Source organism: Brassica napus, chromosome A3, assembly GCF_020379485.1.
Source record: "Brassica napus cultivar Da-Ae chromosome A3, Da-Ae, whole genome shotgun sequence".
Classification (NCBI taxonomy): Eukaryota; Viridiplantae; Streptophyta; class Magnoliopsida; order Brassicales; family Brassicaceae; genus Brassica; species Brassica napus.
The window spans coordinates 22,275,286-22,345,471 of NC_063436.1; the positions used below are offsets into that span (position 1 = coordinate 22,275,286).

A 70,186-nucleotide genomic window follows, 5' to 3' on the forward strand; every position below is an offset into this window, starting at 1 on the left:
AATTGGTCACTGGCAACCAACACACCAAGTTTCATGGACAAACGTGAAGTAATTTCCAACCAGACATTTGATCCACAGTTACAGAGTCCACAACGTTATGTACGTCTGAGTATGCAAAACAAAACACGACTCCATCGTCCTCCAATGCAATCCGGTGCATGTGAGGTATGCGGTCATGGGGTAAGGCTGTCCAGCTACTCTTAGTCTTTGATAAAGCACAAATTCTAAAATTCTGGTATGTATCAGACAACTCATCGGCTCTTTGGGTAACCAAATAAACATAGCAGAATACTAAAAGCATTTCCATCCGTTGATAAACTCAAATATATTATTTTATTTTAAAATAATATAAAATACGTTTGAAAATTTAGTTATTAGTTTTTTTTTTAAGTTCTTCCGATAAGAATCCATTTCCATTCTAATTTCTTATTAAAATTTCCAATAAAAATGTTTTAGTGAATGATGATGTATTTTTGAAGCCTCAAACTCAGTAGCTTATCATTATATACCATTTGGTTCAAGCTTCAAGTTTCAACTTGAGAAATTAAATATTAGAAAATGAAACGACAGTTTTAATTAATTACATCAAAATACAAAAAAAATGGAACAAAATGTATTGATTAAAGTATCAAACACAGAGAGACAAAACCTTAAATCAATCAGTCTAATAACCAAACAAATTTCTTTCAATTGGTAACTTTGGTTGCAAATAGTTGTTTAATTAGATTTAGAAGAACGAACTTCAATGTAGTTACCAATTAATTACCAACTACACTGATTCTGGACTCTGCTAAAATCATACTCCTTCCGTTCCTAAATCAAATATGTTTAGGTAAAACAAACACATATTAAAAGATTATTTTTTTATCTAGAAAATATCATTTTAATGACAAATTAATGATATTCAACCAATTACAAAATAAATCATAAAATATGATTGGGTATACAGTTTTTAATAAATTAAAAATTATCTAGAAAAATAAAAACATCTTATATATTGGAACATCAATTTTTTTTATAAATATTCTATATTTACAAACGGAGGGAGTATCATTTAAATTTGTTTATACATTTTTTTTTTGTCAACAGTACATGTTTATTTATTTCACTAATTTTAATCTTCTTCAAAAGAAATTAACATGTTACACAATTTTCTGTTCTACTAATTATTTATTTATCTAATCCTTCCATTATTCACAAGTCAACACCTTTTCTAACCATGGGATTAGGGAAAAGACTATTGTCTAACTTCAAATAAAATTTGCAATTTCCTACATATTATATTACAGTTACCCATTTTTATTTTGTATGATTTTAAGGCCCTTTTATCAATTAAAAGGCCTAGTTAGATTCTGTAGTAGTTTTGCTCCACGTGCCGGAATTAATGAGTTCTATTAAGGTTGTGATAGTTTTGGGCTTCGGAGTTCGGATTGCACTCGTAAAAATCGCGTATGGGTATTTGACATGAGCTAAGAAACCGACATGGTTCCACATCAACATCAGCTGCAACCAGTGTTTTAAAACCCGATCTGGATCCGCAGTTGAACCAATATACTTGGTGACCCAGAAAAAATCCGGTTTGGATTTTATGAAAAATCTAATATCGAAAACCCTGCAAAACCCCGCGAAAACCCAGTATCAAACGACCGGTCGAACCAATAAATAACTTTTACTTCATTTTTAAGTTTTCAATTAAGTTTTTAGATTATGTTTTATATTATAAGTTTCCAATAGGTGCTGATAAAAAAAAGTTAGGTTTTTTTTTCAGTTTTATATTTGTGATTTTTAGATTTTGATGAAGATTTCAGTTTCTCTATGTCACCTGAAGAAAATAAAGTGAACGATGATAGAGAGAACCAAAATTAGTTGATGTGATTTGGTGTTAGTTTATTTCCGCTATTGACATTTTATTATAATGATCTTTTATTTTTGGTTTATTTTGTATTTGAAATTTAATTTATTATTCAATTAGACATTTAAATATTTATAAATTTTATGTCTTGATTTTTTTAGATGTCGTAAATCTTATTTTGTTGGAGAAAATTTTAAATAATCTAAACTACTTTTTGATATTTTGTATATCAAATGAAATTAAAAATATTAAAACTAAAGTTAAGTATTTTCTAAAAAAATTTAAACATAAAATATATACATATCTAAACTATTAATTTATGTTTTAAAAAATATTTAAAAAATATTAAACTTTAGTTTTTATATTTTTATTTACATAGCTAATATATTATTATATAATAAAATTAATTTATTTATTAACCTGTGGTTTATCTGTAATCCGGTAAGTCGTCCGGTTTAGTGTCCGGATCGGGTTTAAAAACATTGGGTGCAAGGGAAAAGTTACAACTAAACGATGCCGTAACTAACATCATACAAATATATAAGTTGTTGATAACAAAAAGGTTTGTTCAATGATCTTTGCTATTCAACTATATTGAACCAAACTTAATAAAATGATTTTTTGTAAACGACTTAAAAAGTGTTAAAAGAATCACTAGTTCACTATGCATTTTCATACGATTTATTATTGAAAACTTGGCTAAGTTAGTTCTGTTGTATACATGACAAAATATATATTCTGTTTTAAGTTAAAGAAAATGAAAATATTTAGGTGTAGATTTCAGAATTGATATGAAAGCAGCAATTTCATGGATATTTCTATATTTTTATGTGTGGTTTGTTAATTTCTCAACATATATTAGATATATACTTAAAACAAAACTCACAGTGCAATGATTCTTAGGTACAAGAGAAGAATCATAGACTTAGAGAATACAGATTGGTAAAAATTTCATTAGAAGTATTTTAAACAAATGTTTTATACTTCAAAGATGATTTTGTTAAATAATTAACTTTAATTTTGAAAAGAAAATAAATCATTAAATAACATACAAGTGATATTTGAATTCTTGTATGTTTCACTAAATTTCTTTTTCGAAAACTCTTTTTACCCTCTTTCTTTTTATTATTATCTTATTTTTATCATACAAAATCAAATTAAGTGAGTGACTGATTACAAAGTAAATAATTGAGATTTGCTAATCTCTATATTCCTCGTAATTTAGTAATCACTAAGCTAATTTAATCATCAATAATCACAAAAATGATGATGAATGTATTGTCCCTCAAAATTAATATCAATTAAATTGATTTTTTTTGTGAAACTATTAAAACATGGACCTCATTACAATCCTCTCTCTTCTTCATATACAAAGAAACTAATAAAGAAATAGTTTCCTCCTCTAAATTTGATAAGCAACGTTTGTTGTCTGTATTCAATTTCTTTTTCCAGCTCAATACATTAAAGAAAATATCATTTTCATTCATTTTGTTAATTAAGTAGTCATCAAGTAAAGCCGATTTCTCTGTATTTTCCTCGTATTTAGTGATCACAACAACTTCTAGATCCAAACATCTCTTTTTTACCTAGAAAGAAAGATAGTCGTCGGACCCATACTAATCAAAGTCTACAACTTTTGTCTGATATAGTTAATAATCAATTCGAAAACAACTTGTTATGTTAACAAAAGACTTCCACATTTCCATATAAATAGACTCCTCACTCATGAACCTCTAGATTTAAAGTTAATCTCCTCCTATCGCGTTTAATCTAGTCTCAACAAAATGGTTATCGAGCTTATGGCAGGGGCTGCTCTTGGACTTGCTCTCCAAGTCGTCCACGAAGCCATTAAAAAAGCAATAGAGAGATCTTTAAGCACAAGATATATCTTGTACCGTCTTGAGGATACAATCTCGAGGATCACTACATTTGTGGCTCAAGTCGATAAACTCAGTGAAGAAGTTGAAGATTCTCCGAGGAAAATCATTGAAGATCTTAAGAATCACCTTGACAACGCTGCTTCTCTTCTTAAAGCTTATGCGGAGCTCAGACGCAGAAATTTAATCAAGAAGTATAGGTATGTTTACTGTATATGAATAGTATCAATTTATATGACATGAAAATGCATGAAAAAGTCTTCTGGCTTATATGAAGTAGCGTTAGTTCTTAATTTAAATACTTTAAAGAAATATCTTCTTTCTGTTTTTATTTGAGATTACGTGTACACATGGATACCACTAGAAACTTATATTGATATCTTGATTTACATGTAAATGAATTATTGGAGATGGTTAATGGTTATATTTGATCAGGGATGGTTAATTGGATTTTTTGGGGTTATATTTCATGGTTTGTCACTCACAACCAATTTAATTACTACACTATAGGTCTCAACTCACTTTGCGTTTACAAAATTAAATTTCAATTGGATAATATATTTTTATTTTCAACAAAATTATAGTTTTAAATAAGAGATTTCCAAAAAAAAAAAACAAAGTAAATGTGGTTAAGTATCTTTTATATATTTTTCAGTACCCTTCCCGTTTAGCCAAATTATAGGTTGGCTCATTCCCTAATCGATCCCAACATCTAATGTAAATGTGTTGGTGATCTGTAGGTGCAGGAGAAGCATCAAAGAGTTGGAAGCTTCATTGAGATGCATGATAAATGTGGATGTTCAAGTCAACCATTGGGATATCAAAAAGCTGATGGCCACGATGTCTGAAACGAACACTAAACTCCAACCAACGGATTGTTTCAAGAGCAAACATTGCATATCACAAAGTAGTAATCAACATATATTCAAAGCAAGAGACCCATCTTCAGAGGAACGAGCTGAATGTCTGAGTGATGAACCTAAACCGAAAATTGATATCCACATACGATGGAGTTCAAGAAAACGGAACAAAGATCGTGATATAAGGTTCACTATCAAGTGATGATTCTTGAACAAAGATCGTGATATACGGTAAATAAAATAATATGATAACATCTGGTTCTATGAAATAGGATTAGTTCAAATGTGTAGATTCTAAATGGGATCTTGTACTCAAACTATTTGTAGAATTCCTTTTTTCTTTCCATAAATCTGATGTCATAGAATGTGTATAAATCTGCCAATAGTTATTAAAATAAAGAGAAATATATTACAAATTATATATATATATATATATATATGTATATATGTAAATTGAAAGTTTTTTTGTCAACAAAATCCACAAAATTTTTTTTACACGGTTTGATTACAACTCTCTATAAGCTTTGATATTTATAATATAAAGCCTAAAAAAATATTATCTCATCTTCCTACGGATTGTCACTGTTTCAAGATCAAGCATAGCACATCATTGGTACAACAAAGTAGTAACCAAAATATAACTCCATGATACACAGACCGATCTTCAGAGAAAGATGAAGAAAGGTCTGAGAGATGGAACCAAACCATAGACTTGCCTTCATGTGATGTGTCTGGCAACACATAAAATGAATGCTCAAAGGGATCATATATTATAAAAATATATTACACATATATATATGTATATGAATCCGAAGTCTGTAGATAAAATAAAAGACAAACAAACGATCCAAAAATAAAAGGATGGTGGTAGAGAAGCTTAAGAGAAGACAAAGACTCCAACAGTGTCTGAACAGTACGGCGGACAAAACAGACTTTGTCCTCTGAAACTCTCAAAGAGCATAAACTATCTCTCCGCTACTGTCAACATCAATCTCAGATTCGGAATCAAAGTCATCCATGTCATCGTCAAGGTCAAGATTATCAGCCATGAAGTCATCAAGGCAACGGTTTCTAACGGCTGGAATGGTAGCCTCCGAGATGATCTGCATGATAGTGTCCAGGCTCTGCATCGGCTGCTCCGGCTCTTGGAACTGACTACTCATTCTGTTCTCGTCCATCAGATCACCGGGGAGATTCTTCAAGAACCATTCATGGGATTTGATCTCTGGGATGCTGATTCTCTGCCACACAGATGGATCTCTCTCTCATCAGGAAGATTCTTAAAGAAGAGAGAGAGAGTGTGTAAGAAAGAACTTACTGTTGCAGGATCGGCTACGAAGATCCTTGAGATAAGCTGGCGACATCCTGGTGAGAGGTTTAAGTCCTCAGGGATTGAGTAAGTGACACTAAGGATTCTCTGCGTTTTTAAAAGCAAACACAAAGAATCAAAGTTTGAAACAAGAGAGATGGTTTATGATGAAAGAAGGTTTTTACTTGTATAGTCTTTCGATAGTCTCTTGGCTCAGCTGGATCCTCAAATGGATAAGCTCCAACCAACATAACGTATAAGGTCACACCGCATGACCATACATCTGCCATCTGTTAAAAATGTAAATCAGGAGGAGAACTCAAAGCATAAACAATAAAGAGAGAAGAATTGGTCCATACCTTGCCATCATATTCCTGACGAAGAAGGATCTCTGGTGCGATGTATGCAGGAGTACCAACAGTTGACTTTGGTTGCGAGTGAAGAACAGAAGACTGAAGAAAACGAAAAATGCAAAGTTACAATGATAATCAGTAGGAAACACAAGGAGGAATACATATAGTATTAGTATACATATACCTTGGAGTAACCAAAATCACAAATTTTCAAACGAGGGGCAGGACTTCCATCCAACAATGTATTCTCCAGCTTCAGGTCTCGATGACATATTTGCTTCACAGTGGGGAATCAACATCAACATCAACATCAACACAAAGAGTAAAAAATCACTGAAACAAAAAAAAAAGGTTTCAAAAGTTGGCAAGAACAGTACCATTGCATGACAATAATTAACTCCAGAGATAAGCTGCTGAAAGAAGAACCTAGCCTGTTGTTAACATTTAAAACACAAATCAGTAGTAGCAAAAATTGATTTAAGTAAAAAAAGAGTACACTAGTAGAGACAGACCTCATCTTCACTAAACCGACCAGCGTTACAGATGCGGTCATAAAGCTCACCACCAGAAGCATACTCCATCACAATAGCCAGATGGCTAGGCGTCAAAATCACCTCCTTAAACCTGACGATATTAGGATGCCTCAAGGACCTGTGGTTGATGATCTCCCTCTGCACATTCTCATCAATCTGGAAAAAAAAAAAAAAAGATCACAACTTTATCAAAAGCATTTATTGAAAGAAAAAAAAAAACGGTTGAGAGAATAAAAAAGTTAGCACCTTTAAAAGCATTGACAAATCTAAAAGAGGGAAGCTACTAAATCTAGAAACTTATCATCACTACAACTACTACTACTACCCTCTATATATCAATCTAGGAGGAGGAGAGTACATGGAATTGAAAAGGAGCGTACTTTGTCACCTCTCTCGATGTACTTAACAGCGACGAGCTCCTTTGTAACTCTATCGGTCATGAGACGAGCTACCCCGAAGTTGCCAGACCCAATATCTCTCACGAAGTCGTACCGATCGCTCTCGTGTATGATCGGCAAATCAATCGGCATCACCGCCGCCGTCGTCGGATCCATTGGAAGAAGAAGGAAGGAAGCTTCGTTGCTGAGAAAATATCTTCTTGTGTGGAAGGAAGGTAAAATGATATTTCTGGGGAAGACCAGACAACGAATGAGATTAGACAAAGGGGCTTAATTATTGGTCCCTATCAAAATAGATAACAGAGAGGGAGAGATAGAGAGAGATAGAGTAAAAACGACGGCGTTTTTGTTGGCTTTTTTTTGTTTTGATACGACAAAAGCCGCCGCGTTTTGATAGTTTTTTCTTTGTTGTCTGCATTTTCAAATAGATTTTGTTTTTCTAAGTTTATCTTTATAATTTCTATATAATAAATTACATAATAAATATTTGATGAATTCACTAAAATACAAACCCATTTGCAAATATGTTACTCAACTTGATAAAAATATATAATAATTTTCTTGAATTACTACACCATTCATAAACTTTAAAAAAAAAAAAATTAAGCTTACAAATAGTGTTTGATAAACCGACCAATTGGTTGACATAATACATAAAATAAGATAAATTTTTGTTCAAAAAAAAACAAAATTAAATAAATTAAATTTTTTCAGCAGCTCCCATGGCTGAATCAAGTTTGAAGTATGCTTCCACCATTCTCTGCATCTCTCTTATTATATGTTGCTCATTCTCTGATCTGATCGTCTAATGGAATGTCTCTCGCTGGTTTCTTGGCAGCTCCTCCGTCGATCAAACTTACGCTGAGATTGTTGTTGTTCGTCATGGAGAAACATCTTGGAATGCAGAGAGAAAGATCCAGGTAATAATACCTATTCAACTAGAATAAATAATGGTTGTAGTTAGGCCTCGAACTTGATACCTGATTCCCCTACTCTCTTCTTGAATTTTTTTTCAGTAATGTTTAATTAATCTTTGTATTAGTTCAAGATTAGGAGTATTATTCCCTCTAGGATCTTGACTGGTAACCTTTAGATGTTGTTGTAATAACAAAATGTACTTTTGGGTTGCAGGGTCATATAGATGTTGAGCTAAACGATGCAGGAAGACAACAAGCAGTGAGAGTATGTGTCTTTTTACTTTTTAACAGTTTTGTCTAATTTTATAACTGTCGTAACGTTTAAAGACTTTTCTTTCCTTTCGATAAAAGGTTGCTGAGAGGTTATCAAAGGAGCCTAAGATATCTTATGTCTACTCTTCTGACTTGAAGAGAGCCTTTGAGACTGCTCAGATCATTGCAGCTAGATGTGGCAACCTTGAGGTATTAATTAACCTCATTTCCTTTTTTACGAGTCTCCAGCTTTTGCTAGACGCTATAGAGGTTTCTCAACTGTGTGTGCAGGTACTTACTGATCCTCACTTGCGGGAAAGACATTTAGGAGATATGCAAGGTCTTGTGTATCAAGAAGCTTCCAAGATTCGCCCCATAGCTTACAAGGCCTTTTTATCTAACCGTACAGACGTTGATATTCCAGTAAGAATTGTTATTATTCTCCCTTAGTTTCTTAATTCAACTACTAAGTTTTGCTCGTTTTATATGAATAAAAGGGTGGAGGAGAAAGTCTTGACAAACTATATGATAGATGTACATCTGCATTGCAGAGAATCGGCGACAAACATAAAGGTTTTATTTCTTTCTTTCTCACTAATCATGTTAGTAGTCAACACACATTGTTCTTCTAAGCATTGCTTTTTGTTCTTACTTTGTGGTGATGATGAAGGTGAGAGAGTGGTGGTAGTGACTCATGGAGGTGTGATACGATCTATGTACGAAAGAGCTCGTCCAAAAGCACGAAACGTTGACAAGATTCTCAATACATCAGTTAATGTGTTCCGTTTATTCGACGGAGACAAATGGAGAATCCAAGTTTGGGGAGATGTGACTCATTTGGACCAAACCGGTTTCTTAAAATCCGGTTTTGGTGGTGACAGAACCTCTGGTTAAGACTCAGTTACTCTTTCTTTCCATTGATTTTTTTCTGTGATATAAGTTTGACTCCGTTATGTAATTGAGATGACTGATGAAATAATTGTTATAATCTTTGGAGATTAAATAGTTTCGTAAAAATTTGTATGTGAAAACAAATGTAATAAATATAATAAATATATCCAGTCATATGACTACAGGGAAACTTTTCAAAATATACTTTTTTTTTTTTTTTGAACGAACTTTTCAAAATATACTAAAGGATATAACTAAAACTAAGAAATTTAGCTGAAGTTAAGCTAACAAGTTAAAAGCTTAGCAGTTCAGTTAGCAACAAATAATAACTGATTCTATCGTTAAGTTGTATTTAGTTTTTAATTAAGATAGATTATGTTTTTCTTCAACTAATTGATATGCATACCGAGAAGAATAAAATATTCTATTTTGCAACAATAAAATTGAGCATTATCGCAATCAAAATAAATCAAAGATTTGAACCACGAACTGAAAATTAGATATCCATTAATATGTGGCATATCATAAGATTATAAAACAAAACAAATATTGGAGGAGGCAACAGAAAGAAGGTGACTAGCCATGCAAGAAGAAAACGTTTAAGTAAAACTGAATTATACTATAAGAATCACGAATAAAAAGGAAAAGAAACATTCATTTTGTGTGCTAAATGGTTCTGTTTCTTTCCCGTAATTAAGATTCCACTCGTTGGAATGAAGACTTTGATATAATATATTCCTAACGATCTTCCAAGTCAAAACAAATTATTTCTCTTAAGAAGATTTGATCTCACGTAGTTGAATGAGATCGAATTTTATTGGTTTTTAACATGTCAGTTGCGGATACAAAAGAAAAAGAAGAAAAGAGAAAGAAAGCCATACAATATATTAATTAATTAAAACTTATAACGAAAGAGGCGTCCATAGGATATAGACGACAACACTATTGCATGACTAAACGAACCAAAACAAGACAAAACCATTAAAGAAAAAAACCCTAATCAAAATGAAAAAAAAAAAACTAGTACATGATGTGACAAGTGAAACGAACTAGAGAAACAAAGTAGGGATCGGTGAAATATCCCCAAATGGCATCTTCGCATTCATTTTTCATGTTGACGACAAGATTGCAACAATAATCACTGACTTGAAACATCCTCGTGTAGAAACTAAACGCCATCTGCCCACGACATTCTCCAACAGGTCCCATGTTTCTCACACAACTTCCAAAGTGTTCCAATGGACTCTGATGGTGATGATGATGATGATGTTCCGGAGGTGGATTTGATGGCTCGCTAGGAGACGATGAGCCATCACCACCGCTTGGTGGTGGAGGAGATGGAGACTTCTTGGGAGTTGGAGGCGGAAGAGATGGTGTTGGTGGCGGTGGAGATGGAGACTTCTTTGGAGTTGGAGTCGCAAGAGACGGTGTTGGTGGGGGTGGAGATATTTTGGGAGTTGGAAGAGGAGATGGTGTAGGTGGCAGGGAAGCCATTTTGGGTGTTGGAGGCGAAGGTGTACTAGTTGTTCGTGTTGGCGGGGGCGATATTTTGGGTGTTGGAGGCCCAGGAGATGGTGTAGGCGACGGTGGAAATATTTTGAGAGTTGGAGACGGAAGAGATGGTGTTGGTGCTGGTGTTGGTGTTGGAGATATTTTGGGAGATGGAGGCGCAGGAGATGGTGTAGGCGACGGTGAAAATATTTTGATAGTTGGAGACGGAAGAGATGGTGTTGGCGGCGGTAGAGATATTTTGGGAGTTGAAGGCTGAGGAGATGGTGTTGGCGGCAGTGTAGATATTTTGGGAGTTGGGGGGGGAAGAGATGGTGTAGGTGGAGGAGGAGATGGTGTTGACGGGGTTGGAGATATTTTGGGAGTTGGAGGGGGAAGAGATGGTGTAGGTGGAGGAGGAGATGGTGTTGACGGGGTTGGAGATATTTTGGGAATTGGAGGCGGAGGAGGAGACGTTTTGGGAGTAGGAGGCGAAGCTGACGGTGTTGACGGTGACGGTGTTGATGGTGTTGACGGTATTGACGGAGAAATGGAAATGGCTGGACCAGATCCGTTGCTATAAGTACATTTCCAGACTTTGGAATCTCCATAGTTAAATTTATGGGAAGTGCTCGTTAACATTACGTTTCTGTAGGTATCCGACGGATGTGGCCATCCTTTGATGTGGTTTGGCCAGAATCTCAGGTCTTTTCCTAAGGTTATGGTCGGAAAAATTACGAGGCAGAGGAAAGCTGCTGCCACGAGGAACATGGAGCTTTTCATGGTTTATGGTGGAAAAGAAGAGAGGAAGTGTATAAACAAATCTAAGGCACGGCTATATACGCTTATATATACAGAAAATGATAGGTTAAAAGTATCTCAAATCTACTGAAGAATATTTAAGTTATTCGTTATTATCACGATCTTAAACTGATAATATCTTTAGGTCCAAATATTTTGGAGAGCCGTGTCAAAAAGACTTTGGAATTTACTGTATTTTACTGGTGTGTAATGTGTAAACTAAAGTGTAATAATTGATTAGATGATTGAGACTATTCTTCTCTATTAAAAGAAAAGTATCATTTTTAACTATTACAAAATCATTATACTAGAAGTCTAGGTCTATATATTCAAATAACATTTTTATTCTTTACATTAGTTTATTTAATATATAACATTTCTAAATAATTATAAAGATATTAATAACAAATCTATTTTAACTATAAATTTAAATTTTAGTTTTAGGAATAACAAATTCTGTTGAGAAAAAATCTAACAAAATCTTTTTAAAAATTTAAATATTATTTTAATTAATGCACTGATTAATTTCGCAATTAATAGTATAATGTTATTATAAATTAATTTTAATTACATTTTTATTGTAAATAAAATAATGAAATTATTTGCTAATTTTATAAATTTTATAAGTATATTCTACATTATATTAAAATAGAAGTAATTAATGAATTACATATTAAAATTATTTTCTTGTGCAAACATATTAAAATTTTGTTGAATTGGTAAACCAATATATTTTGAAAAAATACTTTCATTAAGATAAATAAATAAAATATCATTCACCGTTTAAAGTGACGAAAATATCATTCACCTTTTAAAATGATTAATATTCATAAATTATGTAATAATTTTTACAAAAAATAAAATTGTTTACATCTGTTAAATTTTAATATTTAGAACTATATATCATCTATTTAGTTATTTTTTAAAATGACAGCAATATATTATCATAAATTATTATATACAAAATAATATAAAATTTTATATTTATAAATGAAATGTTATCCGCACAGATGTGCGGATTAAAATCTAGTATTGATTTACGTCTCCACCATAATTTACCATTTTCTTTTCGTAGTCGAGAAAGGCTCGATATGAATAATATTAAGCCCACCACCATACAAGCATATTTAATAGCATAAAACAGGATTCTTGATGATCTTTTTGGGCCTAATTTCAAGGCCTACTTCATCGATGAGGATAGAGTCTAAAAAGACCAATTTGAGAATAAATGTACACACCAGAACTATCGTATAGTAATAAATGTACACAATGTTTCAATCTCGTTGTAATTGCACACCACATAAGTATAACAACCCCTTTCTACACGCAATGAAAGTTCGAAACCCGTTTCCACATAAACCGATATTTGGCTTGGTTTTAATAGTTTATATCATGAACCGATAGTAAACCAGTTCATATCGGTTGGTACTAGTACAACCAGACCCATATAAAAATCCGACTAAGAATCGATTTAAACCCGACCCAAAACCTTCTAAAAACTCCTAAAATCGATTTACCTTTCATTATTTAGAACCCCAAAATCTAAAATTTTAGAGAAGAGATTTCTTTTTCCAAACCCAGAAAGTATGAGCAATGAATCTAGAAATTTGACTGGAGTCTCTAGCTTTCGAGCAAGAAGTAGTGTTGTTGGTGGGCCGAAAAGATGTTGGTGTAGAGAATTAGTTGTCCACTCAACATTCACATCAGTCCATGGTTCCATTGTCGATTTCTGCAAAACAGAGAGACACTTGAGTCAATACCAGAGAGAGACATAACAATAACGACATAGAAAAAGAGAGATAGAGATAAATAGATAAATAGAGAGAGAGAGAGAGAGAGAGAGAGAGAGAGAGAGAGAGAGAGAGAGAGAGAGAGAGAGAGAGAGAGAGAGAATTGTCGAACATTTACGTGAATGGAGCTAAGCACAAGATCAACAACGTTTTGGGCGAGAGAGACAAAGGATTTAGGTTTTTAGGGTTTCTAATTTTCTTAAGTCTGGTCTTGGGTTTGTCTGGATCATTGATTTAATATGGTTTATATTCTCTAATCGGATCGTACTCGGATCATTTTTGGTTAGTTAAGTTTGTCATTGGTTAAGTTTATGGTTTGGAGAACACTAACCGTTTAACCAGTTTTTATAGGTATTAGTTCGGTTTGTGTGGAAACGAATTTCAAACTTTCATTGCGTGTGGAAAGGGGTTGTTATACTTCTGTGGTGTGCAATTACGACGAGGTTGAAACATTGTGCACATTTATTACTATACGATAGTTTTGGTGTGGAAATAGGTCGTCTTCCCAAGAAGTTTCACATTCAAACTTAATTGATCTCTAAAAGCAATCCATCTTCCAGTCCATTTACAACTAACTGGGTAAAATAAAGGAAAAGATCAACAAGTAGTTGAGCAAAAAAAAAAAGAGTAGAAAGTTTCATAACAAGAAGACTTTTTTTCTATTTTTTTTTGCATTTTGCAAAACATTTAGGTTAAATGTAGAAGAAAGAGTCAATAGATAACCAAAAAACTAGTAATCTGCCCGTAGAAACTTCTCGTACTCAGTCCCATTCAATGTCTTGTTTATATCTTCCCAATTCTTGATATGATCCGACAAATCTCCTCTGTGTATTTTCACCTGTCTGCTTGACAAATCCTTCACAGGAATGCTCAAAAACTCCTGAACTTCCTTCAACCTCTGCACCAAACACCAAAAGGAGTTAACACCCACAACAAACTTTGCTTCTATAGATAAAACCTTACCGTTCGATTTGCTATCAGATCTTCATAGAAAACAACCATATGACTAGTGGTATTGAAATACTCCAAAGCCTTTGCAGCTAAACTCTCTGTTTCTTGTAAATCATGGATCAACGACGTCGAGTTGATCACAGGCTTGTACCTAGAAAGTGCATCTGCCTACAACAATCCCAAAATCAAAAACAAAAACAAACTAAATTATTATTAAATGCATATAAAAAAATACAAAACCTCTTCAGGAGAATGAACATGAGACTTGTGAGTTCCACTCAACAGCTTAGCGTAACGGTCATAAGAGTTTGCCAACAGAGAAACCATTCTCCTCAGAGGATTCCTTCTGAACAAGAATATAGCCGAGACGCCTCTCCGGTTAAAGTAATCCACAATCTCCACATGGTTAGCTAACAAGCCTTGGTTAAGCATCCATTTGAACCCAATCGCTGCAGAGCATTCGTTCTTCGAAGCGCTCGTGAACCAATCAAGATTATAAACTCTATCGAGAGTCTCAACGATGGAGGAAACGTTCTTTCTTCGTTCCAGAACAGAGAAGATCTCTCCGTTGGAACTCACGTTGTCGTGACTGTTCAACAACGTTTCGAACCAACCGCTTCCTGATCTCTGCATCGAGAGTATCACAAAGAACCTTACTGGATTGTGCCCACATTCAGCTCTGTTTTTTTAAACGAAACCCAGAAACAGAGCATTAGAAACAGAGTGTCGACACACAGACAAGAACAGAGAGTAGTTTACCGATTAAAAGTCTGTGGCTTTGGGTAATGAATCCGAGTGAGAACGTGTGATGAGTGAGAACCAACAGGATTTGGAACAAGCTGGGCGGTTTGGAAACTAAACTGTTTTAAGCAAACAGAGCAAATGTAGAGACCACAGACCATTGCAAACACTAAGACTATCATTCTTAAGAACAGAGGCGACTTCTTTGGTTGCTTTATTACAATCGATGCACTGTCCTGTTGCATTAACATCAAATCAAATCATTAGACTTGAGTGAATCTTCAATCTTGAGATCATAATAAAGGTAGAAACTTTGAATCTTTATGAAGAAAGAAACAGAGTTTGCTGGTAGATTAGAGTGATGAAGCATACATGCAGAGATGCCCAGAAGCTTATTAACAGAAAAGATCTAGGAGAGAGAGAGAGAAGACCTTTCCGAATAAACAGATGAACTCCGCCATTGATGCTTCTAGAAGCTGAGGAAGCGAAAGAGCAAAAGGTTAGATAGAGAGAGGAGATATATGGATTCACGAATCCATCTTCTTGGTCCAGAGAATCTGAGAAGAAAGAAGAAGAAGAAGAAGCCAAAGGAGTTTGGTATTTGAGCAAAGATTTTGTATAAAACTATAAAAGTTTCCCTCGTGGAAATTCGAGCCACTGCCATTAAGACATGGGGACTGTCTTTTTTGTTTAATTAAATGTTTAGTTTTTATTTCGCTTTCGCCACTAATTCAGTATTAGCAAAGCTTTCGGATTAGGATATTATCATTAATCTCTTCATATTTCCTTGTTTTTGGGGTTGACTTGTTAAAATATTTCATGTTAAATTCTTGAGTTATGAGCATTTTTATAGGGAAAGTTTCACTTTGATATCTCATAAATTAGGAAATTTTTTTTTTTTTTTAAATATATATTATTTCAAGTATTTCAATGTTGATTACCATATCAAAACATATTTCAAATGTTTTATTTTGAGTTATTTATAATAAATTTCTTAACATTTGAGATAACTATTTAGCAAAATAAACTTAACATTATGAGAATTATGGCGAAGTTATCTAAAAGATATACTCTAATTTGGAAGTAGTAAATCATAAGTTAACTAAGCCCCTTAAACTAACAACTTTAAAAAAAAAATTAATTTTGGTCTAATCATTTATCTAGTTTTTTTGGTTAAATCAATAATGCTACTTTGCACTATTTATTTGATCATTTAAAGGAGGCTTGTTTACAGACGACTTAAACTTCTGAAGCGGGAGTCAAGGAAAAAGACCGTTTAACGTGTTTCTTTTTTTTTAAGTTGTTAGTTTGTAAGTGACTATCAAGATCAATATTAAAACTAAAGTTACAATACTTTTGTAAAATATAAATCCTATAACACAGCTAAGAGGAAAAATATTCGACGATTTTCGTACAGAAAATATTTAATTTATAGAATTAATATAGTACATTCATAGAATTAGCCATACAGAATACAAACGCATAACTGACAAAAGAAACATATATACAAATATATTAAAGTTCGAGCTACCGACACCGTACGTTATAACTGGTCGGCTGATAAAACTGAATCAAAAGTATTTATTCGGTCTTTACAAGATTTAATGTCACATCCCAAAACACATGAAACTATTCTTCACCGTAGTTTCTAAATTTCCAAATCTATAAAATAGTAGTATAGTATTAATTTTTTGTTTGTTCGTAGAACAGAAAAGTGTAGCCGGGTTTGTTGCAGTTTGAGACGGTCCATTGATGGCCTTATTTGAGCAAATCCTATTTATTTTAGCCCGAGGATAGTGTGATCAGCAGCGGATCTACGTTAAGTTAAAAGTCAAAGGGGTCGCACTTGCATCATGAAATTTTCAAATTCTTTGTTTGTAAACTTAAGTTATTTGTCTCTATTAAAATCATGTTTTAATGTTAACAAATCATGTTTTAAATCCTATTAGTTATATTTGTCTCTATCAAAAATCACGTTCTAGGTTTACATTTTTATATTTATGTATGATTTGCCTCCTATAAAAAGTTTACATCCTCCCCTAAGTGTGATGGCATTGGCATATATACGTCGATGGTAAGTTCCATCTATAAAAAAGACTGTGTATGTCAAATACATCAAGGTTGTGTCAAATGCACGAACATTCCAAACCAATCAATCAGTTATATCTAGCTAGAAGTTGACCACAATTAGTTTCAGTAAAGAACAACTCACGATGTATAGGATCAATTGACTTTTGAAGACGATAGTATAATGTTATTTGCATTTGAATGAAGTCATATAAACGAGGTGCACATATCTATATATATCAAATGAATATATATCATTATCAGGGCAAAGCATGCTCGATGCAAATGAATATATAAATGAACTATACATAGAGATATCATGACTATTATAATTTGTCAGGGGATATATAGATATATTATCAATGAGTTGATTACGGAGACACTTTTTGATTTTTCTATACATTTAGACACACTTTTTACATGTGGACTAACGATAGATTATGAACAATTTTGCCTTTAATGAAAACGACAATCATGGATACTCAGGTGATGTGTGGACGTTTGTTGTGTGGATGAGAAATCTTCTTTGTGGATAGAAACTGCCAGTTTGACAAAAGTTGTGGTTTGGAATGGAACTTATGGATGGCACGAGAACTGTGGATGTGGTCATAACAATATACATGTTATAGAAAATTCAATAAACGAAACAACAAGTTGCATAATAGATTGTACCGACGTTTGGGTTAAGTGTGATATGCAACTACAAAATAACAATCTATACTGTAAAGTCAAAAAAATGGAACAAAAAATATTATATATAGGATAACAAAGGAGGTCTTTGTATGCATATTTAAAGATCTGAGAAACTTCCACTATAACCATGACATAACTCTCATTACTGTAACATCAACTGCAATGTTATTAATCGGTCAATTGGTTGTGGACGGTTCACCTGCACCTACTTCACCAGACAAGACATCACCAGAAGTCACTCCACTAGTCTTCGGAGATTCTGTTCACACGGAGCAATACCATGACGCCCTATTCACATATCATCCATCCCCACATCAATCGTCCACACACAACCCACCCACGTGTCGGCTATCCACACACCGCTCATCCACACAAACCCCATACACACACCACCCGTGTTCCCCTTCCGAGTCCACACCACACTCCACCCATCAAAATTAAAATTGAAACTTTGCTGATCTGGGTTTTGAAATCCACAACAATACTAAGAAATCAACAAAACAAAAATGAATCTTGTAGAATCTAAACTTGAACAAACAAGTTAAAACCTCAGAATCCAGAGAAATATGGTATGAGTTGTGAAGAAACTAAACCTCACTTTGTTTCTGGGTTATATTAACAAATCTAACATTTTTAGTTTTTGTTATCTGAACTGTTTAAAAGAAGAGATATGATAGACAAAACAGAAGATAAGTTTGGCTTTCATAGTGTTCTACAAATTAAAGAAGATGAAGAAATCTGTAATTCGAAAGTAAATCTGAATTTCGAAAGTAGAGAGAAGAAAGAGATTATAGATTCAGATTTATATTTTTAATTGATTTTTTATTTTTATCTAATTGAGATGAGATTAGTTAGAAAAAGTTAAGAATGTATAGTTATGTCTTAATTGAGGGTAATAAAGACAAATCACATAAAAATGTATTACAAATGGAAAGTGTATTCAAGTGTAGTTCCAAAGAGAGAATGTGTGCTATAAGATAAAATTTTCATTATCAATTCATCATTGTATTTTCTATACATTAAATTGAGAATATTTTGTTTAAAAAAATATCTTTATATCCTATTTTAAAGTGTCATCACCAGAAATATTTATAAATTTAATTTAAAAATAAATTTTAGTTATTAAAATAGTTACAAGACATGTCCTTCATAATTTGGTTAAAATAAAATAATTCTTATTAAACTAATAATAAATTAATTATCGATCTAAAATATCTAATATTTTAAAAATTACAAAAATTCTGTTATCTTTAACTCAGGTTACTTACCTATATAATATATCATTATCAGGCCACTGCATGAAAACAAATATATAAATGAACTAACGTATTTATTATCATTCTTAAATTCGGCATGCGATACAATTTTCATAATTCATCATGACGTACAGACAATAATGATTCAGTTTGCAATGTTTTCCAGCATCGCTATGCATACGGGAAAAGAAGAAAATAAATTAAATCATAGTGTTTTGAGGAGATCTATTAGTTTTTTTGTTCTAATAAGAAGAGAAAAACTAATGTATTCGATTGTTGTTTAATAGTATTTCTTAAGAAGCGAAAAGGATTTGGGTTGGTAACGTATGGTTCAAATCTTTCATCGCTTAAGTGCGGCCCAACGTGGCTCTCGCAGATGTAGAAATCAAATGGTACGAAGACTTGACTCAAGGTGCAGACAAACTATGTGTGTATTTGTTATGGGTCTTGGTTGATTCTTTGCCATCAACTCATCAACATCAGATTAGTTTGCCGGATCATGGTTTATTGTAGCCAGAGGAAATTCAATTTGCTCTACACCTCTTTAGAATAGGAAACCAAATTGGTTTTATTATTTTATACGTACCTTTTCCAGTTACTGAACCCTATGAGTTCAAATTTCACTTTTGCGTACATTAACTACTTTCCTAATTAGTTCTAATGTGTTCGACTGTTCTCTAAAAAAGGGAATGTTGTACCCTAGCTTTGATGAAATTTTGTTTAGTTTGGCCCAAAAACCTGATGAGGTGAGCGGTAAGGCAAGCAAACCAGGATACAAGGTGGTCTAGATTTTGATTGTTAACCGAGAAATTAGACTAAGGCCAATTATATAATATAGGAAGCCCATTTATTTTCTTGATTCGATCTAACTAGCCCAGTGTTTTTTTCTTTATGGATGTCATTAAAAAGCCCGTTATTCTATCAGGGAATAGCAAGCTATTTCTTTTGTTTTTGTAAAATTTAGGATAAAAAATCAGAATTCATTAAAAAGCCCGTTATTCTATCAGGGAATAGCAAGCTATTTCTTTTGTTTTTGTAAAATATAGGATAAAAAATCAGATTTTTTCAAAGCCTTAAAAGCTTACAAAAAAAACCCAGCAATTTATGGCTTTAGAATATATTTATGGTTCATTTTTAGATTATAAAGCCTTAAAAGTTTTCAAGCCACTTTTTATAAAAATCACAGCCACAACAGCCTAAACCAATCAGAGCCATAGTTTTTAAATAGGTAAAATTAAGGTAATGATACATGTGATGATTTCACAAACATGACATGCTTCTTAATTTGGATGATCAATTGATATATTTCATAAGCATAAAAGTTTAGTTTGTTTCTATCACATAAGAAAAGGTTGGAGCAGAAGAAAACCACGTGAATAATGGATCTTTTTATACCTCCATCGGTTAGATGCACAGTCGAAGAAGAAAAATGACATCACTTTCTTTCACTTTTTTTTTTTTTAAATACAAAAACTTTCATGAGTCTCCAAAGAAAGTCTTGTAGAGTGCATGATTGCAGTCTCAGGAATTAGAAATTCAGAGGAAGAATCTAATATACTAAAAGAGAAGTACCATTTTTATCTATCATAAAAAAAAATCATATTAGCTTTATTACGTCTATTTCATTAATTACATTTATTTAATATTAATCTATTCAATATATAAAGATATTAATAATAAATTAATTTTAACTGTAAATTTATATTTTAATTTTAGTTATAACAAACTGTTGAGAAAAAATCTAACAAAATCTTTCTATAAATTTAAAATATTTTATTTAAATTAATACCATTTATTAATTTCGTAATCAATAATATATACTATTATACATTAATTTAAATAAAATTTTATTATTAAAAAAATAAAATAAAAGTGTATGCTACTTTTCAAAATTTATAATCATTTTCTATATCTTCTTTATTAAAAGAAATACCATAAAAATTCATACTAGGTCTATTTCATCAATTACATCTATTTGACTATTTAAGTTAATCTATTTGATATATAACATTTCTAAAAAATCTTATAAATTATATAGATATTAATAAATAAATTTTAACTGTAAATTTAAATTTTATTTTTACTTATAACAAAATATGTTGAAAAAACTTAACAAAATCTTAATAAATTTTTTAAATATTTTTAAATTAATACAGAGATTGATTTCATAATTAATACTATAGTATTATTATAATGTATTTACTTATAAAATCCCACAATATACTAAAATAAGTAACATAGAAATATAAATTATGCTAAGAAAATATCAGTTTTATAGTATAACTAAATAAAATTTTAAAATGAATTGTATTCAGTCTGTAAAAATTAGAAAAAATGAAGGAGATTCTCAATTTTTTTTATTTCATACTATGAATTTATTTTACCGAACTCGAAAATATATTAATATATAATATAAATTAATAATAAAGTAAAATATATAAAACAAATTATTATACATTAATAATATCGAATAAGAAACATAACCAATAATATTATAGATTTACACAATATATAACACTAAAATATAAATATCTTTTAAAGTTTTCCGATGGTATCCGTTATATATTTATAAAATAAAAATCTATCTGCACGGATGTACAGGTGAAAAATTTAGTCTATTATATTAAAACAGAAGTCACAACTTCTATTCATGTGTGATTTTTTTAAAATGGATCTTCCCTAAAAAATTATATTTTATTTAATTATAATTAACATTATGACATCATTAAGATATCACATCTTAGATAATTGACATATGTAACAACTCACCTATAAAATTGTCTTATTTTTTAATTATAAAAATATGTTGAGAAAAAAATCTACAAAATCTTAATAGATATTTTAAATATTATTATAAAATGAATTATTGATTAATTTCGTGATTAGTACTCTAATATTATTATAAGTTAATGTTAGTTAAGATTTTATTATAAAAAAAAATTGTATACTATTTTCTTAAAATTTCTAACTATATTCTATATTATCTATTAAAATAGAAGTAATGAATTCTTTCATGTATTTTTTTATAATTTGGACCATCCTTTAATTTATATATTTTATTTTTTGTAAGTATTTATATTCGAAATGTAATATGTAGGTAATACGTGTTAATATTAGAAAACTATGTAATACATGTATATAAATTAACATGTATTCATCAAAGTTAATAATACAAATCATTTATGGATGATATCTTTTTATTTTAAATATAAATATAAATAAATATATACATATATGTATAATTTTTTTAACAAATCTTTTGAAAATATTATAACGTTATCTTAATTTTCAAAATTTTATGTAAATATTTCAACTAATTTCGTAATTAGCAATGAACTATTATTATGCATTAATATATACATATTTAGTTATCATTTATAAAATAAAAAATTACATTTTTTATCATTTTATAATAATAATAGTTCATATTAAATGAGATTATTATATTGAACTAAATATGATAACATTATATTAAATTGATAAATTTGTAAAAACAGCTTTTATAAATATAATATATTTATGCTATAAATATAATACGATGATATAACGACTTAACATTCAAAAATATATAATACATATATAAAAATCGACATATCTTAGACTTTTGTATATATAATAATATATTATCTGAAATAAATAAATGTAAAAATATTGCTAATTGATTCAAAAATAATATTTAATATGTTTTTAATGCATATATTAATTTGTTAAATAAATATATATATCATAAATGATGTAAAAATATATTTATGTATATAAAATGAAAATAAACACCTGCACGGTTGTACGGGTCGAAATCTAGTAATAGTTTAAAAGTGATGTGCTTTCTTTTCCCACTGTAATTGTGCTTGGTGAATAATAGTTTAAAGTACCTGAAAAATATCACTTTATTTCCCTTCTTTCATTTCTTAGATAAAAACGTAACTTTTTTCTTTGATTACTGATTGTATAAAGCTGTCGTCAGCATTCTTTGGTATATGAAGTTATAAAAACTGTATTTGACCCCAAAAAAAACTGTATTTTTTTTTAAATATCTCTCTCTTGTTACTAGTTGTTGCTGTTTTCTTCAACACCAGTTATTAGACCATCCTTAATGGTTTATTATATTTTTTTACTCTAAAATAAAACAACTCTATAATAGAGTTTGAGTTTGATTTAATGATACTTTATTTTAGAGTAAAAAATAAAGTGATGAACAAAAATAAATTATTTTATATTTGAAGTAAACCAATTTTTCATTCTATTATAAAGTGAGAAATATAGTAACATTGAAATGTTTTTACTCTAAACTTTATTTATGAGTGAAAAATGGAATGAAGTTGAATATGACTTTAACTATACGTGTGGCTAGGTACATAACTTGCAGCCATTTATAACGGGAGCACGTACTATGCCCACTTTTCAATATCTAAACTATAACGCAAAGCTTCATGTTCATTATCGACGAATTTTCTCAGTTCCATGTAGGAGCGGACGCAGGTGAGACAGAAGTGTGGCACGTGCCTTACTCTCATTTTTATTTTTTTTGGTAATTTTTTCAATATAACTTTTTTATTATAAGAAGTTACAAACGGTATGATTTGTACAAAGTTCAGCAAAAAGAAAAGAAACGAACAACAAAACAAGATAGATGAAAGGAGAAAACGCGACTTAATTATGAAGTTTGAACTCTGGTGAGAAAAATCATAAATATAAATATTTAACCACTTATCTAAAGATACATCCTCAGTATATTGTATTGACCGAATGACCTTTTTCTGGAAAATATAGATCTTTAATTTGTTTTTAACATACTACAATGTAATAAGTAGCTAGATTACTTGTTGTTTTGCAAATAGCCAATCAATTAAGTGTAACTTCTGCTCGATGTATTTTGATAACTTTCTTAAGATGGGTCACCCATATATAAAATTTATCCGTAAAGTTAAAACATTCCACTCAATTGCACATTCTACAAATAAGGTGAAAGAAATGTCCACTAGAAGACGAGCTTCTTTAACTTCTTGTGAAGTAGATTATAAATACGTTATACATACTTCATATCTACAAGAACAATGTAACTTAGTTCTGATTATTCATCTAATTAGTTAGTAGTTCATCGATCCCTTTGGCTTTGTTCTCTTATATATGGGCGAGTCGATCATGTTTAATGTTCAAATAAAAATATAAAGTCCCATAAATTAAGAACTCTCTGTCAAATTTCCTCTTTTTTGAAACTCTTTCTAATCTATAATATAATGAGTTGCCTCATTCTTGAGCCGTTACGTCAGCATTTTGGTGGGTCACATTTTTAAAAAGTGTAAAAAAAATATCAAGCATATAGTTCGAACCCGGGTTATAGAGCTATAAACACCAATATTTATACCACTAAATTAAAGGATACTTTGTACATTGATGGCCGAAACTAATATATATTTATGAAGGTCGGAAACCTTTGCTTCTTCGCTTTTTATAAAAATTAATTAATTTAAATAATAAATTCGGGTCTACAAGTGTATTATGAATTTCATTTTTAAATGAGGTTCATCACGTTAATCTTCTATTTATCACATTTATTTAGTATAACTATTTTTAATTGATTTCATGATTCTTTGTTATATAATATTATTTGCAGATTCTGTGATTCATGGATTTATTTTCGCTGGACGTGCTAATCATTACATGTCATCTTTGAAAGTCGGTTTCATTGTGAAAGTCGATCGTTTTGAGGTTGCTAGGTGCTCAAGCATGTACAAGATAATTGATCATTCATTCCTCATTCGTTTCATCTCACCAACTATTATTGATGAAGTCATCACGGGTGCTTCTGAGATCAATCTCCAATCACTATTAGATTGTTTGACAATTTTCAAATGATGCGAACACAAACCTATAACTCCCATGTATATTATCATATTGCATTTGGGTTTATAATATGTTTCGTTATCATAACTGATATTTAAACTCGCAGATGCGGTTGGGAAAATCCGTTCTGTCCAAGGCTCTGACCTTAGCAAAGAAACAACTCGAGTCGTTATTTGTCTCCTCATTGATCCGTAAGAAACAATCAACACACAATTCCCTTTATATTATTATCTATATTGTGCTAACATCAATAATCAAAAATATTTTCTACCCAAATTTTGTGATCGTCTACTTATATTCCTTACTTATCAAACTAATTTTACACAAACCTTTATTTTACAGCTTAAAAGAAATCACAACAACCCAAACAATCAAAACACCAAAAACTAGAATTCCAAAAAAGACGAATCATTAATGATCACCTCTCTTTTTTGTCTAATCTTAGAAATAAACTTCAAAACAATTATACCAAACCAATCACCTCAACTAAAACTCAACGACACATAAATCTAGTCAGCTAAACAAATACAAACTACACGGCCAGCTATTTAACAATTTACAAACTTACTTTCACAACGACACACACATCGAGTCAGCTAAACAAATACGAACTACACGGCCAGCTATTTAACAATTTACAAACTTACTTTCGCAACTAAGAAGATGAAGATGACAACCAAGATCAATAAAATTACCTGAACAAAAAAACAGAGTAAGTTATAAACTCTGATAAATACAACTAACAATGATTTTTGTTTACATATTACCCATCAAATAGAAGATAAACAAACACATCCACAACAGGATATACAAGAGACAATCCCGACAGACACAAAGGCGGCAACAACATCTCCACCTGCTCACTCCTCTTGTCTTATAAAAATAGCTTACATGCATGCCCAATGTCAACATGCTAATGCTATTGTCTTCTTATGAGAAATACATAAATCGTTTAAAACTCATTAAAGCCCAAAAACTCAGAACTATCAATCATTTTATAGTTATTTCTACAAGTCTTCATGTATTTGTTTTAAAGGTCCGGTAAGAGCAACAAGTTTAAAAATAAAAATAAAAACCTATAACAAACATAATAAGGATAATAAAAATTATTACTTAATACACACAACTTACACAACTAAACTGGAGAAAACATATCCAGAAACAAAAAGTACTTTCAACAACTTTAATATAATTTATGTATTCTCAACAGTACAATAAACAAATTAAAAAGACAAACAAACAATAAGTCTTAGTGATACAACAAACAACAAACGAACTATATCAATCATATTACTAACACAGTTTAGTCATTCATAAGTGGAGAATAATGTATACGTAGTTCATCATCACAAACTCTAACCTTATAAGAATAAAAAAAATTAAAAAACAACTCAAAATGCAAAATTCACAACTATAATAACCCTAATAAATATTGAGATAAAACAAGAATTATGTACATAATGCTCCTAGTTCATAAAAGGACAAACGTCCCGACAAGAATAGAAACGTCAAAACAAAACAAAACAAAAACTCATAAAAGGACAAATATTGGATGGCATATGTGAATTTGGCTTGATCAATTTAATTAAGGTTTAGTTCGGAATAATTAGCCTTGTTGTGGTCCACAACCTCCACTAACAGTGGTTGTGATTTGTGAATCATGTGACAGCTTCACACCTACATATTCCTCATAAATAAGTTATTAATTAGGTTAATCTCGTAAGAAACGGACAAAACTATCAAATGGCATATAATTAAGGTTTGATTCTTCTATATGTACATTCAAATTAAAAGCCGAACTACACCTAAACATTAATGAAAACGAAATTAACAAAAAAGATAAAAATACAGACGGTTTATCGTTTAAAATATATATTCACAACAAATTCTGAAAGATCTTTATAATTATTTATCATGTTGTAATTGATCTTAACTTTTTACTTAAAATCTTTAATTTCAATAGTTGAGAAGCTATTGGGAAAATACCTACAGATAACAATGGTCTTAGTCAATAGCGAACTAACATTTATACGTAATTACAAATTATGAACATGAAAAGGCTTTATTAATTATGAATTTTCGTGCCCACACTATACACAATTACATATCACTAAAGATCCCATGTGCCCTTGTCTGCATTCATTTATCTTTTTCGTTTTATTGGATATCTTTCCCCTCTAGAAAAAGCAATATGTAGATGTGTCGCAAATTTATTCACTTTTCATGATCGACAGTCTTTGTCTGGATAAATGGTTCTACGTGACAAAAAAGTAATTGTTTAATATAAATATTATTACAATTATCACTATTTAAAGTTACCCATCATAACGACTATATATATGTTCACCACGAGTTTTATATATATGTTCACCACGAGTTTTAGTAGTTAAGGATTTATTAAATATCTGTATTAGTATCTGAGAAGTTAATTTTCTATATGGTGTCTTACTTAAACTTTTACGGTGGTTTATTTCATTGATACATTTAATGAATTAAATTTATTACATAATTACCATTATTAATATTTTATTTTTATTTTGTTTTTTTTTTTTTTTTTTTTTTTTTTTAAAGGGCCTTCATATTGATAACAGAAAGTACGGAGATACACAAGAAGAGGAAACAGAGGTTACAGCTTTTAAGAAAAACAGAGAAGGGGGGAGATAGCAACATCGAAGTTAGCTCCGATGAGAAGATTAACAAAGGAAAAAAAAGTGGAGTTAAGCCACAGACCAGAAAGAGACGAGATCAGTTCCCAACTGCCTTCCAGAATTCTTTAAAGCAACAGCCTTGGACCTTGCAATACGAATGACTCCATCAGATATCTTGGAAGGGAGGACACTAGTTCCTAAATGAAACCGAGAATTCCGTTCCTTCCAAATTTCATACAGACATCCTTGCCATATCTGCAATACAACCAGTTTGTGCTGTCTATCCCCTGAGAAAGCCGACAGCCAATCAATAACACTTTCCCAACTTGTAGGAGCATTATAAACGCGCAAGTGAAGCAAAGCCGCTCTCCAAACCTCCGCTGAGAAAGCACATTCAAAAAACAAATGATTCCTTGATTCTTGATGAGTTCCACATAGCAAACAAATCCCTTCAACATCCAGACCCCACGATAATAATCTGTCCATTGTGGGATTGCGATTTAGTATGAAGAGCCAAGAGTTTATGGCATGTTTAGGAACCGCTGCTGGGTGCCACACCAAAGACGCCCATGAACATGGATGTTTCCTCTGCCTTGTATAGTTCCAAATCTCCTTTGAAATAAATTTTTCCCTAGGAAGACCATCAACTCTCCAGATAATCTTATCATTCCCCTGGCTCAGAGTTATGGTAGAGATATAAATGTGTAACTGCACCTGTCTTTCGGAACGCGGATGAGACAAAGTCCAGTTACCATTTACTAAACAGTCACTTACAAGTGACTCAATTGGGATCCCTAGATCCATCGGACCCGAGTTTCCCAGGTAGTTAATCAGAGGACCGAAAGGAATGCATTTCTATTATAACCAAATTGTTATCAAAAAGGAATTTCATATAAAAGGCAATATCTATAAATATTTCTATTTTACTTTCATTTTTATTAATAAAAGCATTATATGATGGTTTATTACTAATTGAGTTTATTATTATAAATTTTGTTATTAATTTTTTATTTTTATGTTCTTTTTATTAATACATTCCTTTACAACTAAATTGTTATCAAAAAGAAATTTCATATAAAAGACAATATCTAGAAATATTTTCGTTTTTTATTTTAGTTTTTATTAATAAAACCATATTTTATGGAAAAGGCAATACTTTTACTATTAAAATGCAGAGTTATAATATATTTAAAATATATTCATTCTTAATAAAAAGGAAAATATGTGATTATACCTTTTTGATAAATATACAAATTTTTATTTCTATAAAAATATCCGCACAGTTTTATGCAATTTTTTTACATCATAAAGTCTTAATCCTAATACTATTTAAATGCTTCAAAAATCATAAATAAGCAATTGATTCTCATATATCTAAACTATTAAACTATCAACATCAATACAAAATATAAGTCAATTATTCATTCACATAAAATCTTTCTTATTCATAAAAAAAAATATCTTTCTTCCTTGGTAGGAAAAAATTTATATGACTTCCATCCGAAAACTTTGTTCTTCTTTAGATATATGCATCTAAAATCAAAATAAACATTATGACATTTTTGAAAAAAAATATCTTAAAGAAGTTGTTTCTATAAAGATAGTTTTGATTGATGATGAGATAATTTTTAAAACTCATATCTTTCAACTTTTACTAATCCTACAATTATAAAAGTCAAAATTGAAGAAGAGGAACCATAACAATTAAAAGTAATGCTTTGGTTAAAAAGTTCGAGAAAATTAGTAAAATTTGAATCCAAAATAATTAACACATTTAAGATCAATTTTTCCACTAGATTTTTGAAATAAATATTATGGCCCAAGTTGAATATATTGCACAAAAAATTATAACACAACAACTAAATAATTTATAAATAAAACTTTAATTAAAATAACATGAAAATACACAAACAAATACAACTAAAACTAAAAAATTATCCAAAATTATTGCATTTTGGCTTATTAAAAAAGTTTATATCCGCGCATAGGCACGGGTGAATCACCTAGTTATTAGTATTACAAGTGTGTCTTTTTGTTCACAAGTATTACAAGTGTTACTTTTTATAAATAAAACGTTTTCAAACTAAACATGAGAATAGATGATAAACTCAAACGTTATAATAAGTATATGTGACAGAAATTGTGTTGCTTATAATAATTAAAATAAAATTTGCCACAGTATAATATACTCTTTCGCTTATATAAGTGAAAGGTTTCAAAAAAATGTTTTTAAAAATACATGTTTAATATATAATTTCTATTAGTTAATAATGATGAATTGTAAATTTTGAAAATTAGTTATATATTATATTATGATAAGTTTAAATTTTTTGAAAATAGCTAATCATAAAAAATGATGTATTTATAGTTCAAATTTAACATGCGTAGACATACAAATACATATTTCAAAATTAGAAGAAGTATATATATACTAACAGTATTGGATATTAAGGTTTTGACTGTAAAACACTTCTGGAGTAAAAATAATTAGGTGGAAAACATTTTACTCCTAGTTACTCTACAAGTTTGCCAATCAAGTTAAAAGTTTATTTATGTCTTTTCCTCTAATTACTATTTAGATAGAGTAAAATGTACTTACAACTTTACTCTCTCACATATAAGAGTAAATATATTTACTCCAATTTCTTCTCTTTTCCACTTTTATTTTTCCTCCCTTTTTCACTTATTTATTTTTCTCCCATCTACTCTAAAAATATCCAGTCACATTCTAAGTAATGATTGAGTAGGCTTGTGGGCATATTATTAAATTGAATGGTATGATGAACATTCAGACAGTGTATCATCTTGTGAATTCAAGAATTGATGTATAGGTGGACGACGAATTTTATCGAATCACAATAAGACGAAAGATGATGGATACTAATTTGGTATTTCGTATATATTTTTATTTATCAAAAGCCAAAATAAGTTATTATTCAATAAAGCAATTTAAGTGCCGGGTTCTGACTTCCTATTTAAATACTGCCCCACTACATATTAATCGATCATCCGTATTTATGTACGAGTAATGTCAAATATAAATTTTTACTGTGATATATTAATTTCTAAGCACGTGAATATTTTCTGTATGCGTATTATATTGCCACAACAAATCATTTGATAGAGTATTCATTTCATTATCGCGTTACATACCGTCATGCATGGCCCTAGATTTATAAAGATACGGATGTTAACCCCCCTTTAAAGTTAAATATTACGACTATATAGTAAAGCTAAAAAACTTTAATGTTATAAATATAAAAATCCAAAATAAAGACTAATTTCTTTTCTTTTTTCTTATTAACTACGAATTTTTCATTATAGGAAAATGAAATAATTATATTTAAAAAAAAGAAAGAAAGAAAGATTTTTTTTTGTCAGAAGGAAAGAAAGAAATAATTTGTAATCGTCCAGGATGGTTGGCTGGTATTTTCGTTATTTCACTGTAGACCAAAGGCTTTCTGACATACACTCGCAATTATTACGACCAACGATAAACAAATCACGATCTTATCTTAGAACCACGAGAAGCATTCTCATTCTCTCCTTCCGTCCTTGATTCCATTGGAAAAGTAAAACAAGTACTATTATATTACTAAAAGAAACAAAACATATAAATCAATATTCGAAACTCGAACTTTATGCACCGAGTCTCTAACGTTTGAGGCCGTTAAGTGTAAGAACCTAGTCTATCAATCACACGTATCAGCGAGCTATAGGATTTTGGCCTGAATATAACGGCGCCGTCAGATTTCCCGTTACGTATTGGAGTCTGTCATTGGTCCCCACCCCCCACCAATATCATTCGCTTCTTCTTCTTCTTCACACGAGGCTTTTCCAAGTGAAAATGACAAGAGCAGATAGTGGCCGTTCATAATTACGATCGTCATCACAAGTAGTGAGTAAAACTAGTACTATAATACAAGAAACCATATGTTACAAGAAGAGCTAGAGAGAGAGAGAGCACGCATGCATTACTAGAGAGAGGTCTCTAGAAGAAGGTGACTTGGGAGACTGATGGCGGGGGGAAATGTAAGTGTGAGAGGTAGGAGAAGAGAACTAGATGTGTCCGAAGAAAATGAAGCGAATACTACACCGAAACGAAGGAAGCTGGAAGTAGATGTAGAATCTAGGATTGTCTTTTCTCCGTGTGTACAGTCAACGAGTCGTGGTGGAACCGTGGTGAGAAACTCGGCTGGTGCGTCGGAGACAAGCGTCGTTATTGTTCGAAGGAGAGAATCTCCCGTCGACGAACAGTGTCAGATTCCTAGCTCGGTTTCTTGCTGTTCAAGTAATGGATCCGAAGAGAAAACGAAACGGAGGATAGAGTTTGTAGATCTTGAGGTAAGACCATTGTCGTCTTCTCTCTCTGTGGTAATATATATTTTTTTTTTCAAGAATATATGTTTTGAGTTTCTTTATATCTTCAGGAAGATGACGATGGTGATCTTGATCAAACCGTAACATCGTGGATTTATGATAACTTCAACAACACGAGGTACGTTACATTTTGAACTCGGAGTTACCAAAGCTTTTGTCATATACATATAATTGTGTCTTTATAATCTCATATCAGGAGAGATATGCAACACGAGGATTCGACGGCTATGGAGGTCCAAGAGGTCGAGTGTCGCCGTCGGTTAAAGATGAAGAAGAGCCGTGAGACGGTGAAGGAAGCCGAGCTGGAAGATTTTTTTCAGGCGGCGGAGAAAGATGTCAGGAATAATAAGATGTTGGAATGTTCTTGGAAGTAAGAGTTTTTATTCTAATTCTCCATCTATATTTACTAAAAAAATAAAGATTTAATAAACTAACGATTTTGAGAATTTACAGGTATAATTTCGATTTTAAGAAAGATGAGCCACTTGGTGGACGGTACGAGTGGGTAAAGTTGAATCCATGAAGATGAAGACGATAATCGCTCCCCTTTCTCTTCATAATAATGTAACTTATAGAATGTAATGTATTAATCTTTCTTACCCAAACAATGTAAATATCTCTCAAATAATCAGTAACATGTAATCCAGAAACTCCTACTTTCATTTGTATGCGTAGTAGTTAATTAGATCCATGTTGTTTCTCGGTTAATCAATATGTTATTTGTGTCCACTTAAAAATAGTACATTATTGTCAGTAGAGAGTGCACTGCAGCAAAAAGGCAAAAGCGAACTGGCTGTCGTGGGAAAGGAATATTACTGTTTATTCATCAGGCTTTTCCAATTTAATAATTCACCTTTTATTTTCACTTTGATTTACGTGCTACTCTTAACGATTTAACTACGAACTTGTGCTTCACATGCAAAACTATTTATCAGTTTCCGTCCCTGTTCAAAAACACGGCCGTTGTTTCGGTTCGGAAGTTGACCACGGTGAATATATCCAAGTCAGTGTGACCGACTATGTTTTTTTCGCGTATGATCACATAATTTTCGCGTTGACCGTTTAATTCCCGCCTAACTTCCGCCTAGACCGACTTTGTTTTTTTCGTCTGTCTAAAGTTCGGTTGGTTATTTTTAATTCATTATTGACAGATTTTGTGTAATTAATCATTACTAAATAATTACAGTTAGCTATCAAACCCAAAACAAACACATAATTACTTCATTTAGGAATTTTTTTCGTACCAAACACACCATAATCTAGATGTTCGACGAATCAAAAAGAGGCTGATTAAAATTATATATGTATAAAAGTATATAATTATGTCTAAGAACATGTGTCATCATGTTTAAAATTAGCTAAATATAATATATTTAGCTAATCCTCGAGTACTTCCCGACTTTTTTTGGTAACTTGCTAGGCCCAAAGTTACCGTCCGACTAGCGTCTAGCATAGTTCCGAACATGGGTTTCCATAATCTATTTTTTAATTTTTAAAATAAAGTTTGAAAACAGCTTAAAAATAGTCAGCTTATATTTTCCTCTCCTATTTTTCAACTAAATTGCCAATTTAGCTAATTTATTTTATTGGTATTAGTGTATATATTTTACGTGGATTTTAACAGAAATAATTGGTGTTTATTTTTGAAAAAGAAAGAACGATTGGTGTTCATTTTCCTGGCCAATCACAAATCTTTTCATACCAAACTAACTCTGCCATTATCATATAAGACCAACGTTAATGCATGTTTTTTAGGAAGAGTCTTTTAACGAATATATGAAACATTTTTTAACTTTTAACTAAAAAAAACTAAGAAACGTTTTTTATATTCGGTAAGAGATTCCCTAAGAGACTTGCATTAAGCCCTAACACTCTTTGTTATCCTAAACCGACAATGACTTTATAAATAACTTTTCCCTCCTTTTATTTCCTTCTCAATTCCTTTTTTCGTTATTCTTATCTTTCTAACTTTAAAAGTATCAGAGCTCAAAGGTTATGATTAAAATGTGTAAATTTCGTACTTGTACTGTTCGGTTAGAGAAACTGACACGACACAAAGATGCGGGAGTGTACACTAAAAACCTAGGAGGTATAATTTGTTTACCTTTTTTACGGGAAAAAAAAAGAAAAGGGTTTTATCCTCTCTTTTTTTTTTTTTCTTGTGAAGAAGAGCCAAAGAGAGGTGGAATCGTTCGTGACTTAATTCGTTTTAACAAGACGGGCCTTACGACAAAACAAAGTTCTTTTTTTTCGTGAATCCAACGTAAATACTAGAAATTTATTTTGACTCAATTCATATGTGAAAGCATTTCCTTACAAGAAGACTTACGTCTAAAAGCGTTTAATGAAAATGAAATAGCTCATCATCATCAAAACATGATTATGCCACAAGGTGATCGGCTTATGAGATTAGCAAAAGTTGAAGTGCTTTATTTTTTTTAAAAAAATATGATGCATTTGTTGTAAAAAAAAGCTATTTTGTTTTGAATAAATTTAACGTAGATTCAAAAAAAAATTGCAGAAAAGCAAAGAGAAAAAGCTTAATTTAGAACAATAATAGCAAAAGATTTTCATTGATAATATGTAGGAGGAGAATTATACTAGAGGCAACTCTCAAGGATATTTCTTCTTCTCATACAAGTTATATTATACAGGTTTGACCTTTTGGGAACCTTAAACAGTGGACTTGGCCTTTAATGTTTTAGTATTCCCCTACAAACTTGGCGCTGGATAAAAGCAAGATGCCAAATTTGAATGCATATGAATATGGTTTTGAAAAAAAAATATGACTAGTTGAAGATCAATGTGAAGTAGGAAGATAATTCTAGTTAGTTTAGTGTAATAATACATTCAGGTTTTTTTAACCTATATATCTCACAATGATCAGAGGTTTTGCCTTCTTAACTTCACTAAACTATCGCATGGCTAACAAAATTTACTTCTCACAACTAAACACTGCACGTTAATAACTAGCTGTTCTCTTTGGCCCACTAAACACATTGTGTTGTGTACGTACAAGTGTACATTCATCAAACCAGGAACTTGCAGTCACAAATCTCATCATTATCAAACTCAAAATAGCATATTTCAATCAAGTTTCCAGATAACCTATTTTAACATACGAATCCAAGCCAGCCAGCACTTCAACCCAACACCCGACAATTTTCCATCCTCTGTCTCAAAAGAAAGAAACTAATAGTTTATGTGAATATGTAGTATAGCTGGTTATGTGTGGTTTGTGCAATTGGTTATGTTAAACCAATATCATCACTACTATAAATAGTGAAGTCGTTTTAAGTCGTTGGCAGGATTAAAATCTCAAGCGACCATTAGTTGCCAGATCATTACGAAGAAGACTGTTCCGGAGTTAGCAGAGATATACAATTTGTTGGATCAAGACATTGCCAGAGAAGCTATGGTCTTGTGATTCACAACAATGCTCTGCATTCAACATTTTAGCGCAACCTTCTGACCAATACTATTTTAACGCTACTCGTACTCACTAGCACAACAATCCTAAACAGAACAAAGTACAAGTCTCACATTGTGGATATATGAGAAACACTGTTGACGATTTTTTATAAATTTCATGTTTATCCACCGGGTTTTAAACATAAGTACAAGAATGCTGCAGGCAAGTCTTCGACTCAAGATAAGCCTCCTTCTTTGGTGGTTTTTACCAAGCCAGTGGTTGCTAGTCTCTCTTTGGACAATACTAAATCATCATCTGGTTGTAAGAAAGAGTATTGGACCAGTCAGTGTTGTTGACTTGATTGGAGGAATGACTAAGATTTAAAGTCAAGATGTGATTGCTTAGTGCAGCACACAACTGCAAATTCCCTCAACTTCATAATGAGGTGGCTAAAGACATTATGAGGTTAAATATTGTATAACACATGTCACTGTTTAAAAAGTTTAAAATGGTAGAACTATTTTATTTGAACCAATACCAATATACCATATACGAATTCATTCAGAAGCGTCCAATTGGCGTTTAATTGCTCCCGTGCGTATCCCTGAAATATCGGAGTTAAAGGAACTGTCACATCTGAGCTACTGTGTTATTTGTTTCTTCTAATCTTAGTTCCAATCAATTTAAACTTTAAAGTTTCCTTAGGTAATCAGATTTAAAAATGAAAGATTCCTTAATAACATATTCGAACATATACATAACTAGAGAGAGAGAGAGAGAGATTAATAAAGTTGGTTGAGAAAATATGTAAGACGTTGCTTAAGAAAAAGAAAGTATAAGACAAAATTGAGCTACTCTCTTTTTGTTTCACTAGATCAGTTGTGTCAGCCAGATCTTGATTACAATACAATAACCTAAGGCGATTAGGAATGAATAACTCATTAAGAATACATTATATAACAACTGCTATCGTACGTCATGACAATGATTTTGTAAACATCATATTAATATACAAAAGTTATTTAAAACAAACGTACAAATTGACGTCAAGTACTAATCATAAATATTTTTGTCTGATATTCCAAGACTTATTAAACACCGGTTATTTATTTGTACGATGTAGATACATAGTAACTGATAGCAAGTGACGGTAACAAGATAAAAACATGATAGCATCAAGCATGTGACAAGACTACCTGGAAACACATTTAAAGGACAAACTTAAGCTTAACATTTTCAAACAGTAAATGTTCTTAGGCACCACGTGCCATCCCACTGGCTCGGTCCAAAAGGCGCTGGCACTGCTGTGCAACTCCTAACAGAGATTTGTGCGCCGATCCACCGTCACAACTCACCGCCTCAGCTGCTGTGATTTTCAGCTTCTTCACCATATCTCTCATCTTACAACCTTCCTCTCCTACCATAACCCTCCTCACCAACGCCTCGATTTCTACCCTTGAAGTCATCTCTTCAGACGGCAGTTTCTTAGACCGGACGGCGATTCCAAGCTCTTCATTAAGCAGTGTTGCATTCAGCTTCTGGTCCGCAAAAAGCGGCCAAGCAATCATTGGAACACCGTTAACAACGCTCTCTAGAATCGAGTTCCAACCACAATGAGTCAAGAACCCACCAACAGCCTTGTGCGCCAGGATCTCAGCCTGCGGGGCCCATGAAGGGACTACAAGGCCTCTCTCATGAGTTCGACTAACGAACTCTTCTGGTAGATAATCTGGCGTGCCGTCTTGTATTCCACTATTGTTAACCGAGAAATAAGCGCTGCAAGGCAAACCGTCCACTGGTGGTCGGACCACCCAAACAAACCGTTGCTGACTTAGTTCAAGCCCCCAAGCCAGTTCAGTTAGTTGTTTAGCCGAGAGAGATCCGCCACTTCCAAATGAAATGTAAAGCACTGACTCGTCCGGTTGTTTGTTTAACCAATCCAAAACCGGATGATTGGTTTTAGATGGATCAACCGGTCTGCATAAAGGACCAATTGGATAAACCGGAACACAAGCAATCCGACCAAGGAGCTTTGGGTCTTGAAGTGACCTCAGGGTTTTGGGCTCCATATCATCCCATGTATTCACAATTAACCCATCAGCCGTTGGGTACAACAAACCAAGAGGAACACATTCCTGGTAATTCGGGTCCTTCCGGTCACGAAACGGTTCAAGAGTGTCCTCAAACCGAACCGGTTCACATCCCGGTAGAGCTAAGGGTTTCTTTTTTATTATGTGCTCTTCTTCCACGTCTTTGTCCAGTGTTGGGAAGTACATAGCCACCGCGAGGAAACGTGCGTTTGAAGCGATGAAGACATAAGTCAACATGTTGAACTCTTCACCGAGCCGTAATGCGTACAGGCCAAGCACGTCTACGATAAGAGCCGTTGGTTTGTGCTTCATCTCAGCGATCTTTTCTCGGAGGATGGGAACAGTCTCACGCATCATGATCAACAGCTTGATCCCGAAAAAGGCTGACGGGTCAACCATGCCAGAGATGTCCGGAGACGGGAGGCCGACAACGTCAAAAAGGTTGGCAACGCAGCCAGGTGAGTTGAGAAACTGGGATTGAACGGAGGCTGCGTCGGCTTCAAGGACGAAGATGGTGATGTGGAAGCCGTGGGATCCAGCTAAGCGTTTTGCGAGTTCGATCACCGGGATGACGTGGCCCATTCCTGGGCTGGCGAACATGGCGGCGTGTGGTTTTGTAGTCTGCATAGCCTCCATCGACGATTTGATGAACCTTTGGATTTCTTGCGTTGCTCTGTGCGTTTAATATATAGAAAACCAAATGTCTTTTTATAAACGTGAAACGTTTCAAGAATATACTAAACGTCTATCTACCACTTTAATTGTCTTATACTACAAAACGAGCTAGAGTTGTCATAAATTAAATTCAACACTCATAAATTAGTAACCACAGCCAATCATATAATAATTCTTTTTTTATGGTAATCATATCATAATTCTTGGTGGTTTCAATCTACATTGTGCAACCTTTTCTAGAAACTGAAATATATAATCCACTTGTAATAATAACTCATGTATATTACCAGTCAGTAGAAGACGAGATCATAAAATACGAGACATTAAAGGGATCAACATTTAAATAAAAAAAAAAACACATTGAAAATTGCGTATCTTTTCCGGTGGAAAATGCATTATGCATAATAAATTAATAACTAATTGATAAAATATTTCTTGGGGTTAAATATTAGTGTAGTATTATAACACACACGTCATTGCTTAAAATGATTGAAGAATATATGTTCAGAAAACTTCATGAATATATGTTCAAGAAAACATCATGAATATACGTCCATACTGATTCGAATAAGAGAGCAATCCGTAACGTTCCCACGTGCATATGCGAGAATATCGGATGTAAAGGGAATGTCACTTCAGAACTAATGTGTTTATTTGTTTCGTCTTAACCTCGGTTACAATTATATTGAAGTTTCCTTAAGTATATTTCCCAACAAGTTTCCTTAATTAACCATTCTTCACAGAAAACATTAATATTAGGTAGATGTGGGCACAAATCGAATATACAGATTTTTGAGGTATTTATGATCTAATTAATGAATCATTCTATTCGTTTTTGTCCATCTATACTATTATACTATTGAGAAGAGAGAGAGAGAAGAGAGAGAAGTTAAATCTGCTTTGGGTTCTGGCGGTCGGTCGGCGCGTGAGCGTCCGTGCCGGTGCCGGAGTCCTTTTTCGTTTGTCAGAATGGTTCTCCTTCGTCCTTTCTTCGCCGTCCTGGTAACGTTCGCCTTGTCCGAGCTCTGGTACCGGCTCCTTCTTTAACGATGGGGCGCTGTTGGAGTAACGACGCGTTCGTTGGGAGGTCTTCGGTGGAGAGAGAGAGCGGTTTGCATGTTCAGAGGTGGTGTTTTTCCGGGAGGTGAAGGCTTCTGCAGATCCACCGTCGCCGGCTCTAGCTTCCGGGAAGGGAGTCTCCTTGAGATTCGCCTTCGCCGGCTTTTGGTTACGGAGAGCGGAGGCTAGCAAAGCTCCGCGCTGCCGTTTAGGAACCCGGGTTTCTTTGGGTAAAGGTTACTAGGTTCGATTTGTATCAAGTCTGGTGTGGTTGTCGTCAAAGGTTGAGGTTGGGTCACTGTGGTTGAGAACCCGGTAGAAGATGAAGCTCTCCGGCGAGGTGACGACTCTCAAGGAAAGAAAGAGAGGGTTCCCCGCTCGCGTGTCTAGGGTGTGAAGTATGTAAAGTCGGAGGAGATCTCGAGATTCGATGGATCCCTCAGGCGTGATGACATGGCGGTGAAGAGAGGCTATGGGTTGTCGGTTTCTGAGCTCCGACGAACGAGGATTTCGATGGTGTGTATTCCGGCGGCTTTCTGGCGGAGCGGTCAAGTTGAGGCGGTGACGCCGCGTGACGCGTGAAAGGAGCAGATCCCTACACGTGGCGAGCCAGTCTCCTCGACGCGCTGGCGGTCTGGGTCGCGCGGTTTCTAAGTTTGGGCCGAGGGCCCGTTTAATCTTTGCCTTTTGCCCGATTTCTTTTGGGCTTGTAATAGTTTTTTATGTAAGAGGGCTTCTGCCGTTGTCTGGGTCTGGCCCATTAATTTAATATAAAAAAAAAAACATTGACGGAAAAAAAAAATACTATTATACTATTTAAACATAATTCATATTAAGATTTTGTCATTGAATTTGAAATTATTTACAATGTTATGCCACTGACATTTAATTTTAATATAAATATTACTTATTTAAACTAACAATAGAATATTTTTTATATTTACGGTAATTAATACTTTCCATATTTTGTGAATGATAATAATTCTAATTTTTATACAAATTATACTCTATTTAATTTAAATATCATTTTTTGCATTATTTTTATCTAATAATCATATATACATGAAAATTAAAAGAAAATTATTTACTATGTCATTTGTACATAATAATAATATGCAAATTTTGGATGTTCAAATTTTTTTAAAACTTATCATAATATTAAGTTTTAAATCTAAAATAATTAAAAAATACAAATTTATCATAGTTTATTAGTAAAGAAAAAGAAACTAATATTGTAATATCAAGATTTTTTTTTTCTATTGTCATTTGAAATAATACAAATTTCATTAAAGTATAAAGAATCAGAAGTTTTCTTCAATAATATATAATATTAAAAAGTATGAATTATTTAATAAAAAAAATTCAAAAATAATATTATATTTTTGGAGTTTTCAGCGGATCATCCGATGTCAGATCTTATCGGTTTTTGGATTTTACCAATTTTCTAGGATTTTAATTAAAAATATTTTTATTAAATTTAATCAAATTATACATAGATCAATCGATCTATCGGTTTAATCACGTGTCTGAGTCGGATATAAAAATACTGCTTGAAAATTAAATAGTATCACAGAAAAAATTTGAAATACAAATAGAACAAATTAAAAAATGCGGATCAAAATCTAGTTATTGTTTATAGGTAAAAATAGTGTTAGAAATATAGTTGCATGAAAAGGTAGTATAAGACAAAACCGAGCTACTCCCTCAAGTTAGAAAGTGACGTTCACATTACTACATTAGCGTAATTATAATACAAATATCTAATATTAGCTGATTAAAAATCTTAGTATAACTAAGAGCATCAGTATTTGGAGTCTCTCATAAAATTTCTTATATTTAAAATAAGTAAAACAATTGAAAAAATAAAAGATATGATAGAAAAATTCTTATGTATTTGTGAAAGATTCTATACATGTCACTAAACTACTAGTTTAAATATTTTAAAATATAAATAAAATAATTATAACATATATATTAATATTTAACATTTAAATAAAAAAAAACACATTGAAAATTGCGTATCTTTTCCGGTGGAAAATGCATTATGCATAATAAATTAATAGCTAATTGATAAAATATTTCTTGGGGTTAAATATTAGTGTAGTATTATAACACACACGTCATTGCTTAAAATGATTGAAGAATATATGTTCAGAAAACTTCATGAATATATGTTCAAGAAAACATCATGAATATACGTCCATACTGATTCGAATAAGAGAGCAATCCGTAACGTTCCCACATGCATATGCGAGAATATCGGATGTAGAGGGAATGTCACTTCAGAACTAATGTGTTTATTTGTTTCGTCTTAACCTCGGTTACAATCTATACTATACTAAAAGCCAGATATTCTCAATGGAGAAGGGATCCACGTCACATTAATAATTCAGACCAATCATAGAGTTGTATTGTGCCATGTCATATGTTCCTCACACATCCAAAATTAGTTCGACGACTTCGTCTTCCTCCTTTTCCTCGAAGAAATCCCAACCGTTTCACCTCTTCTCCTCTGTAACATTAAAATTGTGACTCATAAAGCTTTATCATTTAGTGCAATCACTATATAATCTACCTCTTCACATCCAATTTTGCTGAGGAGAAGAAGAACTACAACGTAGAATCTATATTTCCCCGGTCATGCCAATGTCATCAACTCTGGATCAAGGTGGCTCTCATCTCTCCCCCTCTAAATTTGTTTTATAATATATATGCAAGCTCTCTGTGTATTTGGATATTGGGTTTTTAGGTCAAAACCAAATTAAGCTGTAGTTTAAAGATTGATTGGATCTGATATTTTTTTTTGAGTGATTCTATTTATTTTGAATCGACTGATGATTGAACCTGTCGAGTTGATTTTTGGGTTTGTATTTCCAGCGCTAAATCTCTGTCATCAACCAAACACTGATCATGAAGAAATCAGCAAACTCCCATCTTCAAAAGCCAAGGATAACAGAAAGTCATCATCCAACTTTCCAGACTTCTGCAACTGGTCTCCATGAGCTCCAAACTACGTGTTTATCCTAATCGTTAAGTTCTCATTCTTTGGGTTCTTGATCTTCCATTACATCAGATTCATCACCGTTAAATCCTTCAAGATTTTCTAACAGCGAGATGGCTTCACCAAAATGGAACTGAGGTGAAACACAGTCTGGAAACTCAAATTCCTATTAGCTCCACCTTCATCACCATCGGTATCCAAAGAAGCCAGTGCCGTCCTAATGTAAGTTGTAACCAGGTTTTACCTTCCTCTCTGGTTTTAATGTAGAAACTAAATACTTAATTGATCAAAAAAAAAACTATATACTTGATTTATGTAGACTTTGATAGTGATTAAGTTGAGGCTTGAGGCGTATTGATGGCACAACGACCAGATTGTTCTACTTCATATGATAGTTTAGTCGGATCCTGTAACACACTTTTGAGAATAACCATTTACAAGTACCTACTGCTTAATCCACGAAAGTCTTTTGTCTCCACGGGAAGGTCTCCCATCGTCCTGTATTATAACAATCAAGGTTTGTGTCTACTCTCTTCATATTCATTATTTTACTCTGCTCAAAATAGTTCCTTCGATTCTTTTTGCGTGATCCATTGATGTTAGCTTTTTTTTTTTTTTGAACCCTTTCATTGATGTTAGCTTAATTCTTAAAAAACAGCAAAATCATAGCATTGTTTTTCATTCACATAATCACCTTTCTATTTAAGCAGGGAGTTAGGCATGGATATAAGATCAGAACGATTGTTGGTTTTGAAGCATAACCCGTGTTCCGATCATGTCAGAGCTCCCAAAACAACACGGATGACCATAGTCAGAATCAAGTACAGTTCCGTCTACCGTGAGATCAATATTAGCCCTCATAAGAATATTAATTCTGTGTGTGTAAATTTGAATATTTTTCTTGATTGGATGCAGTGGAGTAATTTTTAGAGTTGTAATATAAGTTTGAGCTAAACCTTTTCTGGGTTTTAACTTTTAAGTTTTCATGTTGAATTCTTCCTGACTTTTATGTATACTTTTTTTTCTGTAGTATGAAATTCTTTGAAACTTATGAATTCTCACCTCAGTTAACAACGAGGTCGTCAAGAAAACCTATAAGTAGTCCAAGAAGGTAAATTTAATAGTCCTAAACTGTTTTTGTGTTTTCAACTGCAGAAGGGTAAGTGACAATCACTTCTAGGGAACCATCTCAGAGTGTATTGGCAACTGGTCTCAGCTTAAAAATCTGTAAGGTCAGCATTCATCAAATTTTTTTTATTTCTCTTACTTTGTATCTCTGCACCATATAAACTGTTCAGTTAACCATATAATGAACAATTGCAGTTGATTAGCAAATGGAAACTAAAGCAGGACTCATGTTTAAAGCGATTTTTTTTATAAGACTGGTATAAGCATCATCCCAAATCATATCCAGAAACGGCATCAATACCCTGTATTTTTTGATGTTTCAGTGACCATTTCTAAAAGACATGTGTCAGTGACTTTCACTGTTTGTAACGAATTGGTGTAACTGTGTGCAGGCACAATAGAACACAAACTGTGTGTGATCTGGCGTGTAGAAAAGGACTTGACGTCCTCGACCTTCCACCTGATATCCAACCACACTCGAGAAGGAGTACTTCAAGAACCATCATTGTCTCTAAAATCGTACATGGGAAAACTCTCCATAAGTTTGGGGCATGTAACTGGTACACTGATACGTACTCCTGCAGGATATGTACATTCTTAGATGTTCATTTTCTTCATCTTATTTAGATTAAAGGGGCAGTAACCTTGAAGAAGATGATAGGGATGGGTTTTCCTTTGTTAGACGTGATATACCCGTAACCCGCCACTAGCGCTGAAAAGCCTTCTGGCTAAGGTTGTGAAGTTGTTCAGCCGTCTACTAAGCTTCTGCCAGTTGCTCAGATGGGAGTTGTTGGTCGGAGTTGAATGTATCTTCCACATAATTGGAATCGCACATGACAAATCAAGTTGGCTTCTCGATGACGTCCTGCAGTCATTTATGAAAGCTCATGGACCTCTGAAGATATCAACAATTGGGAATTGGTCAGTTCTCTTACAGTGTCAGATGACTTTCTGTGCTGCTATTGTGCCAAATACCAAACGTATCAGTGTTAAACTTAGTAAAGCTAATACAATCCAACTTTTCTTCTTTGTATGTGTTCTTTACATTAAAAGAACAAGATTCTCCGGTGAGATCGAGTTGAGATACTCATCGGCAAAACCTTGATGGAACCATTGTCATATGCTTCTTCTGAGTAATCTCTGGCTACAAGGTTCTGAAATCGTAACTCGAAGCTCCACGGTGAGATCGAGACTTTCTAAAAAGAAAAGAAAAGAAAAATATTCATTTCAGTTTAACTAAAAAAAACAATTTCCAATCAAATAAATTCAGCTATTATATTATAAAATTTATTTATTTAAAATTTAGAATTAATTTGAATACAATGTAAAACGATAAAAATTGACATAGAAGTAAAAAATAAATAATTTAACAAAATTAAAATATATTAAATGTTATACAAAATTACAAAATGTTTTTTACCCTGAAAATAACCGAATTAGCAATGTATTTTAAACATGTTCAGATATTTGTACTAAAAGTAACCATATTACCCAATTTAGTTCAAGTATTTTGTATCCAAACTATCCAAATGTACCAATAATAACAAAAAAAAATTCAATATATACACTTTTTGAGCATTTTTATTCACGCTATCCTATTTTAACCGAAAACACACAAAATATTGAAATTAAATAATATAATTAACTTATGATTTTAAATTAAATTATTAAAATACTTATATGTACAATTGTAACAAATATTTTTAGATATATATATAAATTTTGGATATCTTCGGTTACTCATTTGATTCTTGGTTTAGACCAGATTGGGTTCCAGATCTTCAGATACATCAATTTAAGACCCATTCGGTTATTTATCACATATCTGATCGAGTTCGAAAGCCTGATTTTCGGGTTGATTTAAGTCGGATCTTTGGGTTTGGATATTTTGCGTAGCCCAAATTTTACTATTAAAATAGTTGAGTTATGACTTCATATATTTCATTATCTTTCAAATGTTAAAAGTTTGAATTATTTTGTTTAATAATTCATTATTTCTCAAATTTTTTGATATACCAATAACTCAATTCTTAAGTAAAACATTGTCATACCTTGATTATATTTTGGATGTTTGTGTTTAAAAATCTCGATTCAAGGAATTATACTACCTTCCTTTTCTGATGTAGAATTTTCGTAGATATGGAAATTTATTTTTTGTTTCACTATATAATTTTTTTTATATTTCAATGTAACTTTATTAATTGAATATTGTTTGGCCAATTAAATTAAGTAAATTACTGTGTAATTGGTTAAATTTATATATTAAATCACAGTTTTCTAAAGTAATAACTCTTAAATATTACATATTTTAATTAAAACTGGAGGAAATAAGCCTCAGATAGAGTGTCCACGTAAGAGAAAATAATCGTCCAATGAGAAACTATATTTTTTGACATGTCACCTCCTATATTTTTTTTTTACAAAATGATCCTTTAACTTTTTACTTAAGCAATTATAACCGAAAATATATTTTTAGTGAAATATATTATTTATATAAATATAATTATATTTTTTATTTACATAATAGTTTGTAAAAAAATATTTAGTGTAAATAATATCATAATTTTATAAAATACTAAAAGAAATTGGGCTGGTTTCAACTTTCACAAATAAAATATATTATTTGTAAACTTAGAAAAGAATATATCAAGAATATTCCTTTTTAGGATAGAAAATAGAAAAATACATCGGAGACAAATCCATCTCTATTATGAAATTCCTCTATTTTAGAGAAAAAAATAGAGGAATACATTGGAGATGGTCTAAGGCATGACCGACGTAAATGATCGACGTTGAAATTTCAGCTTTTCTAATTCTTACTATTCTAATGCTTCAATATAATTTGAATATTTCTTTTGTTTTATAATATAATGGTTTAAAAGTGTTTTTTGTTTCACTATATAAATTGTTTTTATATTTCAATGTAACTTTATATTTATTGATATTGTGTGGCCAATTAAATTATGTAAATTATTGTGTAATTGATTAAATTTATATATTAAATGATAGTTTTCTAAAGTAATAACTTTTAAATATTATAGATTTTAATTAAAACTGATTACATTTTGAAACATATAGACTAACTTTATATAGATATGAGGACAAATTTGTAAAGTGGTATCACCTTAAATTTCTCTGATTCTGTGCATTCCTAATTGGAAGGAGATAATCAACATTTAATATTATGTTACTTTCAGTATATTAAAAAATGGTCGAACCGTAAATCAATGAAGGATGATGTAAAGAAGACATAAAGATGTATTTCCAGTTATCACAAATATATAATCAATTGACAACAACTTAATTATATCCAACATAGAAGAGTTTTCATACCTTCTAATATTATAATATCTCACTATATTAGTGGCTAAATCAGTTTTCTCTAGCACAAATACTCACTCCATTCTTGGAGATTAAGCTTTTCTATCTAATGATATTAGTAGTTTGATCTCAAAAAAAAAAACGGTTGAACTGTACATTGTAATTGAAGAAAGAAAACAATAAAAAATCAACCGAAGACTTTTAAGGTATATGAAACAAAAATTAGAAATAGCAATTATCTACAATTAAAGAATAAGGTAATAAAATTTTAAAAATAAAAAAATAAAACAAAAAATATGCAATAAAAGAAAAATTTAGTAAAATAAAATCATAATATAATTTCCATAATTGATAGTGCTCAGCTACACTAAAAAGTCTAAATTCACAACATACACAGTTTTATTTACATCTTTAAACATATTATCTAATTAAAATGATTCCAAAAAAGTGCCAACATAAAGAGTTAGAAAATATACGATAAAATATAAAACATAACGTTAAAAATACATTATCACTGATCACTAAAACATCATGTTAGTAGTAATAAAAATGAAATGACAACACATTTATTAAAACCATAGAACAACACGCCACAAAGTGTTATTAAATATACAAACTACAAATTTAATATGCTTAACGCAAACACACATAAAAATGAGACATCATATTTGGATATATTTAAATAAATAATTTTAAATATATTATATTCTTGATAATTTTAAAATACTTAAAAAGAAACTAAATTATTAAAAAAAATAATATACAAATAAAACTAAAGCAATATTTTGTAACGTAAAAATAATAAATGAATAAAAAAATAGATTATGTTAATAAAATAGATTATATATTTTAAAGACTTCTAATTCATGAAGTATTAAAAAAATCAAAATTTGTTTATTACAATTAGTATTTTACCATTAGATATATTAAAATAATATTCTAGATCGATATTCAATTGTCAGTTTTCAACTATTACACATAAAAAAATATTATTAAGTACACTTTCTTTTTGAAAAGGGGGTTTTATATTTTAAGTAGGTTATTGGAGTACTTTTTCTTTTCGTGAATTTATTTGAGATGAGATTCCGATGTTTTAAACTAAGATAATTTATGTTCTATACATAATTATATTTTTTTTACATAACTTTAAAATGTCGGACTTGATTCTTCATATTTTATTAGTTAATTGTGTTACATATTGTAGAAATACTTACTTCAAACTAATAATATAAAAAAAATCAAATTTAAAAATTAGTTATATATAATTTAATATACAAAAATTTACATAGAAATAAAAATGATAAATATAACAAATTTAAATATATTATCCGCGCGTAGCGCGGAGAAATGATCTAGTTATATTGAAGTTTTCTTAAGTATTTTTCCCAACAAGTTTCCTTAATTAACCATAAAATTAAAAAAAAAATTCTTCACAGAAAACATTAATATTAGGTAGATGTGGGCACAAATCGAATATACAGATTTTTGAGGTATTTATGATCTAATTAATGAATCATTCTATTCGTTTTTGTCCATCTATACTATTATACTATTGAAACATAATTCATATTAAGATTTTGTCATTGAATTTGAAATTATTTACAATGTTATGCCACTGACATTTAATTTTAATATAAATATTACTTATTTAAACTAACAATAGAATATTTTTTATATTTACGGTAATTAATACTTTCCATATTTTGTGAATGATAATAATTCTAATTTTTATACAAATTATACTCTATTTAATTTAAATATCATTTTTTGCATTATTTTTATCTAATAATCATATATACATGAAAATTAAAAGAAAATTATTTACTATGTCGTTTGTACATAATAATAATATGCAAATTTTGGATGTTCAAATTTTTTAAAAAACTTATCATAATATTAAGTTTTAAATCTAAAATAATTAAAAAATACAAATTTATCATAGTTTATTAGTAAAGAAAAAGAAACTAATATTGTAATATCAATATTTTTTTTTCTATTGTCATTTGAAATAATACAAATTTCATTAAAGTATAAAGAATCAGAAGTTTTCTTCAAAAATATATAATATTAAAAAGTATGAATTATTTAATAAAAAAATTCAAAAATAATATTATATTTTTTGGAGTTTTCAGCGGATCATCCGATGTCAGATCTTATCGGTTTTTGGATTTTACCAATTTTCTAGGATTTTAATTAAAATATTTTTATTAAATTTAAATCAAATTATACATAGATCAATCGATCTATCGGTTTAATCACGTGTTTGAGTCGGATATAAAAATACTGCTTGAAAATTAAATAGTATCACAGAAAAAAATTGAAACACAAGTAGAACAAATTAAAAAATGCGGATCAAAATCTAGTTATTGTTTATAGGTAAAAATAGTGTTAGAAATATAGTTGCATGAAAAGGTAGTATAAGACAAAACCGAGCTACTCCCTCTTAAAGTTAGAAAGTGACGTTCACATTAGCGTAATTATAATACAAATATCTAATATTAGCTGATTAAAAATCTTAGTATAACTAAGAGCATCAGTATTTGGAGTCTCTCATAAAATTTCTTATATTTAAAATAAGTAAAACAATTGAAAAAAATAAAAGAGATGATAGAAAAATTCTTATGTATTTGTGAAAGATTCTATACATGTCACTAAACTACTAGTTTAAATATTTTAAATATAAATAAAATAATTATAACATATATATTAATATTTTCAATTTCTTCAGAGACCCATAAAATCGCTACATATATATTGGACGTCATCAGATTTGCAACCTGCTTATTTTTTTCTAAGAATCACCGCTTCCTGATTTGACTATGTAACCATCAATTCAAAACGGAGACTTTCTTTTGTTTTGGTTTCTAAATGGACTAGTTACTTTGGAATAGAATAATATAAAATAATCAATTTCATCAATTTCATAATCATTTTATTATATTAATTTAGATTGAATAGAATAATCATTTTCTATGAAAAATAAACAAAATATAAAATAAAATATTTAATTGCAATTTTGATAAAATAATAAATTGAATGAGTATATATGGCTGCAACTGGAATATCGTTTCATGGAATAATACAACGTGAAATGATTAAATTCTGAACTTTTTCTACCATTTAATAAAAACATTCATAACAATTTTGATAAAAGTAACTAGAAGGAATCCATTTCATTTTCTACTATATTTCATTCTTTTTCTTTTAGATTTATCACTTACATCGATCATTCCATTTACTATATTTTATTCATTTTATTTCATTCATTTTTATGCTAATTATTTTCTAATTTTATCATTTACAGCCTTAGATTTTACAAACACACGTTTGTGTTAAAAAAAAAACAAATCTTTAGAGAATAAAGGTAAACCGTAGTTACTTGCTATACAAATTAAACACGCTATTTATTTGTATAACGTAAAGATAGACATTAATGACTGCATGCAAGTGGCGCTAGTAGCATGTGGCATTCGGCAAGACACGAAAAATAAAACACAATATTCCAGAAACAGTAAAACGAGACGCAGTCCAAACGTAAATGTTCATAACGATACGCACTTCTAGGCACCACGAGCCATTATATGTCACGCTCCAAAAGACGGTCGCATTCCTTTGCCACTCTCGATAGCGATTCATACGATGATCCAGTATCACAACTCAACGACATCTCCGCCGTATCCTTTAGCTTCTTCACCTTCTCTCTCATCTCGCAACCTTCCTCCTCCACCATAATCCTTCTCACCAACGACTCGATCTCCACCCTCAAAACCACTTCCTCCGACGGCAGTTTTCTAGACCGGATTGCTACTCCTAGCTCCTCGTTGAGCAACGTCGCATTCATTTTCTGCTCGGCAAAAAGCGGCCAAGCAATCATTGGGACGCCGCTAACAACACTTTCAAGAATTGAGTTCCAGCCACAGTGAGTTAGAAACCCACCAACGGCTTGGTGGGCAAGGATCTCGGCTTGTGGTGCCCACGAAGAGATCACAAGGCCTCTCTCGTGAGTCCGGCTAGTAAACTCTTTTGGTAGATATTCTGGCGTACCGTCTTGTACTTCGCTGCTATTAGCAGAGATATACTCGCTGCAAGATGAACCATCTACCGGGGGATGGACCACCCAAACGAACCTTTGCTGACTCAACTCGAGCCCCCAAGCCAGTTCCGTTAGCTGTGTAGCCGAGAGAGAGCCGCCGCTTCCAAATGAGATGTAAAGCACCGACTCGTCCGGTTGCTTGTTTAACCAATCCAAAACCGGATGGTTGGTTTTTGATGGATCAACCGGTCTGCATAAAGGACCTATTGGATAAAGCGGTACACGAGCAATTCGACCCAAGAGGTTTGGGTCTTGAAGAGATTTCAAAGTTTTGGGCTCCATATCATCCCATGTATTCACAATAATACCATCAGCCGTTGGGAAAACTAAACCAAAAGGAACAAATACTTGATATATCTGGTCGGTTCGGTCAAGGAGTGTTTCAAGAGTATCCTCAAACCGAACCGGTTCACATCCAGGTATAGCCAAGGGTTTCTTCTTGATTATGTGTTCGTCTTCAACGTCTTTCTCCAGCGTTGGGAAGTACAAAGCCACTGCAAGAAAACGTGCGTTTGTAGTCATGAATACATAAGTCAACATGTTGAACTCTTCACCAAGCCGTAATGCGTCCAAGCCAAACAAGTCTACGATCAGAGCCGTTGGTTTGTGCTGCATCACCTCGATCTTTGATCGAAGGGTTGGTATGGTCTCACGCATCATGGTCAAGAGCTTGATCGCGAAAAAGGCTGATGGGTCCACTAAACCGGAGATATCCGGAGACGGGAGACCGATGATGTCAATAAGGGTTACATCGCAGCCAGGTGAGTTGAGAAATTGGGATTGGGCGGAGGCTGCGTCGGCTTCAAGGACAAAAATGGTGACTTGGAATCCGTGGGTTCCGGCTAAGCGTTTCCCAAGCTCGATCACGGGAATGATGTGGCCCATTCCAGGGCTAGCGAACATGGCCGCATGTGGTCTTGTAATCTGCATAGTCTCTCTCGACGATCGTTTTCTTTTATGTTTGTTGTTGCGTGGGTTATAGTTGCAAGTGAGTTTAATTTATAGAACCAAAAATCTTCTTCAAACTTTTGTATATAGTATAATATACAATCTAATCAACCATATTAATTGTCATATACAAACAAACAAAATGTATATAATTTTTAGGTGTAAGTTGTAAACTGTATCCAGTGCCAGCTTATGTTGGAGGACAAACAGCCCAAAGACCCACCTAAAATCAAGCAAATTTAGTAGTAATATAAAGGGCTCAGATATTTTTCTCTTTTCTGATAACAAAGGCCTAATTGTTTTTGTTTTGCACTTTCAATAAAAACACAATAGCCTAATTTTTTATATTTACAGAATACAAACAAATTAATAAATTCAAGATAAGTTGTTATATATTTTTTAATAATATTATGGTAACAAAATTAAAATTAGTTAATTATAGGAGCCCAACTTTCTTTTGTTGTTGCCCAAGGGATCTTTTTATTTTATTTTATCAGTTATAATTTTAATTTGGAAGGATGGATTAATTAAGCTTTAACTCTTTTTTCTTGTTTGCTTCTCGGGATCCAACGATATTATCTCAGCACTGAAAACCGTCCCCCATTCTCAATAAATGGTAGTTATTGTCACCGTTTGACTTATATTATGGTGGAGAAATATTCAAACATTTGATTTATTCAAGCAAAATTATCAACGGTTATCGTCATGCAAGTTGAACACTGGGCTAGTGAATGATGATGTATTTGGATAGAATTATGACCCAAATCGTCATGCAAGTTGAACACATATTTAGACTACTGAACGCCGGTCTCCGAACATATATATACGTATCAGCGACATTAAAAATAGCCATGCACGTTCGTTCGAGTTACGTAATACTAGTATTTATCAAACTATGCATTTGAGGATGTCAAAATTTGTTTTTTCCTCAAAAAAAAATTGTTTTTTTTTTCAAGATAAAGCCAAAGTTATATCTCACGTAAATAATCTTACCTAAATATGATAAATTTTTGCGCAGTGTGCAACTACGAATTCACCCCTTCAAATCGAAGATATGGAACTGGTATTAAACAGCGGGGATTATATATGTTTTGTAATGTTAACATAGAGTTTTCTTTTTCTTTTTGGTTTGGCAAGTATATATATAGTCTCGTGTATAATTCTTAAAACGGACTATCACTCTATAGTTCGCTTAGCCTAATTAAGTTTATAGTCCAATATTCATAGATTGTAATCCGGTGGATCGAATCCAGTGGTTTATGAGGCTTGCAAATTTACAATTAACTCTTATTAGCTATGCTTTTTGGTTTTTGATCCCAAAAAAAAAAGCTATGCTTTTTGGTTTATCTTTTTGTACGGGCGATCGTTTATGGTTTATCTAGATGATTTTTTGTTGGACCCACCGTTTTTATTAAAAACTTAATCGGGACATGATACGAAGTGTCTTACGGTCAATTTGGCTAAACTGTCTGCTACACAGATTCACTCACAAGAAATTTGATGAATGAAAGTACAATCAAAAGATGTGGAGATTGTTCCAATATTCGAAATGATACCATAAAGACCCAAGAAATTTAAACTAGTAGTGGTTGTTTTGATCAGTTATTGACAATCTGATCCAAGAATCCAACGTTTGACCCCCTTCACTTCCACATTCTATTGCGTAAGAGCAGCTCCATTGATGAGTTATAATAGAGTATCTAAAGATCAAAAAGGTAAAAAGTACAAATAAAGTAGAAGAGAAAGTGAGAGAATTTATTCTGTGCAGAGATATTTTCTCTGATTTTTTAGAACTTTTTTTTCATATGTCATCGTATTAATGGTTGATTGATTTTAAAGTGGTTTTATCAAATAAAAAAATTTTATTTTAAAAAAAATTCGAGAACTTCAAGATTTTAATTCTACCAATAAAATTGCTCTAAGACTGAGGATATGTTTGTTTAAAAAATACATCGTGATTTATTGGTCAATTACTTTCTTGTATACTTATATTATATTATTATAACGTTTTAATTTTTCTATCTTTTATTATTTGAAAATTTTGATATATAATTTTGATGACAACAAAAGTATTTCATTAAATTATTACTTTATTTGGACAATTTATTCATTAATTTAAAAGAGTCTTAGTACACCAACAAACCATGTACATCTAAATGGGTTCCCGAGTGTGGCTTTAGCAATTAGCATCAGCCTTACAATTCTCAACCCTATGAATAGAAGCAAATAAAAAATCAACAAACAGAGCAGAGAGAATTTGGATGTCGCGAACCACCCCGTATATCTCTTTGTCGAAGAGTTTGTTGTTGATGACTTTGATCAGAGTTTGGTTGTCAAAGTGAATTTTGATGCTTGAAACATTATGTTAGAATCAGGTTTATTACGGGCTTCCAACTCAAAACCAATTGGCAATTAGTGGATTGGCCCTAACCCTTTATATAGTAGTAGATTAATTCTTATATATCCGATGTGGGATGTTTCTCATCAATACCCTCCCTCACGCTCAGACATCTAGGTCTGAAGCGTGGACAATGTGGGAATAACATCCACAGAGAGCCCAACATTGGTATAGTAGTAGTAGTTGTAGTAAATTAGGTCAAAGGATCTTATCGCTCTGATACCATGTTAGAATCAGGTTTATTACGGGCTTCCAACTCAAAACCAATTGGCAATTAGTGGATTGGCCCTAACCCTTTATATAGTAGTAGATTAATTCTTATATATCCGATGTGGGATGTTTCTCATCAATACATTAAAACTGCTGATTTGAGAGCCGAGAAGACGGCTAGAGCTTCCGCCATTAATAGTAATGAACTCAAAATGATAAAAATAAATTTAAAAGTGTTTATTTAAAATATATTTTGTTACTAATATAATAAAAAATTTGTATTATTTAAATATAATAAATTAATTATTTTAATTAGTCAAAAGGATCAGATTTTATCTAAGTATTTCAATCCAACCTATCATGGTTTCAATTTCTTCCACACTTGTTATTTCGGCTCATCGCGGGTACAAATCCGATATAATTTGTGGGTTAGTGGACTACAGGCAGATTTTAAATTTTAAACAAAACTGCAAAAGAGAATTACAACTTTTGTCTGTTCAAAGACTACAGCCTGTTTTGAATTTGAGAATTTTAAATTAACAGTGTTTCATCCATGTTGAAAACAAACATGTTTATCATAAAGACATGTTTGATTATATTGCCCCAAGCTTCTTCGCTGTCTCACGGCTCAATTCACACTTTTCCATATGTGGAAAGCAAAAAAATAATGTACTCCACAATAACTTCCACATTCCTCCCGAGGCATTATTCAAATGCATTGATAGGGTCATTCGCAATATGATTCACGCAAGGAAGGTAAGGAAAAAATTTAGGGACATGTTGTCCCGTTGGCTTGGCTGACCAGACCATCACCACTCTTTTGGTTGTTTACGTTACTTTGGGTTTAAATATAGATTCAAATGGAAAAAATCTGAATATATGTCAATTTATGTATTTAAATATTTTAACACAAAATTTGGATATTTCAGTTACATTTTGAAATACCTAAACTCAAATCTTACCAAACCAAATCTGCCATGAATAACAAAAAATACATGAATGGATAGTAGACTTCTAAACCGAAATATCCAAAATTGGAATTACCTAAACCAGATTTGAACGGGTATCTGAATGTCCCTAGTATTCTATCTAAACTTTAAACATTATATAAACTATTAAAAAAAAATCAAAATCAAAACAGAACTCTCAGAACACATGAACCAACCAACCTCTCATGTTTATATAGCAAAACAACATTCTCAATACACAAATAAAGTCACCCGTATATTCTCATTCATGGATAATGTTTCTCACTGAATTTCTTAAATGTAATGAAAATTACAGGTCCACTAAACATCGGTGTATGATAGATAGGCACATTGAAGAGTCACGCGTGGTTAGAGAAAGAGAGCAATAGAAAAGAATCACTTCACATGCCCCCAACACCACATGGGGAATGGTCCCTCTCACTTTCAGTCACACACTTGCATATTTTCATTCAACCATCACCATTTCTTTAAATAAATATAGGGAGAATTATACATGAAAATTAACTTTTGTGAAATGAAACATTGATAACGATAATGACTGTGCATAGGCCATGAATGCATGAAGCAGACCAAGAAGGTCATCCTCCCAAATTAGTTACGGTTAAACCGGACACACGTAACCGAACCGTTCTCCCTTCTAATCGTTTATTACGATACTATCCTCTTAGCCGCGTCCTTTAGCGTTACCTAACGTCAGCTCCAAGTCATCGACACCAACATCGTGAATCTTCTCACCTTCCCACGGCTTCACCGAAACGTCTCCGCCGCCAACGCAAACGCTATTTTTGACGAGGTTAAAAGTTGGCGACGGCGGACATGTCTGAGAAACAGTCACCGGTTGAAAACGGGTCCATCGACAAGAATCGACCGTGGAGACATCTGACTCGTCGCATTCAGGAATCGATGTGTAGTGGTGGTGGAGACGCCGTGTTGGGCTTGAAGGAGCGGAGACTGGGAAGTTGCTGAACTGTGGCTTGGGTAGTCTCGGATGTGAGCCTCTAGGAGAGGAAACTGGAGGTGTGACAGGGGCACTATTGGAAATTCGTAGAGGAGCTAGGTTTCCGGATGAAGCTAGGTCTTGGAGATAAGGGATGAGATACGTTGAGGAATGATTCGAGTCGAACCGGGTCGGGCTTGGGTAAGATGACGAGGCTGGGCTCGCTTGATACGACGGAACTGGGCTTTGAAAAGCTGAGGAATGAGGACTGAGTTGGATTGACGAACACGCGCTCACGCGCGGCGGTGTTGTTTCTGTTGGTCGGGAACCCTGTCGGAAAAAGAAAGACTTTAAACTCATTGTCCGAAAATTATGAAATTTAGAATTTAACATTTTACCCAAAAAAAGGGAAAATTATGAAATTTAGGAAAGTGAAGTTCCTTCGAACCTTTCGGTAAGTGGTGCCGTCTTCGTGGACGATCCAACCAGCTTCGACGCAAAGAGCTTTGAGTACTTCATTGTTGTCACAATGCTTAGGGAGCTTGTAATTACCCTGAGATCTGAGTCCGGTGAATATTTTAGCTGCTATGGCTCTTCTCCTTCTCTCTCTCTTCTTGTTGTTCTCCCTCTCCTTCCACGTTGGCATCCTCCCCGTCGCTCCTGCTCCTCCCGCCGCCGTGGATCCTCCTCCTGATGCTGTCATTCTCTGTTTTTTCTTTCTCTCTCTCTCTGTTTATTTACTTCACAGTTTTCTGAGTTTTTGTTTGCGCTGTGTAATTCTCGAGGAGCGAGAAACGCTAAAAGAGTTTTTTCCTTCACGAGGAGAAAACAGAGGCAAAAGTTATAAGCTTTTGTTATTTTTCGGATTTCTTTTCTACACATTATAATGATTGTAATTTAATTAATTGATAAAAACAGGTACGTGCCCATTTGATATCGTTACGTTTATTAGGCTAACAATAATTTTTGAATTTTATTTTATTGTAACTTGGCAACTACTTTTGGCATATTAAGGAAAAAAGGTGAAAAAGAGGAGGTGAATCTATGACCTCACTTAACTTACTGTTTACAAGCTTAACAAGTTTATGTTCGGTGGAAAAGCGATAAATCGGTTTCTTCACCGTAAGATTAGAATCTGTGAGGTTAAATCCAACGGATGTATACGTGAGTGCACGGTCGAGAGCATGAGTCAAGCTGCAGAAAGAAAAGAAAAGATGCCTTTTGGGTATCTCTCCGGTAATTGTGGTTTAGATCTCACGACGATGTAAGTTTGAACGGTTCGGATTTAGTGGTCCCCAAACACAGCACCTCCCGCTCCAGTCAGGTCAACATTGGAATCACGTATGTAATATACTCAGAGTTTGTGGGCCCTGGTTTGCTTCGCACGTGCGACACAGAAACCTATAGCCCATAGTCTATTGCTAGAGCCAAAGCCCTGGGCCCATAATAACTTCGAGCCCTACAATGCACGTGACTGCGGGAATCACATTTTGTGGTATATCCTTTGTACAGTATTTTTGATGATATTTTCTACCATGGTATTTTTATAGTTCTCTGCGTTTCTTCGAGAAGTAGCTAGCGCGCATTAGATGAAACTAGAAAGAAGACAAAGAAAATCAGTTTCTTTTATGGCGTCTTCTTGGAGAAGAAAACACACCAAATTTGATGTTATATTGGTCGATTGGAGTTGTCTATAGATTGTGCAACACATAATCCTGGTACTCATATAGTCATATAGAAACAATAGTACAGAAAAATCATCCACTAGCAGTGTTCTAATACTTGATGCTGATTAGCATGCCCCTGAGTAGGTTTATTGCCAATTCCTCTTCTTCTCACTCCATATGCCAATTAGAATTTTCTCTTGACCAGATGTACGATGATGGGTAATTGAGTGCTGGGCTTCCAACAGCTAAGCCCATGTATATGTAGTGAATGTAACAAAGTCCTATTAACGAGCAGCAAAATATAACACGAGATCGCGTTAAATCTAACCTATACTAAAAGGGATATATGAGGAGTAGGGAGGCTGTCCACGTCCTCAATTAAAATCAGCCAATAAGGTGAGTTTATTTGTCCATGTCACACTCAGTTTGGGCTTTGGTTTTTTTTATCCGTAATGTGAGGTATTTGCCCATAAGCCTGATCCAAGAGAAGCCCTAAAATATGAGACGATGAATTCGTCTCCATTATTATTTGTGGGCTCCACGTTCTGTCCGGTTTATTTTGGTCGTAAAGGTTTGTGTTTGATCTGATTTGGGTTTTCCACATTTGGTTCCATAATTAAGTCAAAATTTGCGTTTTATGCTTGAATGGATTAGGGCTTCATCATTATCTTTCTTCTTCCCCATTCAACTTCGCCGTCTACACTTATCTTAATCTGCAAACCTAATGATTGCAAACGTAAAGGTTGACATCGCCATCTCCGTACCCAACATTTATTCCTCTCTTTACCACCTCTTCCGGTTCCCGATGTTGTCCCTGAATCCACCGCTCTGTTTCGGCCGGCGAGACCACAAAACGATCCATGGAGGATGCCTCTGACATATCATGGGGCTGCAATATAGATTCAGTCGAAAACGCCAGTTCTCTTCAGAGATGGCTAACCAATTCAGGCCTCCCGCCGCAGAAAATGGTTGTCGACAGAGTCGACATCAGAGAGAGAGAGAGGTGGGAGTCTCGGAATGAAATATCAACGAACAAACACTTTCTTAAGTTAAATTCAAAGGTATTAGAGCCAAACTCAACAGAATGGTTTTGAAACCCGTGTAGAAACTTCTTATTGTTATGGTGTTTTGTTACAGGAATGTGCTCAGCTTACTTCTCAGTGCGCTCATCTACAAGACCGAACGATGGCTCTTGCCAAGGAGCTGGCATCACTTAAATTGTGAGCTTACTTTTTGTTATTTGGTCTTTTGGCATTCTCTAACACTAAATTTTCAATCTTTCTGTGTCTATCTATTGTTTTTTTTATCCAGGGTTTCCGACATAAGATTGGAGGAAGTTGATGTGCTGAAGCTTGCTTTTTTTGAGAATAACGCAAAAGACAAAAGATACAATAGACACACCGGGTTTGTTTCCTGTGAGATTGTGGTTTCGGCCTATATTGGTTTGTGGTTTCGGCCTATATTGGTTTGTGGTTTCCTCAAGTCTCTGTTCTATTCGTATGGTCTCAGCCCGTGCTTATTCAGGTTCTTTGGGAACTTGCGTTCGATTGTCGTCTGTGTGGAGCTGGTTTTTTGGTTCTGATAAGAAACACTTTCCCTCTTTTTAATTATTCTGCCTCAGTGTTGATTTCTTCCTTTTGGTGATTCAAAAGGTTGTCCAGTAGTGTGGAAAGGTTGTTTGTGTTTTTATGGTCTGTAATAATCATACTTCAAATTACGTTAATGCAATTCAATGATGAACAAAAAAAAACAATAGACACACCTGTCAAGTCCTTGGTTACTCGAAACAGGTAGGTACATAGCTTATGTTTTGTTACAGCTTCCCTTCTCTCATTTTATCATGTAGGTACTATTGATGAGGTCCCCATGACTACTACTGTGACCAAACTCCAGAAATTCATGCTTCTGAAGTTCAACCATCTTCAAGCTCTTGCAAACTTTCTTTGAACTCCCTGGTATTGTTTTAAATTTCCTTTTGCATATTAGAATATAACCACCATCGACTTATATTACCTATTGATTCATCCACTTTCAGATATAGTTGGCCAAATCCGTTCAAGACTCTAACATAAACAACTCTGTTCAAGGCTCTGACATAAACAACTCTGCTGCAACAACCCGATTATGCATGAAAGTTGGTGTCCCAATCATGCTGCCGCGCAACCTAAACCAAGAAGAAGGCTTGAGAAAGAGTTATCGAAGCAGAAGTGTGTGTGCTGATACCAAGAAACAAACTATCACCGACAGAAAACAAACATCTATTCACTCTAAGAAGCCGCCAGTTTCCAGTACATATATCCTGGGGATTTTAACATTACCAGGGTCACGTGACTAACGACATTGCCAACATCGTTTACAGAAAAGCCTTCAATGGCCTCCCACAATCACCGGTATGTTAACTGCCTTCTTTATTAAAAGTCATAGCATACACCATCGCCAATGTTCTTCTGTTGGACCTTAAATACGACTGCATACACCATCACTGCCTCACTTCTCTATCAACCAAATTAAATACGATAAAACGGTCTCCTTTACAAAACATACTTTTTCAGGTTTAGAAGAAGACTATGAGAGTTTCGCCAACATGGTTTCCTCTGTTTCTTTCTCTGTTCTGTCTGTATCTGTCCAAAGAATCATCAAATGGGATCCACTGAACTACAAGACACAGATTTCTTTAGCTCTTTTTCTGAGAACTTACACTCAACGTTCTTCACTCCAACCACAAGCTCGCTCTGATCTGACTCGGACACGGATTCACCAAAGCCATAAAACGAGGATGAAGATCGTAGAGTTGACTCGGTAGATGAGTAACTATATGAGCATCAGAAGGTACAAACTTTTTAAAACCCAACACGATTCGATTCTTTTCTCTTTTATTCAATCTCATATTCCTTATTAATTTTTCTTTTTTTTTTCTTTTTGATTCAGTCTTGTGGTGGAGACAACCTATTATGATTCCTTTTCAATCAAAAGAAGCTTTAATCGATGAGCAGATCCGATCTGTTCAGGCAAACGTGAGTTCATGTTTTTTTAGTTGATAATTATTTAGAAACTTTCTTTTTATTTGTCGGTTATAATACGATCGTTTATAAAATAAAAAGTTTGATTGTTCATTTTGTGTCTATAGTTCCAAAACTAGAAGGAGAAAGACGAGCAGCGAAATGATGATGCATTTAAACATAAAGCAAGGAGCTACCACAACCAACAGAGAGACCAAAGTCCGCTGTGAAGGCGGAGTTCGTTGACGGGTCATTCGAGAACCAGGTCAGGTGGAACTGAGTGTTCTTGCCAGGCAGGCATGGTACTGCTGGGGAGTCACGCAAAAAAGTAGTTTCATATTAATTTAGCATTGTTACTTCTTCTTTTTTAAGTCAATCAAGAACTCCATTATAAGTTTTTGTTTTGTTTTCTATTAACGAGATGTGGTTTTAAAGAAGGCTACATATTATATATAATGGACAACAGTTAAAAGAAAGAGATGAAATGACGTTGTCTATATACTTTGAGTTCGTACTTTGTTTTATAGAGGTTGACATATAGGAATCTTGCGTCAATATTAGACTTAGTAATTTCATAAAATTGTAAGTAAACAACACAAATTATCTCCTTAGTGTAACAAATAAACCACTGAAAACATAATTTTAAAAAAAAAACATTACAAATTTTTAGCTTAAATGTTATCTTTAAATTTAGAGTGCTTAATTCTTTTTTCATGTGGTTGACTATCTCTTGCTTAGATCTCAATGATTTAAGACCTAGATATAATAAGAATCTTTATCTTACGTTGTTATATTGTTTGACTAAATAGATTCCAAAGATTCCTTCCCACCATTAATCTCACTATCACTGCCTCTCTCTCTATCAACCAACCTAATCTGTATACGATAAATCCGATCTCTACAAAACATATTTTTGCAGGTTTAGAAGAAGACCATGAGAGATTCGCCAACAATTCATAATCTCCGTCAATACCAACCACCAAAGTCAGCAATTCATTGCAATATAATTATCACTTTTCTCAATTGATAAATTACTCAGTAGACAAATCAAATTCTACAATAGGAATGGTGACGAAATCTCAGCTGGACAACTCAAAACTCGAAGAAAAGAACAACTATTCAATTTCCCTCATCAACGAAAAACGAACATGGCCTAATTCCATAACTCCAATTCAATTTCAAACTCTGCATTTAACTTTAACTCATGTTTACCGTAAAACCCATTACCGCCAAACAATATGTGAAACTTTAATTTATCCATTAAAACCACTACGACTAAACCAAAAAAAAAAACATCTTAATCCACTATCTATTACATTTTTAAGTATTACAACACCTTTAATTATCAATAACTCCGCGCTTGCGTGTTTACGACTCAACGCAAACACACATTAAAATGAGACATCATATTTGAATATATTTAAATATATAATTTTAAATATATTATATTTTTAATAATTTTAAAATTACTTAAAAAGAAACTAAATTATTAAAAAATTAATATACAACTAAAACTAAAGCAATATTTTGTAACATCAAAATAATAAATGAATAAAAAATATATTATGTTAATAAAATAGATTTTAGATTTTAAAGACTTCTAATTCATGTAATATTACAAAATTCAAAATTTGTTTATTACAATTAATATTTTACCATTAGATATATTAAAATAATATTCTAGATCGATATTCAGTTATCAATTTTTAACTATTACACATAAAAAAATATTATTAAGTACGTTTTTTTTTAAAAGGGGGTTTTATATTTTAAGTAGGTTATTGGAGTACTTTTTCTTTTCGTGAAATATATTCGAGATAAGATTCCGATCTTTTAAACAAAGATAATTTATGTTCTATACATAATTTTTTTTTACATAACTCTAAAATCTCGGACTTGATTATTCATATTTTATTAGTTAATTGTGTTACATATAATAGAAATACTTACTTCAAACTAAAAATATATAAAAAAAAATCAAATTTAAAATTAGTTATATAAAATTTAATATACAAAAATGTACATACAAATAAAAATGATAAATGTAACAAATTTAAATATATCATCCGCGCGTAGCGCGGAAAAATGATCTAGTCTAGTTAATAGCGAGCAACATCTTAAATCGCTTACATTGGCTAAGCTATTGAGCTCAACGATCTTGAAGGCATTGTTGAATGCATTTTTTCGCCAAAATCGAGAAATTGCGTTTTCCCGCCAAAACCGGAAAATTGCGTTTTCCCGCCAAAACCGAGAAATTGCGTTTTCCTGCCAAAACCGAGAAATTGGGTTTTCTCGCCAAAACCGAGAAATTGTATTTTCCCGCCAAAATCTGAGAAATTACATTTTTCCGCCAAAACCGAAAAATTGTATTTTCCTGTCAAAATCCAAGAAATTACGTTTTCCCACCAAAACCGAAAAATTGTGTTTTCCCGCTAAAACCAAAATTTTGCATTTTCCCGCTAAAACCGAGAAATTTTGTTTTTCTGCCAAAATCTGAGAAATTGCGTTTTTCCGCCAAAACCAAGAAATTGTGTTTTTCCGCCAAAACCGAAAAATTGAATTTTTCCGCCAAATTTATGAAATACATTTTCCGTCAAAATTGTGAAATTACGTTTTCCGTCAAAATCATTAATTTTTTATTTTAACGATAAAACTGTTTTTTTGGGTTAAATTGTAAAGTTATGTTTTCTTTTATTAAACTCATGAAATTATGTTTTAAGAAGCCCATGTACACCCATTGTCCATTTGGTCTTCGCCCAATTGGACCATGTACCAATTGCTCTTTTGTCCAGTTGGACCATTTATTAATTGGGCATGTCCACAGCCCGCCCAAAATGAATTGGACTGGGCTAACCCATGGTCAACCCGCCCAGTTGACACCTCTATTCATGGCGTAAGAAACACTATTGGTGTAAATCCGGTCTCGTGTTGAATGGCAATGGTGTGTTAACCCTACAGCTAGTTTGATGTACTGGTCCCACTTAATGAAGTGGTTAACTATCTCCGTTAAAGCTCGTACACCCTGCAATTTTGTAAGCCATACCATCAGGCCCGGCCAGGTGCGGATCTAGAAATGTATTTTATATGGGGCACAAAAATATATTTTATTTAAAATACTTTGACAGTTTTATGAAATTATAAAATATTATATTTTTACAGTAAATATTTAACTAATTAAATATTCTTTATTTTCCAAAATTGTTTACAAAAGTTAGAAAGTTTATTTTTAACAGATATATAATTTTAAGCTTTCAATACATTTTATATGAGTTAATAATAGCAAATTATAAACTCTTCGATAATTAATTGTATCACTGAATAGTTAATCAAATATAATAATATATTTATTATCAGATTTTAATGTTTTTAATATGCATAAACCAGAAAATATTTATCTTCTAGAAATAGAAGGAGTACAAAATAAGTAATTGGAAATTCAAACTTGATATTTACAGTGCAAAGCTGAACAAATTAGACACATAAAACTACTTTAATAAAATTTAAGAAACAAACGAGAAAAGTTGAAATATGAAATTAAACATTTGACAAAGAAAGAGTAACTGCACACGCTAAATTTGACAACAACAAATAAATAAGATAAAAGATGGGTGAAAAATATGGTCAAGCGTGAAGTGTGTGGCACCATTTACCTCATTTAACCAAATATGCTAGTTTTAAATACTCAAAATTATGTTACAAACAAAATTTAAAAAATTTAGTATGGGGCACGTGCCCCACCTTCTATACAACTAGATCTGTCCCTGGGTTCGGCCCTGGGCTAAAGCCCATGAAGCAAGGATTTTAGGCGCCAAATATAATAAGTATTTTAAAGACGCCAAATTTATCAAAAGTACCTTCAACCTAGTGGTTGCATTCTTTCTATTCCCTCTTACCCTAGACGGGTACAAATCCCACCTGGCCTCTTTTTCTTTTTTTTTTCTTCATCATATTTGTTCCTTTTCTATGAAAATAATAAACAACTAACAGTTTATTCATTCAAAGTTATTAAAGATTTTGTTACCTCTCTCAACAAATTTAATTAATTTTTTGTATAACCATATTAAACTAATTAAATGATACTATGTTATTAGATCTAAACTTAATTAAATAAAACATAACTATTTTTTTGGCTTTCTTCTCTTTTTTTTTAGGTTAATGTTTACAAAAATAGCCGGGTGAATATGTTATTAACGTGAATTATTAGTTATTTATCTTATATTCTTTAATTTTATTGTGATTGATCTTTGTCCAAATAACTCTCACAAAAAAAAAATTCTTTGTTTTTCTTGTTTTGTAAGAATTTTGAAATTTTGGTAGAAACTTAAAAAAAATATCATAAGGTTTAATATTTTAATGAGCACAATAAGAAAGAAAAACAGTCAAGATGAGCTGCAAAATGTTTTGATGTTTTTGTATTTTATTTCTTTAAAAATATCAGAAAGTGTAATAATATTTGATACTATTTTGATTATAAAATAAAATTATAGTAAAGCTTAACTATAATTAAGGGCATCATTTTTTTATTTGTTTTAGACGACGAGAGAGTCCGGACCGGCACTGCATACCATAAGAACATTAAGCTCAACAGTCCAGAGATGCACACAATTTAATGTAAAAATGTTATATATTACTCCCTCAGTTTCAGAAAGATGTATATTTTAGGTTTTTCACACTTGTTAAGAAAACATATCAGATTTTAGTTACCAATACATTATTTTTCGTTATCAACTATTATCCACAACTTTTAACTAGTAAAACTATAATAAAACACAATTACGTTTTTCGAAATTTACAATTTGCAATTAATTTATGCATTAAAAATATAAAACATGTAAGTTTTTTAAACAATTTTTTTCTTCAAAATATGAATCTTTTTGAACGGATAGAGTAAAAAACAATTATGTTATTATCCCTAAAACGCTAAAAAGAGAAACTTGTTTTGAGCCCAACAGTGGTTTATATCTCCTCACCTAAATCGCAAATTCAAGGTGCATTGAGAGTTACGAAATAATGCTACTTGCTGTTTTACGCTCTATATTGTGTAGCATTAAAATTATCGAAGATTCGTTCTTGTCACCATATCTGAAATTAATAGTAGCCAAAGTAATATAACCTAAACGTTGTTGTGTATCTGTCTTCAGTACGTTTACATTATTTTTTGGTTTGGAAAGGTTCTGGTTCATACCAGTTATCGTGTACACGATACTAGCTGACAAAAAGGTACTAATTGGGTAAACTATTAAATGGTAAGTTACAAATTCTACAAAAAAAAATATGTAAACTATTAAATGATAAGTTAAATAGCTGCGTTGTTAGTTATGGTTTTCACACATAATTTTGGCTGTGTTTGGAAGATCTAATTTTGAATCCCTATTAAGGATTTCACAAATTCATACATGTTTTATGCTTCCCCTTTGTTCGGAAAGATTTTGCATAAGCCTAGGGAATCCACAAAGAGAACTGATAGCAGGAATAGAGCTTTTGTCTATTTATTGCATTTATTCAAGAAATCAAGGAGGGTCAAGCTGTATGAGAGACCATAAAACTTCTGTATTTTTGAGGATCCATTCGTTAGTTCTTTCTGAGTGATTCTTATTTATTCAAGAAATCAAGGAGGGTCAAGCTGTATGAGAGACCATAAAACTTCTTCAAGATTAAAGTTTAATGTTTCATTTCAAATGCAGTATGTGTCTAGTCTTCCACATGGATTCAGCAATTTCTTAACAATTATATTTAATTTATTAAATAATAAAAGGTATAGAAACAGATACAAAAATTTATTTTTATAAGAACAAAAAATCTTCTAAAACATTTTTTTGGACAAATCTTCTAAGACATTAATATTTGTGATACAGACGTAGTATCTATGGGCTTCAGGCGACGATGGCGTATACACAAATATACGACTTCACCATCGATTAACGGACTTGGTGTCAAATTTTTAAAACAGCACGATTCAAAATCAAGCCACACGTGAAATGCGCACATGCATGGCACATCGTCAACTGGGATCATTAATTAATTACGGTTATGAATTTAAATCAGCGTCGTAATTAACCGAAAACACGGCTTCGTTTTGTTAGTTGCAAATCAACTAGCAGCGGCATAAGTCGCCACACTCATTTTCATATAGGTTAGTTACTTTCCCATTAAACGTCTACACATTGGGGAGGGGGGGAATAATTAAAAATCCAAATATGCGTCTAATGAAAAAGATATAATCAATTACTCAATTATATAAGCATGATCTATAGAAAATAACTCAATAAACAGCTCGTAAAATCAAGAACCGAATATTTGATTAAGTAACGAGCATTACTGCATAGTCATATGTATTAGTGATACAAACAAACAAATCAAAATATTTAGTGTATTTGCTATTCTGTATACTTTGTTTTAAAAACTATCACAAGCAATTCACATTGTTTGCAAAAACAAACAAATAAAATCAATTTCTTTATTGGGTTGGTAGGTCAGGTGGCATTCAAATGGACACACAATGCACTTTTACGTGGCAAACGCTTAGCGTGTGTGTTCTCTTCTCACTATTGCCAGTTAATTCCGGGTCGAACGGACCGGAAAATCAGTTGATCGCTTTAACCTCCGAATTTTCAGACAAAAAGCAAATAAATTAGCTAAAAAGTTCATTACCATCATAGCTAACTCCATTATTGTCTTACGAACGATACTCTTCATTCTTCAATTCAGATCTCCAAATACATTACATTAGTATTCTTTACCGCAGTTCATAAATAGTTTTTAGTAGTATAATTTTTTCTTGTAAATTTTCAATAACTTTCTAATGTATATGCTTTACATTTATTATGGCCCCTTCATGTCCATTTTATATCTCATAGAAAATGTTCTTATTTTTGTCAAATAAAGAAAATATTGGAGAGAAGATTTCACATCGGAAATATGAAAGGAATTTGAGTAATATATAAGAGACTTGGATAAATCTATTAATCGCCAATTAGTTTTAAGTTGGAATTCCAAGAAACTTATCATGGTATCAGAGCGGACCCAATACCCTGAGCCATTAATCCAGTCTGGACAGTGGCCCGATCATCCCATTAGCTGATGACCCATAGAAGGCTCAGTTCCGCTGAGATCGCTAGAAAATAAAGCATGATTTCAGAGAGGATATGATGGATTAAGTAATATATAAAGGGTTAGGGTCAATCCACTCATTACCAATTGGTTTTAAGTTGGAAACCCATAATTAAACTCTAATCTAACATGGTATCAGAGCACAGATCCTAAATACCCTAAACTCCTAATTAAAATTAAAATTAACCCTTCCAACCGGGTATAAAAGTTGTGTTAAACTCGCTCGACCAAATATAAATGTCCTAAAGTTCCGAGATTTATGGCCAATAAAAGCCATCATTTCGAGGAGGGGTATTAGGAATATATATCTCACATTGGAAATTCTAAGGGATATTAAGTAATATATAAATGGTTAGAGTCAATCCACTAATTGCCAATTGGTTTTAAGTTGGAAGCCCATGAAACTTATCATGATATCAGAGCGGTCCCAATACCCTGACCCATTAATCCGGTCCGGACAGTGGCCCGATCATCCCATTAGCTGATGGTCCATAGAAGACTCAGTTCCGCCGAGATCGCTAGAAAATAAAGCATGATTTCGGAGGGGATATGATGGATTCTACGAGATTAATGGTTATACGCACCATTATCTCAAGGGAGGGTATTGGAGAGAATATCCCACATCGGAAATATGAAAGGGACTTGAGTAATATATAAGAGATTTGTACCAATCTACTAATTGTCAATTAGTTTTAAGTTGGAAGCCCGAAAAACTTATCAGAGAATGTTCTATTTGAAAGAAAGAAAGAAAAAAATGTTATGTTTTCTAAAGTTATAAAAGGTAACAATTTGAATAATTCACGGGAGAGAAAAGGGGTGATTCGATAGACAAAGTTAAATATAATAAGAGTGAGTAAATTTATTAACCTTTAACACGTATGGCTTCTCCTATTAAATGTGATAGTGCTTGCACGACCACCCAAAATGTGTCACGTACAAGCATAGACATCAAACTTCAACAACAAAGGAACACATGACATATGCATAATTTTCTAAAATACTATAACTAAAGAGCACATGACATGCATATGTATGTCGATCTCAATTTCTTTTCAATTTCGATCACTTTTGTATGTGTTCTATGGCTTATACATTCAGACGTGTTCCGTGCAAGAAAATAGGAAGCAGTAATGTTTATGAATTGTGCTAAACAAAGATTGAATCGGTCCACAATATTGGTAGAGAGTTACCACTTACCATACTTAACAACTTAAAACCTGAACACAAATACTTTCTATTCCTTGGCGGGAGACAACACGCCAAACCTAAAATATCGAGGAAACACAACAACATTTAATAATGTTTTTTTTGCAGAAAAGAAAAAATGATTACCTAAAATAAATGAATAATGTCTCGCCGACAAATTTCATTCAATAACATTGACTTTCTCATCACCCCTTTCGATTTGAAACTCGTTCACTTTTTCTTCCTAAAGAAACTTCTCTCTTTGTCTTTGTCTCTTTCTCTATCTCATATCTAATAAATACATCATTTGCATCTAAACATCTTCTCAAGCGCAAAAATGCACGCTAGCTATATTCTATACCTCATCGTGCTCGTCTCCTTCGCTGCCGGAGAGAGATTCAAAGAGGCTCCAGAGTTCTTCAACTCACCTGACTGTCTTACCATCCAAAACGACGATGGTTTTATCTGTTCAGACAAAGCCATTCACGTGGCAATGACCTTAGACACGGCTTACCTCCGTGGCTCGATGGCCGTGATCCTCTCTGTCCTCCAACACTCTTCTTGTCCTCAAAACATTGTCTTCCACTTCGTCACTTCAAAACAAACCCGCCGACTCCAAAACTACGTCGTTTCTTCTTTCCCATACTTGAAATTTAAGATCTACCCTTACGACGTAGCCGCCATCTCCGGCCTCATCTCCACCTCCATCAGATCAGCGCTCGACTCTCCCCTAAACTACGCAAGAAACTACCTCGCCGACATCCTCCCCACGTGCCTCTCACGTGTCGTATACCTAGACTCGGATCTCATACTCGTCGACGACATCTCCAAGCTATTCACCACTCACATCCCCACCGACGTCGTCTTAGCCGCGCCCGAGTATTGCAACGCGAACTTCACCACGTACTTCACGCCGACATTTTGGTCAAACCCTTCTCTCTCCATCACACTCTCCCTCAACCGTCGCCATTCGCCGTGCTACTTCAACACTGGAGTGATGGTCATCGAGTTAAAGAAATGGAGAGAAGGAGACTACACTAGGAAGATCATCGAGTGGATGGAG

At 32.5% G+C, this 70,186-nt stretch overlaps 12 protein-coding genes and 1 long non-coding RNA gene across 22 annotated transcripts in view; 6 read left to right on the forward strand and 7 right to left on the reverse strand.

Moving 5' to 3' along the window:
* The first annotated feature begins 1,111 nt into the window (after positions 1-1,111).
* LOC106444308 (RPW8-like protein 3) lies at positions 1,112-4,964 on the forward strand. Its single transcript, XM_013885793.3, has 2 exons — positions 1,112-3,929; positions 4,470-4,964. The coding sequence occupies exons 1-2, from the start codon at positions 3,637-3,639 to the stop codon at positions 4,789-4,791; spliced, it is 615 nt and encodes a 204-aa protein (XP_013741247.2). The 5' UTR covers positions 1,112-3,636; the 3' UTR covers positions 4,792-4,964.
* A 372-nt stretch (positions 4,965-5,336) lies between these two features.
* LOC106440004 (serine/threonine-protein kinase SRK2D) lies at positions 5,337-7,717 on the reverse strand. The gene is made up of 8 exons (XM_013881573.3): positions 7,165-7,717; positions 6,764-6,940; positions 6,629-6,682; positions 6,436-6,528; positions 6,258-6,350; positions 6,084-6,188; positions 5,908-6,006; positions 5,337-5,830 (listed from the first exon to the last, which is right to left on the reverse strand). The coding sequence occupies exons 1-8, from the start codon at positions 7,336-7,338 to the stop codon at positions 5,540-5,542; spliced, it is 1,086 nt and encodes a 361-aa protein (XP_013737027.2). The 5' UTR covers positions 7,339-7,717; the 3' UTR covers positions 5,337-5,539.
* Positions 7,718-7,994: 277 nt separating this feature from the next.
* On the forward strand, positions 7,995-9,421 carry LOC106444309 (phosphoglycerate mutase-like protein 4; the record flags this gene model as incomplete). Its single annotated transcript, XM_022717355.2, has 6 exons — positions 7,995-8,102; positions 8,314-8,364; positions 8,451-8,561; positions 8,643-8,774; positions 8,849-8,924; positions 9,022-9,421. Coding segments are annotated over 6 exons (702 nt in total), but the record flags the coding sequence as incomplete, so codon positions are not given.
* A 580-nt stretch (positions 9,422-10,001) lies between these two features.
* On the reverse strand, positions 10,002-11,874 carry LOC106442457 (vegetative cell wall protein gp1-like). The gene has a single exon (XM_013884140.3). It carries the CDS (start codon positions 11,511-11,513, stop codon positions 10,263-10,265), a length of 1,251 nt encoding a protein of 416 aa, XP_013739594.2. The 5' UTR covers positions 11,514-11,874; the 3' UTR covers positions 10,002-10,262.
* A 1,986-nt stretch (positions 11,875-13,860) lies between these two features.
* On the reverse strand, positions 13,861-15,657 carry LOC106444310 (nodulation protein H). Its single transcript, XM_013885795.3, has 5 exons — positions 15,445-15,657; positions 15,032-15,249; positions 14,513-14,951; positions 14,285-14,440; positions 13,861-14,219 (listed from the first exon to the last, which is right to left on the reverse strand). Exons 1-5 carry the CDS (start codon positions 15,472-15,474, stop codon positions 14,052-14,054), a joined length of 1,011 nt encoding a protein of 336 aa, XP_013741249.1. The 5' UTR covers positions 15,475-15,657; the 3' UTR covers positions 13,861-14,051.
* A 9,899-nt stretch (positions 15,658-25,556) lies between these two features.
* Positions 25,557-28,325, reverse strand: LOC125607194. The gene has a single exon (XM_048777037.1). The coding sequence runs from the start codon at positions 28,323-28,325 to the stop codon at positions 27,591-27,593; it is 735 nt and encodes a 244-aa protein (XP_048632994.1). The 3' UTR covers positions 25,557-27,590.
* Positions 28,326-31,354: 3,029 nt separating this feature from the next.
* LOC106444311 (cyclin-dependent kinase inhibitor 2) lies at positions 31,355-32,630 on the forward strand. The gene is made up of 4 exons (XM_013885796.3): positions 31,355-31,865; positions 31,952-32,019; positions 32,098-32,271; positions 32,355-32,630. Exons 1-4 carry the CDS (start codon positions 31,539-31,541, stop codon positions 32,422-32,424), a joined length of 639 nt encoding a protein of 212 aa, XP_013741250.1. The 5' UTR covers positions 31,355-31,538; the 3' UTR covers positions 32,425-32,630.
* A 3,356-nt stretch (positions 32,631-35,986) lies between these two features.
* On the reverse strand, positions 35,987-38,134 carry LOC106444312 (UDP-glycosyltransferase 72E1-like). The gene has a single exon (XM_013885797.3). It carries the CDS (start codon positions 38,037-38,039, stop codon positions 36,567-36,569), a length of 1,473 nt encoding a protein of 490 aa, XP_013741251.1. The 5' UTR covers positions 38,040-38,134; the 3' UTR covers positions 35,987-36,566.
* Positions 38,135-41,199: 3,065 nt separating this feature from the next.
* Positions 41,200-44,337, forward strand: LOC106440005. 9 transcript variants are annotated; one of them, XR_007338382.1, is made up of 8 exons: positions 41,230-41,805; positions 42,015-42,166; positions 42,248-42,360; positions 42,458-42,655; positions 42,849-42,959; positions 43,294-43,370; positions 43,462-43,523; positions 43,659-44,337. It is a non-coding gene; the product is annotated as an uncharacterized LOC106440005 (long non-coding RNA). The 9 variants fall into 9 exon arrangements; XR_007338385.1 differs by having other exon boundaries at positions 41,200-41,805; positions 42,015-42,360; positions 42,849-42,976; positions 43,294-43,365; XR_002663741.2 differs by having other exon boundaries at positions 41,209-41,805; positions 42,015-42,360; positions 42,849-42,976.
* A 5,561-nt stretch (positions 44,338-49,898) lies between these two features.
* LOC106440007 (UDP-glycosyltransferase 72E1-like) lies at positions 49,899-51,728 on the reverse strand. The gene has a single exon (XM_013881574.3). The coding sequence runs from the start codon at positions 51,608-51,610 to the stop codon at positions 50,165-50,167; it is 1,446 nt and encodes a 481-aa protein (XP_013737028.2). The 5' UTR covers positions 51,611-51,728; the 3' UTR covers positions 49,899-50,164.
* Positions 51,729-55,667: 3,939 nt separating this feature from the next.
* On the reverse strand, positions 55,668-56,966 carry LOC111211001 (BES1/BZR1 homolog protein 1). Its single transcript, XM_022711829.2, has 2 exons — positions 56,611-56,966; positions 55,668-56,492 (listed from the first exon to the last, which is right to left on the reverse strand). The coding sequence occupies exons 1-2, from the start codon at positions 56,863-56,865 to the stop codon at positions 55,890-55,892; spliced, it is 858 nt and encodes a 285-aa protein (XP_022567550.1). The 5' UTR covers positions 56,866-56,966; the 3' UTR covers positions 55,668-55,889.
* Positions 56,967-57,310: 344 nt separating this feature from the next.
* LOC125607091 lies at positions 57,311-61,327 on the forward strand. Of its 2 annotated transcripts, XR_007338381.1 has the most exons (7): positions 57,311-58,890; positions 58,967-59,049; positions 59,141-59,784; positions 59,865-60,219; positions 60,382-60,658; positions 60,758-60,843; positions 60,957-61,327. XR_007338381.1 is itself a non-coding variant. In XM_048776744.1 (4 exons), exons 1-3 carry the CDS (start codon positions 58,690-58,692, stop codon positions 59,409-59,411), a joined length of 555 nt encoding a protein of 184 aa, XP_048632701.1. In that variant the 5' UTR covers positions 57,311-58,689; the 3' UTR covers positions 59,412-59,784; positions 59,865-60,316. The 2 variants fall into 2 exon arrangements, 1 of the variants encoding a protein (XP_048632701.1); XM_048776744.1 differs by lacking the exons at positions 60,382-60,658; positions 60,758-60,843; positions 60,957-61,327 and having other exon boundaries at positions 59,865-60,316.
* Positions 61,328-69,312: 7,985 nt separating this feature from the next.
* The window catches only part of LOC106440009 (probable galacturonosyltransferase-like 2), a 1,430-nt gene continuing 556 nt past the window's right edge, over positions 69,313-70,186 (forward strand). Inside the window, exon 1 of the mRNA XM_013881578.3 lies at positions 69,313-70,186. This exon is cut by the window's right edge and continues 556 nt beyond it. Coding sequence (XP_013737032.1) covers positions 69,461-70,186 — 726 coding nt within the window. The 5' untranslated portion in view covers positions 69,313-69,460.

Coding starts and splice junctions, on each gene's coding strand:
- LOC125607091 (XM_048776744.1), top strand. CDS start 58,690: ATGGAGGATGCCTCTGACATATCATGGGGCTGCAATATAGATTCAGTC. Junction 58,891..58,966: donor TTCTTAAGTTAAATTCAAAG/GTATTAGAGCCA, acceptor GTTTTGTTACAG/GAATGTGCTCAGCTTACTTC. Junction 59,050..59,140: donor GAGCTGGCATCACTTAAATT/GTGAGCTTACTT, acceptor TTTTTTATCCAG/GGTTTCCGACATAAGATTGG.
- LOC106444311 (XM_013885796.3), top strand. CDS start 31,539: ATGGCGGGGGGAAATGTAAGTGTGAGAGGTAGGAGAAGAGAACTAGAT. Junction 31,866..31,951: donor TAGAGTTTGTAGATCTTGAG/GTAAGACCATTG, acceptor TTATATCTTCAG/GAAGATGACGATGGTGATCT. Junction 32,020..32,097: donor GATAACTTCAACAACACGAG/GTACGTTACATT, acceptor ATCTCATATCAG/GAGAGATATGCAACACGAGG.
- LOC111211001 (XM_022711829.2), bottom strand. CDS start 56,865: ATGACAGCATCAGGAGGAGGATCCACGGCGGCGGGAGGAGCAGGAGCG. Junction 56,493..56,610: donor ACGGCACCACTTACCGAAAG/GTTCGAAGGAAC, acceptor TTTTTCCGACAG/GGTTCCCGACCAACAGAAAC.
- LOC106444310 (XM_013885795.3), bottom strand. CDS start 15,474: ATGGCGGAGTTCATCTGTTTATTCGGAAAG. Junction 14,952..15,031: donor AAGCCACAGACTTTTAATCG/GTAAACTACTCT, acceptor TTAAAAAAACAG/AGCTGAATGTGGGCACAATC. Junction 14,441..14,512: donor ATGTTCATTCTCCTGAAGAG/GTTTTGTATTTT, acceptor GGATTGTTGTAG/GCAGATGCACTTTCTAGGTA.
- LOC106440007 (XM_013881574.3), bottom strand. CDS start 51,610: ATGCAGATTACAAGACCACATGCGGCCATGTTCGCTAGCCCTGGAATG.
- LOC106442457 (XM_013884140.3), bottom strand. CDS start 11,513: ATGAAAAGCTCCATGTTCCTCGTGGCAGCAGCTTTCCTCTGCCTCGTA.
- LOC125607194 (XM_048777037.1), bottom strand. CDS start 28,325: ATGGATCTAGGGATCCCAATTGAGTCACTTGTAAGTGACTGTTTAGTA.
- LOC106444312 (XM_013885797.3), bottom strand. CDS start 38,039: ATGGAGGCTATGCAGACTACAAAACCACACGCCGCCATGTTCGCCAGC.
- LOC106444308 (XM_013885793.3), top strand. CDS start 3,637: ATGGTTATCGAGCTTATGGCAGGGGCTGCTCTTGGACTTGCTCTCCAA. Junction 3,930..4,469: donor AATTTAATCAAGAAGTATAG/GTATGTTTACTG, acceptor GGTGATCTGTAG/GTGCAGGAGAAGCATCAAAG.
- LOC106440004 (XM_013881573.3), bottom strand. CDS start 7,338: ATGGATCCGACGACGGCGGCGGTGATGCCGATTGATTTGCCGATCATA. Junction 6,683..6,763: donor GTCGGTTTAGTGAAGATGAG/GTCTGTCTCTAC, acceptor TGTTAACAACAG/GCTAGGTTCTTCTTTCAGCA. Junction 6,529..6,628: donor TTAATTATTGTCATGCAATG/GTACTGTTCTTG, acceptor CCCACTGTGAAG/CAAATATGTCATCGAGACCT.